The sequence below is a fragment of the Sus scrofa genome, chromosome 18, assembly GCF_000003025.6.
Source record: "Sus scrofa isolate TJ Tabasco breed Duroc chromosome 18, Sscrofa11.1, whole genome shotgun sequence".
NCBI classification, from domain to species: Eukaryota; Metazoa; Chordata; class Mammalia; order Artiodactyla; family Suidae; genus Sus; species Sus scrofa.
The window spans coordinates 10,462,093-10,515,192 of record NC_010460.4 but is presented as its reverse complement, the minus strand read 5'-3'; the positions used below and the strand labels follow the sequence as shown (position 1 = coordinate 10,515,192).

At 41.7% G+C, this 53,100-nt stretch overlaps 1 protein-coding gene and 2 pseudogenes across 2 annotated transcripts; 1 reads left to right on the top strand and 2 right to left on the bottom strand.

The window, feature by feature from the left end:
- On the top strand, positions 5,598–52,523 carry TTC26 (tetratricopeptide repeat domain 26). Of its 2 annotated transcripts, XM_003134620.5 has the most exons (18): positions 5,598–5,740; positions 6,365–6,502; positions 10,521–10,613; positions 12,906–13,020; positions 14,751–14,800; positions 18,195–18,340; positions 19,945–20,116; positions 28,682–28,756; positions 30,072–30,174; positions 32,033–32,088; positions 33,259–33,312; positions 34,673–34,736; positions 36,749–36,837; positions 37,045–37,128; positions 38,292–38,361; positions 39,718–39,824; positions 47,071–47,204; positions 49,750–52,523. In XM_003134620.5, the coding sequence occupies exons 1-18, from the start codon at positions 5,738–5,740 to the stop codon at positions 49,859–49,861; spliced, it is 1,665 nt and encodes a 554-aa protein (XP_003134668.2). In that variant the 5' UTR covers positions 5,598–5,737; the 3' UTR covers positions 49,862–52,523. The 2 variants fall into 2 exon arrangements, with proteins under 2 accessions (XP_003134668.2, XP_005657803.1); XM_005657746.3 differs by lacking the exon at positions 37,045–37,128.
- LOC110257599 lies at positions 7,845–12,898 on the bottom strand (annotated as a pseudogene).
- LOC102164904 lies at positions 23,098–24,662 on the bottom strand (annotated as a pseudogene).

Genomic DNA, 53,100 nt, shown 5'->3' with positions numbered 1-53,100 from the left:
CAGCTGACAGCAATGCCGGATCCTTAACCCACTAATCAATGCTTGGGATTGAACCTGCGTCCTCATGGATGCCAGTCAGATTCGTTTCTGCTGAGCCAGAACAGGAACTCCTAGCAGTCACTTTCTGTTCACTCTTTTTCCAAACCCCTGGCAACAAATTATCTATTTTCTGCCTCTGAATTTACCTATTCTGCCATTTCATATAAATGGAGTCATACAGTATGTGACACCATATATATATATATACATAAAGTATGTGACACCATATGTGTGTGTGTGTGTGTGTGTGTGTGTGTGTGTGTGTGTGTAAAGGCTGCAGCATGCAACAACTTAATGTGGAATCTCAGTTCCCAGCCCACAGACTGAAGCTGGGCTGCAGGGGTAAAAACACCAAATCCTAACCTCTAGACCACCAGGGGCCTCATAGCGTAATGTTTTCAAGGCTCATTCCTGTTATAGCATTCTCTTTGACAGCTGAATAATATTCCATGGTATGAATACGCCACATTTGTTTAGGTTTTCATATTATTTAAAGCACTTAACGCATAGTAAATGCTCAGGGCCTGGTGGTCTTGTCATGGGGCTCAGGGCACAGCCCCAGTCCTTCTCTACCCCAAGGGGCATAGTACCCAAGGAAGAAGCCCAAGCCATGAAAGGCCACCCAGATGCAGCCAGCTGTGGGACTCTCTCTCCCTGCCACGCCCAGTTTGGTCTTGACCATCCATCCAGGGGACTCAGAGATCCCAAGTTCCCTGTTGCCTCTTCCCAGCCACGCACAACCTGATCGCCTATTGTCATTCCCACTCCCGATCACCTGATCGCTTCAAGTGGTCTATTCTTTCATTCCTGCTCTGGACCTGATGACCTTCGCAGTTTCCTTACACAGTCCACATTACTCTGTGTGTGTGTTTTGTCTTTTTAGGGCCACACCTGTGACAAATGGGAGTTCCCAGGCTCGGGGTGGAATAGGAGCTGCAGCTGCCAGCCTACACCACAGCCACAGCAACATGGGATCCCAGCTGCATCTGCGACCTCCACCACAGCTCACGGTAACGCAGGATCCTTAACCCACTGAGCAGGGCCAGGGATCAAATCCACGTCCTCATGGATATACTCGGGTTCATGACCACTGAGCCTCAACGGGAACTCCCTGCATTTTCTTCATTTTAATCTCCGTGGCTTCCAAAATTTCCATGGTGAATATCTAGTACTTTTGTAACAGGAAAAAATAAATTATTTTAAAATAATTGAAAAATACATTTCTTTTTTTTTCTTTTAAGGCAGCACCCATATCATGTGGGTCAAGGATCAAACTCTCACCACAACAATGACCTGAGACACAGCAGTGACCACGCTGGATCTTTAACCCTCTGCATGACAAGAGAACTCCGAAAAATGCATTTCTTTAAGGAGTATTTTTCCCAATGCTTTGTCTCAGGTTATTTCTTGTTCTTTCTTAAAACAGTCAAAAGGAGGTCCTTTGCCCATTAGCCTGTATAACACGCTAGGAGGGAGTGGGATACATTTTTTGAAAAACATTCTCTTTTTTTGCAAAGCATTTGAATTTTAAGGGTTGAGGTTTCTTTTTATTATGAGACTTTTACCTAACAAAAATCCACTCCAGTAAGAAATGCCCAGACTTGTCTTACTGTTTTTCACATTCCCTTAGCACCTCATGCCCCAGGTGATTGACAGGTGGTTTCCAAGGACCAGTATCACTGTGCATCAGGGCGACATTGGAGCAACAGGGACTCCAGAACATCCCCTTGAGCGCAGATCTGGATTAACACACACAAAAAAATAAGCAAAACCCCCAAACACATAGTTAGCAAGACGCAATTCGCTTATCGTAAAATTTGCCTGTTTTAAGAGTACAACTCAACCCCCCGCCCCCAAAAAAGAGTACAACTCAGTCGTACAACCATCATCACAATCTGAATTCATTTTATTTATTTATTTATTTGTCTTTTTGTCTCTTTAGGGCTGCACCCAAGGTATGTGGAGGTTCCCAGGCTAGGGGTTCAATCCGAGCCTCTGCCACAGCCACAGCAACGCAGGATCCGCACGGCATCTGCGACCTACACCACAGCTCATGGCATCGCTGGATCCTTAACCCACTGAGCAAGGCCAGGGATCAAACCCGAGTCCTCATGGATGCTAGTTGGGTTTGTTAACGGCTAAGCCACGTTGGGAAGACCTAGTTTTTATTTTATAGTTCTTTAGAAATTGCTGTACTGTTGCAATGGCAAGAAAGTTGCAAGTTCCAACTTTGCCTCTTAGCCCTGCAACCAGTTTTTGGGCACCTGTTATTATATCGTTCATAACACCTTAGGTTCTGAGAGCTACAGTTGGGAATAAGAGCTTCTTCTCAAGTACACGAAATGCTGTATTCTGCTCTTCATAATTACAGCTACAGTTCAAACAGCCTCTCTGGGGATTTAGAGGCTTAAAGCAGTATCACAAACGGCTGGAAATCAGAGATCATTTCAATGGATTTAGCAAGAACAACAGGGCTGTTAACAGCATAATGAGCAACACTGCCCTTAGACCTTGGTGGGAAAGACCTCTACCCTGGACTCTGTGGGTGTTTTGTTTTGTTTTTTGTTTTTGTAGCTTTTTAGGGCTGCACCTGCGGCATATGGAGGTTCCCAGGCTAGGGGTCAAATTGGAGCTGCAGCTACCAACCTACACCACAGCTCACAGCAATGCTGGATTCTTAACTCACTGGGCAGGGCCAGGGATTAAACCCACATCCTCGTGGATACTAGTTGGGTTGATTACCGCTGAGCTGCAGTGGGAACTCTGTTAATTACTCTGTTAATTCTGAGGGTTGGACTAGATGTCCTTCACAGATCCTTTCCAGCTCTAATATTCCATGATTCGATGATTTTAGACCACTTTTGCAACTGTGTTAACTGGGTTCAGGAGTAAGATAGACAAGCAGTGCAATCAACACATATTTATTATAGTTCCTTATTGTGCATAAGTGTTGTAACCTAAAGCAATGAGGCCAGGTAAGAATCATGGGATTAAGTCATAAAGCAGCCATAGCCAATTGTAGAAGATGCTCAAATCACTTAGTTTATTGTACTCAATACACTCAAACTAGTCACACCCAATATTTAAGAAATCAGGGGTTGGAGTTCCCATTGTGGATCAGAGGTTAACAAATCCAATTAGGAACAATGAGGTGGCGGGTTCGATCCCTGGCCTTGTTTGGGGGGTTAAGGATCCCACATTGCCTTGAGCTGTGGTGTAGGTCGCAGACGCGGCTCAGATCCTGCGTTGCTGTGGTGTAGGCTGGCGGCTACGGGAACCTCCATATGCCTCGAGTGCGCCCTAGAAAAGACAAAAAAATTAAAAATAAAATAAAATAAAAAGAAATCAGGGGTTTAATGAACCACTCTAAGAGATCCGGGAAGGGAGGCTTCTTCAACAAAGACAGCTAGCATGGGTTCAGATGCAGGTACTGGCAACCCACATAAGGTAGGCTTTTCTCAGCAATCGCCTTCTCCTCCAGCAGAGCCTCAAGCAGCTTCTGACATGGGCTGTCTCCTGGGGAATGGCTGTGCCCTGTCACGACCCCTCTCCAGCAACTACACTCAGATTCCATCTTTTGTGAGTTATAGTCTGTGGGGTGCAACAGTTAGAACCTCAGCTACAAGAAGCCTTACTTGTGGACAGAAAAAAAAATGTGGCCTGTCATTTCAGAAAACAAAGACTACTGCATGCCACTTCAGTAAACCGTGAATGAGGGCCACTGCACTCTCCCTCCCTCTGCCCAATGGTGTACCCTGTGGGGAACTGATATAAATCATAGAGGCCCTAGATTCATATCAAAGAAATAAATCAAGGATCCCAGACACTTGTATCTTCCTATACATAGACAAGCAATAAAATCCTCAAGAGTTCTGTTTTTTGTAATTAGTACTAATTTTTTGATGTTCAAGTACATTTTCTCCCCAGCAAAAATTACGATATATCCTGGCTCCTCTCTTACCTTTTAGAACAGTTACTCAGAGCTGTCTGAGAAGCTGATTCCCAGGCTATAGTCCTTAGTAAGTTTCCCAAATAAAACTTGACTTTCAGCTTCTAGGATTTTTTTTTTTTCTCTGTTTTTTTAAGGCCGCACCTGTGGCACATGGAAGTTGCCAGGCTAGGGGTTGAATGGGAGCTATAGCCGCCACAGCCACAGCAATGTCAGATCCAAGCCATGTCTAAGACCTACATCATAGCTCTTGGCAACACTGGATCTTTAACCTACTGAGCGAGGCCAGGGATCGAACCTGTGTCCTCATGGATACTAGTCAGATTTGTTTCCGCTGAGCCACGACAGGAACTCCAACCTTTAGGTTTTTTTAAGTCATCATACAGGTATGGACACAGAAAAGTTAGGATCCATAAGATGAAGGGCATTGCTCACCTTTTCCACGAGGGCTAAGTGGCAAACCATTGCAGTTGGTGACCAACAGCACTTTTGGAGCAATTTAAGACAAAAACAGGATAAGGCATCTATGCTTTGGACACACAGGAATAGGCAGGTCCCATAGACAGTGAGATATACAACTCAGGAAGAATTTTAATGACCTCAGATTCTTACAGCTTCCCATACATCAAAAAGCTAAAAAGATTAACTAGAAAAGACTATTCCTTGTTGTTAGCAGTAATATTTTACCAAGATAGATGCTTGACTGCAGGCATTCACCAGCCAGAAATCATATGTAAACTGGTTTCTCCCACACTTCTTCCGAGGAGTTGGCTCAGGGCTGAGTGGCTGATTCCTGGTCCTTTTTCCTCCTCAACAAGATGCTGAATAAAACTTAATAAAACTTTACTATTCTTATGTTGTGTTTGTCTTTCTGCACACCTGTAAAATCAGTTTACTTATCTAACTTCACACTTGCATCTTAATTTAAATATTCAAAATCTTATGGAGTTCCAGTGTGAACTGGCCTTGTCACTGCAGCGGCTCGGGTAGCTGCTGTGGCAAGGGTTTGATCCCCAGCTTGGGAACATCTGCAAGACACAGGTGCGGCAAAAAAAAAAAAAAAAAACAAAGTCATAAATCAGACCTTTAGAAACAATCCAGATGTTTGCCACTTCGGCCACTGTGATTCCATCTTGTATTTCCTTATTTCTAGCAAATCATAAGTTCTATTCTAAATTCTGTGAGCGGGAATCTTAACATAAAGTCACATCACAATAATAGGTTTATCTATGGAAATAGGAAACTGGATTATGGTGAACTCCCGCCTCCAAACATAAGTTCCCTGGGTTAGGCAGAAATTCCTTTCAAGGCTTTCCCAAGCACAGCCTGAGAGACCTTGGTCACGTGCTATGCCCGTCACCACCCAGGGTTGCTATGGAGCCCAACGCGGTCCAAATCGGAAGTGGTCCTTGAAAATTACTTTCCCAGGAAACTTGCATTTGAAAAACAACGTCACTCTAAATCTCTTTTTCATAAAGTAAACTCACAGAAATACAGTCAAACTCTCGGTCTCAGCACAGAGAACGACGCTATCCTCCGGAGAAAGAATCTTCCACTTCCGCCGCTGCAAAAACTCATAGGAACCAAGATGCCGAGGGCATGGGGTCTCCGGCGAGCGCTTCTCTGGACGGACCGGTGCACAGCCGGGTTGCCGTGGAGACCGAGCGAGCTTCGTGGATGCCTAGGCGCTACTGAGGCCCAGCTTTCTGCTGTCTGTTTGCCTTCGGGGCTCGCAGAACCGACGCCAAGATGGTTAGTGGCTTTGAACAGTGAAGGAGAAGTTTCGAGATTAGAGGTTCCCAGCACATTTCTGGGTTAACTCGAGGAGCGTCCGCAGAGGATGATCTGTGGTACCCTCCCCATATTCCCAGGGGGGACGGGGTGCAACTGTAAATATATGGTTGCGTTCTTTCCTCCTGACTCTCCATTTCCCTTTTGCTGAGCTGCGCGTGGGATGGAAAGCAGACCAAGAGAAGGCTGAGGTGACAGAGCTGCGCAAAAGCATCTCTTACCTCTCTGTAATTGGAGGAGATAATGAAGTTTTCTTTCAGCTGAAGCACAGATTGATGGCCCTTTTAGTAAAATACGTGTTACAGAAAAAGTTTGAATAGGCTTACCTGGCGGTCATCGTTACAGGATTTGACTTATAAATCCTGGAGCTGTCATTCTCAGTTTAAAGTTCACTATAGGGGAGTTTCTTGGTGGGGCAGCGGGTTAGGTGGATCTGGGTTTGTCAGTGCACTCGCTTGTGTCACTGCTGTGGCGCAGGTTCGATCCCTGGCGGGGGAACTTCCACATGCCACAGCTGCTGCCCCCTCCCAAAAAAAATTGGTTATCAAAATTGGCATAGAGCTGCCTTTGTTATTTCTTTCACAGATGCTTTCAAGAGCCAAACCTGCTGTAGGTGGGGACCTACCGCACACTGACAGAAGAAAGAAGAAAGGTAGGAAGATTCCAAAACTAGAGGAGCTACTTTCACAAAGAGATTTCACTGGAGCTATTACTCTGTTGGAGGTAATGTCCAAAGAAGGTTGCTTCTTGAGAGGTGAATAACCAGAACATAGATTAATGCTTGGGTGAATGCTGGTGGCTATGTTGTTGGAACAGCTGGGTGCATGCTGTACCTGTACATCTCCAGGTACAGATGCCAAATTCCAAGTTAACTATAAACCTGATTAGAAATGAAACGATAGACCTTTTTTTGTCTTTTTTTTTTCCCTTTTTTTTGTCTTTTTCCCTTTTCTAGGGCCGCTCCTGCGGCATATGGAGGTTCCTAGGCTAGGGGTCGAATCGGAGCTGTAGCCCGCCAGCCTACGCCAGAGCCACAGCAACGCGGGATCCGAGCCACGTCTGCGACCTACACCACAGCTCACGGCAACACTGAACCCTTAACCCACTGAAGCAAGGCCAGGGACCAAACCCACAACCTCATGGTTCCTAGTCGGATTTGTTAACCACTGCACCACGACAGGAACTCCTTTTTTTTTTAATTTAATTTAATTTAATTTTTTTTTAATTTATTTTTTAAGAGACTCTTTTTAATTATGTCTAGTCCCACTGGTGGTGAATACAACCTAAAAATAATAGAGGGACATTTAGAACACTGTCAGTTCACACATTGTTCATTCCGCATCCAAATCAATTTGTGATTTACTCCTATTATATGTTATGACATTTAAATCAAATTTAAAGAATTCTGTCATATTTCATACTTATTGTCTAAAATACCACATCTTCAGAGGATGTTTCAAATCTCTATGAAGTAGTTCTCAACTTTTAATATGTATCAGCGACACTTAGTGTACTTATTAAAATGTACATTCCTGAACTCTGTCCTATATGTCCTATATATTCTGATTCTTTACAGAATTAGTCTCCAGTGATGCTTAGGAACTAGTATTTTTCACGAGCAGCCTAAGTGCTTCTGATGTAGATGGTCCAAGGATACCATGCTTTGGCAAAGTGCTTTGTGGGGAGCACCTGTTATAGGAGAATGAAGGAGTGCACCAAAGATTGAAGAGACAAAAGAGTTTGGGGAGGGAGATCCCTTCGTGGCTCAGTGGTTAATGAACCCAACTAGGAACCATGAGGATGCGGGTTTGATCACTGACCTCACTCAGTGGGTCAAGGATCCGGCCTTGCCCTGAGCTGTGCAGTAGGTTGCAGATGCGGCTTGGATCCCCGAGTTGCTGTAGCTGTGGCATAGGTTGGCAGTTGTAGTTCTGATTCAATCCCTAGCCTGAGAACTTCCACATGCTGTGGAAGCAGCTCTAAAAAACCAAAAAAAAAAAAAAAAAAATTAAAACTGAAAAAAAGAAGTTTCAGGAGTTTTTTGGCCATACCTGCAGCAGGCAAAGTTCCTGGGACAGGGATTGAACCCATACCACAGCTGCGGCCTGAGCCACAGCAGTAACAATGCCAAATCCTTAAACTTCTGAGCCACCAGAGATCCCTGAGATGAAGAGTTTAGACAGCATAGCCTGATTGTGTTGTGCCACAATAATTTCTCTTAAAGCACTACTCCAGCCATATTATTCTATCACCAATAATTGTTTTAATTAGCTTTATGTGTCTTTCTCGGTCTTTCATGTATAGTCCTCTGTTTCCTACTAGTTCTTTCATATGAAGCATATTGTTTAACTCTTTTGGCATCAGCTTTCTCATCTTTATTTTTTTATTTTTAATTTTTTTTTTTTGCTTTTTAGGGCCATACCTGTGGCACATGGAGGTTCCCAGGCTAGGGGTCTAATTGGAGCTGTAGCCGCCGGCCTACACCACAGCCACAGCAACTTCAGATCCGAGCCATGTCTGTGACCTACACCACAGCTCATGGCAACGCTGGATCCTTAACCTACCGAATGAGGCCAGGGGTCGAACCTGCTTCCTGGTGGATCCTAGTCGGGTTCGTTAACCGCTTAGCCGTGACGGGAACTCTGATGCATGTCTTAATTTTTGTCAGTCTCTTTCTCTCTTCTCTCATTTCTTTGCGCCAGGGACCGCCTTTTCCTGCTTGTGTAATCCCATGCTGCCTTTAAATTGTCAAGGAGGCTCTGCTCTGTGTTTACATGCCTGAGTAGCCAAAGTACAATGACGCAGGGAAGAGGAACTGCCATGGTTTGGGGTGAGGAAGTCTCTAGAGCTCTCCCTGAGCTTCAGGGAATTCCTGCAGCAAATTCAAGAGGACCTCAGATAAGAATTTCTTCAGAATTAAGGCGCTGTACTCAAATTCACACTATTTGATGAGGGGAGGACTCGAATGTTATGGAGTTAGCTGCAGAAGGAATTTCTTGTTCCAGACAGGAAGGCATCAATAGATGGCTTCGTCTTGTAATGGTCGAGGCACTTGAAGTTTTGTGGCAGTAATCTGTTTAACTTTGAATTTTTCACTCATGTTTTTGACCTAATGCCATATAGAGTGAAAAAAATCTCACCTCCCCGTGGTCATTCAGATTCCTCCTCCAAGGTTCGATCCTTTCCTTCAAACAGGACTTTTCTTTTGTTGGCTGATGAATTCATTAATTTTTTTTTTAATTCCTGAATATTTTTTTCACAGTGGACATAAATGATTAGGTTATTCTTCTAAACATCCTTAGTTCCTGGAGTTCCTGCTGTGGCACAGGGGTTAAGAATCCAGCTGTAGGAGTTCCCATTGTGGCTCAGCAGTTAGCGAACCCGACTAGCATCCATGAGGACATGGGTTCGATTCCTGGTCTCACTCAGTGGGTTAACAATCCAGTGTTGCCATGACCTGTAGTGTAGGTCACACTTTCGGCTTGGATCCCACATTGCTGTGGCTCTGGCGTAGGCCGGCAGCTATGCTCTGATTGAACCCCTAGCCTGGGAACCTCCATATGCCACGGATGCGGCCCTGAAAAGACAAAAAACTTAAAAAAAAAAAAATGGAATCCAACTGCAGTCTTGGATTACTGTAGAGGTAAGGGTTTGATCCCTGGCCCAGCAGTGAGTTAATGGATCCAGCATTGCTGCAGCTGTCATGTAGGTTGCAGCTGTGGCTCGGAGTCAGTCCCTGACCCAGGAACTCCCATATTCCACAAGTATGGCCATAAACAAACAAACAAATGAAACAGCATTAAACAAAAATTCTTAAAGACTGTGGTAAGACTGTTCAAGGATAATAGAATGAATTTAATGGCTTATCTTCAATGAAAGGTTATAGCCTATGAATAAATACATGCTTGTGCTCATGAGACAGGTTCTGACATGTGAAGTTGAATGCAGTAGTGCACCGGGGGTGAGGACATGGCCTTTGGAGTCAGTGGACTACGGTGGGCCTTGCCACCACACTTACTGGCTGTGTGTGACCTTGAGTTCATTGCTTAATTTCTCTAACCTTCTGTTATTTGGTGATAAGTATTTCATATAATTTTCTTTGGCTGTGCCCACGGCATGCAAATTTCCTAAGCCAGAGATCGAACCTGTGCTACAACAATGACAATGCCAGATCCTTAACCCCATGGGCCCCCAGAGAACTTGCATAATTCTTGTGTTCCTTATATATCACCCAGAATTGTTACAAGTATCAACTCTTAAATGTTTCTTGGAGTTAGGTGTCAGTAAATACAGAAAAACAAATGTGGAATATTTGAGAATAAATATTTCAGTGACAGGGAGTTCCCTTCTTGGCTCAGTGGTTAACGAACCTGACGAGGATTCATGAGGATGTGGGTTCAATCCCTGGCCTCGCTCAGTGGGTTAAGAATCCTGCGTGGCTGTGGCTGTGGCTGTGGTGTAGACTGGCAGCTGTAGCTCTGATTCGACCCCTAGCCTGGGAACTTCCGTATGCTGCGGGTACGGCCCTAAAAAACAAAAAAGAAAAATAAATATATAAATATTTCAGTGACAGTTTAAAGGTAATTGTACTGAGTTCTGTATAGGTTTAATGAAACCAAGATTATCTTGCTTCTAAAACTTTCAGTTTCTTATTGTTCATCAATAACAGCAGTTTTCTAAATGGAGGGTTTAGTATTCAAAGTATTTATGATTTTTTTTTTCATGAAATTTTAACATGAAGTTCAAACGTCATGTTGGGGAACAAGAAGAGGATACTAATTTGTGGATTGGATACTGTGCTTTTCACCTGGGTGACTACAAGAGAGCTTTGGAGGTTAGTTTGAAAAATTTTTCTTGGTAACAGAAGGGTTTTTCAAAATGTTATTATACTTTGTATTGTAGTAGTACATGCTCATGGTAAAGTTCAAACAATGTAGACGAGAACAAAACAAAAGGAAGAAAAGCCACCCTGTCTGCCTTCCTCAATCCGATTTCTCCGTTAATGGAAGTAACCATTGGCTCCGTTTTGATGCATTGCTTCAGGAATCTTCTATATATGTTCAAATATATGTGTAAATGTCTTGTTTACTTTTTGCCTTTAGATATATACTAATGAGATTGTTCAATTTTGGGGGGGTTCCTTTTAGGGCCACCTCTGGGACATATGGAAATTCCCAGGCTAGAGGATGAATGGGAGCCATAGGCCTCAGCCTACGCCACAGACATAGCAGCACAGGATCCGAGCTGCATCTGCCACCTATGCCACAGCTTGTGGCAATGTCAGATCCTCACTGAGGGTCTCAACTCACTGAGCGAGGCCAGGGATCAAACCCACATCCTCATGGATACTAGTCGGGCTCATAACCCACTGAGCCACAGCAGGAACTCCTTATCTTTATAGTTTCTAAGTGTAGTTTTGAAAGTTGTTTTTCTTGGTCATGGTAAACCCTATAATATAATTAACAATTCATGGAATCGTGGATCTAGATAAAATTGCAGATGCTTTATGTCAATTTTTAATTCATAAATGAAATTGTTTAAACATTTCCCACATATTCTTACTCTCAAAATGTAATCTAAGGATATTTAAAGAACCTGCGTTATTAAGATGAAAGTACCCAGGTAATAAGTAAGTGAGATGAACAGAAGCAACAAGTTCAATAAAGAAAAAGTGAAGCTGTGCAAAGGGCAGAATAGAAGCTGGTAGTATTGGTGAAAGATGTGGGAGAAAAGTACTCTTTTTTTTCTCAAGTGGAGGAAGAAAGAAAAAGGCATCTAGTGAAGACTGGTAAACTGGAACAGAGTGTGTGGAAGATGTCGTTGACGAAGTAAATCTCAGAAAGTGTCCTTGGCAGGAAAAGACAAAAACAAAAGAACAGCAAATTTTTAAAACGTAGAGCCAAATACACCCAACCAGAAAACAGTTAGAATGAAATTCATAGGGTATTAAGGTTGTCAGATGTTAACTGAACCCCTGCATTTATTTCCACTTAGTTTTGTGGGATTTATTCCCAGGCCATGAGTTCCTTCAGTTTCTTCAAGCGTATCTTTTTCTTCTGTGCAGTCTCCCTTCGGGCTTAGGAGCAGCCTGTTCTTTTTCAGTAAGGATCATCTCTGTGTGGCAGGGAGAACTGAACAGAAGGGTTGATCTGACCATGAGCTCTGTAAGTCCCGGCCTGCGCCTCGGGGGCTTTTGTTCACCTGGATGTGCTCAGTGACCGGAGACTCTACATCTGAGCCCTGAAGTTCAGCATCACCCTCTGCGTTTTTGAGCGTGTGCTATAAAAATGCAGCTCTCTTTTGGGGCCACCGACCCTGTGTCCAGTCCCAGTGTCTGGCCTGGGCCCATCTACCAACGCCACCCTTGTAATAGTGGAACAGCACACATTGCTTCTGTGAAGGGACAGCCTTCAGATACTTGGTGGTGTTGGAATATGCATACCCTTAATGGCCTGGGCAGTTTCGTGAGTACTCTCAAAGTGAACACGAAGATTTGAACCTCTTGATTTGCATGATTTCATGCCGTTTTCTGGGTCAAGTGAATAGCCAACCATTTTAGAGGTCACTTACTGGGAAATAGTCGCCGCGCATTTTTAATAAGGTATCTTTTGTATGTTTTTTTTAGTTAGCAAAAAGAAAATATTTTAGTTACTTTTCATTTCTGCAGCTTGTTAGCCCATGTCAATTTCATTTTATTTTGTTTGTTTTTGTCCTGTTTTTTGGCCGCCCCTTGGCATATGGAGTTCCCAGGCCAGAGGTCAGATCCGAGCCTCGGTCTCTAGGCCTCAGCTTCGGCAACCCTTAATCCACGGTGCCAGGCCGGGAGTTGAACCTGTGTCCCAGGGCTCCCAAGATATTGCCGATCCTGTTGCACCAAAGTGGGAACTCCAGCCCATATCAGTTTTAGAAGAGGAAAAAAACAAATGTAAGGTTATGTGGACAATAGCCCTGCTTGAGTAGGATTGAGCCTTAGCTTCCAAATTTAATATTATAGGTATGGAATAGAATTCCCTAAATATGAAGTTGCCTAGTTGCGGGAAGAACGCCTGTTCCATGTTACATAACGGAATGGCCCCCTTGATTGTTTTACTGCCAAAATGAGATCACTGCATAATGTATGTTTCAGGAATATGAAAATGCGACAAAAGAGGAAAATTGCAATCCTGAAGTCTGGGTGAACCTAGCCTGTACCTACTTTTTCCTTGGAATGTATAAACAAGCTGAAGCAGCTGGATTTAAAGGTAAAATGGGCCCTTTTAATATCTAGTATTCATCACTAATAGTAAAGAGTCATTTGGAAGAGTTTAAAACTTATTTAATTCCTTTTTCTATTGAGGAAAAATCAAGTGATATTAGAAAGCTAAAAGAAAAAAAGCTTTACTCTTCAAAGAATATTGGCTCTTAGCAACTTTATGTTTAAAAAGAGAATTAATCTCAGTGCTCCCCACTTCACCTCCTCAGAAGCTACAGCCAAAAAGCAGAAGGACGAGGAGTTCCCTGGTGACCTAATGGGTTAAGGATCTGGTGTTGTCACTGCTGTAGTGCAGGTTTGATCCCTGGCCCTGGAACTTCTGCATGTTGCAGGTGCAGCCAAAATGCAAAAAAGCAGAAGGATGAGGGAGGGAAGAGCAGAGGGTGTCTTTCTCAGGCCCCAGCATGGTAGGAAGTTCCTGCTGCTGATAGGAGTTGGCTATAGGAGTTGATAGGAGTTCAGGCTGTTAGAAATTAAATTTTATGAAGCTTCTTTTCCTGCTTCTAAATGAGAAGCCAAGAAATTCCAGCTTGAAGAACCCGGATTTCTTCCCTTTTGCTTTACTTGCCATGACAGTCATTTTAGGAGAACTGGACTCTAATTTGACAATAAGATTAGGACCAAAAGGAAATATGGGAGGGAAGATTAAGAATAATTAGAGTACTGTACCGTAGAAATTGACAGAACACTCTAAACCAACTATCATGGAAAAACTAAAAATCATTAAAAAAAGAATAATTAGAGTGTGAATCAAAGAAATGTAGAGAAAACGGGCAGAGGAATGTTTGTTAGGAAATTTTTGAGGGAAGAACATATTCTAGGGTCAAATTCTTAGAGAATTACCAGATCTATGCATACTTAGGAAGAATTCCAGTTTAAATTCATGGAAAATGTGGAACTTGAAGCCTCTTGATTTGTGCCCAAATTGTTTCAATTTGCTAATGTATTTCTTCCTAATTTAGTTATAAAGGCCTTTGAGTTGTTTATCTCATGTTTCTAGACTTTGTGCCTAGAACCGTGTTAGACACATAGGAGGTGATCAAGGCAGCTCTCTCTCTTTCCATATTTTTTCTTTTTTATACATTGAAGTATGACTTTTTTGCTGTGAAGAGATAGAGGATTGAGTTTCTAGAATTAGGAAGATTCTCCAGGAGTGCAAAGGGAATCTGGAACTTAAAAGGTGTTAAACTTTTTGCTTAACTGTCTTGCTACCAGATAGTGAATGGTCATGCCAGGGGATCTACGTAATGGAAACTGGGCCAGTATTTAACATGGCAGTATAACTGTGGAAAGGAGATTTTAGAAGGAATTGACCAAGAATACTGGAGGAATAGCTAAATGCTCGTGAACTCCTACATGTATTGAGATGATTATGAGTGTTTATTTCCTGTGTTTGGTTCAGGGTGAATGACACAGGGTGGGCTGCTGCTTGAGCTGTGAGGTGTGCTGTTTTGTGCTTTACACGATAGAATCAGGAAGAACGAGGGGTGTGCAAGGGCAGAACCATAGAACATTTTTCTTTTGGGTCTTGATATTGTTGCTGCTGTGCAGTAGAACTAGACTAAAATAATACAAATTACAGCAGAGACATAGCAGGATCAGATAGGTAAGGATTTGGGAAGATTTATCCGAATGTCAAGTCAGTCCTGCAAAGGACTAAGTGCCATAGACAACTGAGTTCTTTAATAAGCAGCTTGGATTTTTTTCTTTTTTTCTCAGCTCCAAAAAGCCGACTTCAAAACCGCCTCCTCTTCCACTTGGCTCACAAGGTATTTATGTTCTCATTTCACACGTTTGTTTCTATTTTTTGAAATAAAAAAATTTTGAGTATTTTTTTAAATTGAAGTATAATTGACTTCACAATTTTTATTATTGTATTTTTCTTCTATCATAATAGCAAAGATATTTTATTTTTATTTATTTTTTAATAATGATTTTTATTTTTTCCATTATAGTTGGTTTACTGTGTTCTGTCAGTTTTCTGCTGTACAGCAAAGTGACCCAGTCACACACATATATATACATTCCTTTTTCTCACATTATCCTCCACCATGCTCCATCACAAGTGACTAGATATAGTTCCCTGTGCTACACAGCAGGATCTCATGGCTTATCCATTCCAAATGCAATAGTTTGTGTCTATTAACCCCAGATTCCCAGTCCATCCCACTCCCTTCCCTCCCCCTTGGAAACCACAAGTCTGTTCTCCAAGTCCATGAGTTTCTTTTCTGTGGAAAGGTTCATTTGTGCCATATATTAGATTCCAGATATAAGTGATATCACGTGGTATTTGTTTTTCTCTTTCTGATTTACTTCACTTAGTATGAGAGTCTCTAGTTCCATCCATGTTGCTGCAAATGGCATTATTTTGTTCTTTTTTGTGGCTGAGTGGTATTCCATTGTGTATATAGATATATATATATATCTATATATACCACAACTTAATCCATTCGTCTGTCAATGGACATTTAGATTGTTTCCATGTCTTGGCTATTGTGAATGGTGCTGCAGTGAGCATAGGGGTGCATGTATCTTTTTCAAGGACAGTTTAGTCTGGATATATGCCCAAGAGTGGGATTGCTGAATCATACAATAGTTCTGTATTTAGTTTTCTGAGGTACCTCCATACTGTTTTCTATAGGGGTTATACCAATTTACATTCCTACCAACAGTGTAGCAGGGTACCCCACACTTTTTATTTTTAAAATATTTTTCTTTTTCTTCTTGTTACCAACAAGGATGAATGAGAATTAAGGAGAAATTCTTTTTTCTTTCTTTTTTCTTTTTTTGGCCCACACCACAGCATATGGAAGCTCCTAGGTTAGGGGTCAAATTGGAACTGTAGCTGCCAGCCTACATCATAGGTCACAGCAACTCTGGATTCTTAACCCACTGATTGAGGCCAGGGATTGAAACCTCATCCTCATGGATCCTAGTTGGGTTCATTACTGCTGAGCCATGACGGGAACTCCATAAGTAGAAATTCTTATTAATATTTCTACAACAAGTAGAACATAGGTATTAATTTTATAGAATTTTCTCCCCCATTAATTTTTTGCCCTGTTAATTTATTCAGAGATAATAGGTTTTAGTTCTTCTCAAGCAGTAATCATTTAAGATTAAGCTGTTAACACCATTTTATTGTCTCTTAGGAAACATAATCAAAAGACACCTTGTCCTGACTCCTGAAAATAAACACACATTTTTCAGAATTGCCCTATAGCAATAATTTTGATCATCATCATAAAATTATTTTTAAAATAATTTTTCAGGGTTCCCTGGTGGCTCAGCAGGTTAAGGATCAGCGTTGTTTCTACTGTGGCTCAGGTTCAGTCCCTGGCCTTAGAACTTCCACATGTTGGGGGCACAGCAAAAAATAAAAATAATTTTTCAAATTATAAAATTATACATTAATTCCATTAAACATATAAATATTCAAAAAAAAGGGTATAACATCTACCATATTTTTCTTTGTCTTTTTTTTTTGCTATTTCTTGGGCCGCTCCTGTGGCATATGGAGGTTCCCAGGCTAGGGGTCCAATCGGAGCTGTAGCCGCCAGCCTACGCCAGAGCCACAGCAACGCGGGATCCGAGCCGCGTCTGCAACCTACACCACAGCTCATGGCAACGCCGGATCGTTAACCCGCTGAGCAAGGGCAGGGATCGAACCCGCAACCTCATGGTTCTTAGTCGGATTCGTTAACCACTGCGCTACGACGGGAACTCCACATCTACCATATTTAAAGTTAACTGCAATTCAACCTTTTGGTATATTTCCCTATGCAATAATTATTATTTTTGTTTATTTGTTTGGTTTTTTGCTTTTTTAGGGCTGTACCCACAGCATATGGAAGTTCCCAGGCTAGGGGTCAAATTGGAACTACAGCTGCCGGCCTACACCACAGCCACAGCAACATGGGATCCAAGCCCCTTCTGTGATCTATACCACAGCTCACAGCAGTGCCGGATCCTTAACCCACTGAGCGAGGCCAGGGATTGAATCCGAATCCTCATGACTAGTCAGATTTATTTCTGCTGAGCCACAGCAGAAACTCCCTGGGATAAATTTTTTTTTTTTTTTTTTTTTTTTTGTCTTTTTGCCGTTTCTAGGGCCGCTCCCGCGGCATATGGAGGTTCCCAGGCCAGGGGTCGAATTTGAGCTGTAGCCACCAGCCTATGCCAGAGCCACAGCAACATGGGAACTGAGCCACATCTGCAACCTACACCACAGCTCACGGTAGCGCTGGATCCTTTAACCCACTGAGCAAGGCCAGGGACCGAACCCACAATCTCATGGTTCCTAGTCGGATTCGTTAACCACTGAGCCACAACGGGAACTCCTGTCTATTATATCTTTTAAAAATTTTTTATTATAGTTGATTTACAAAGTTCTGTCAATTTCTGCTGTACAGCAAAGTGACCAGTCATATATATATTGTATATATGTATACACATTAGTAACTAAAATATGTACATTCTTTTTTTAATGATTTTTTATTTTTTGCAACATAACTGCTTTACAGCGTTCTGTCAATTTTCTACTGTACAGCAAGGTGACCCAGTCACACGTGTGTGTGTGTGTATATATATATATATGTGTGTGTGTGTGTACACACTCTTTTTCTCACACTATCCTCCATCGTGTTCTATCACCAGTGACTAGACATAGTTCCCCGTGCTGTACAGCAGGATCTCATTGCTTATCCACTCCAAAGGCAATAGTTTGCATCTATTAACCCCAAACTCCCACTCCATCCCTATTATATCTTTTGTATCCTTTCCCTTTCTACCTCTCTGTGTCCTTCTGTTTTAAATCTCTCTCTTATAGACAGCATGTACGAAATATAGAGACCTAGAAAAAAAGGAAAGAGAAAATACGGAGAGAGAAATAGAAAAGAAAAAGAAGGTAAAAGGAGGAGGGGAATCACATAATTAATATGAGCTGTACTTTAAAGGCTTTCCATTGTCAAGGCTCTGACTCTAGGGGCAATTTTCATGCTTCTCTGAAAGGAGGACAAGAAGACAAGGAGCCGAAGGGAACCTGGGAGAGCAGATTGACACGCGGAGGAGGAGGAGTTAAAATCTCTGTAACCTGGGTATTGATTTCTCTAACTGTTCTCTAATGTGAACGTTTACACGTCTTTTTCTCTCTTACTTTTTTAGTTTAATGATGAGAAGAAATTGATGAACTTTCATCAGAATCTTCAGGATGTCACCGAAGATCAGCTCAGTTTGGCCTCGATCCACTATATGCGATCTCACTACCAAGAAGCTATTGATATTTATAAGCGGATTCTGCTAGACAACAGGTCCGTGTCCTTTTATGTCTACTTGAAATCTTACTTTGTTGGTTTCTTTACCTCGTTTGGCTGAGGACCACTGTCTTTTGGGTCTCTTATCACCATGCCTTCAAATCTGTTTAACTGATAATCTGGTGATATTTAGAGCTCCTTATTGTTAGAGTTCCCCCTGGAGTTCCGGCAGGGTTGGTAGAGACTCTGGTTCCATCCCTGGCCTGACAGAGTGAGCTAAGGATCTGGTGTTGCCACAGCTGTGGTATAAGTCGCAACTCTGGCTTGGAGCTCCATATGCTGTGGGGTAGCCAAAAAAGAAAAAACAAAAACAAAACCTCAGTATTGTCTAGACTAGGGTTTCTTCACCTTTATTTCGTTATCTCCCTTACAAGGAATCTTTTTAGACTCTCCCCACCCTTAATTGCTCTCCCATGAAATTTTCATTTTTTTTATTTTTTATTTTTTGCTTTTTAGGGCCACACTCCCGGCATACAGAGGTTCCCAAGCAAGGGATCAAATCAGAGCTACAGCTGCCAGCCTATGTCAGAGCCGCAGCAATGCCAGATCTGAGCCTTGTCTGCGACCTATCCTGCAGCTCACAGCAAAGCCAGATCCTAACCCACTGAGTGGGGCCAGGGATCAAACCCTCATCCTCATAGATACTAGTCAGTTTTGTGACCACTGAGCTACACCGGGAACTCCAAATATGATTAACTTTTTTTTTTTTTTTTCTTTTTAGGGCTGCACCTGTGGCTTATGGAAATTCCTGGGCTAGGGGTTGAATTGGAGCTGTAACTGATGGCCTACACCACAGCCACAGCAAGACAGGATCCAAGCCTCATCTACAGTCTACACCACAGCTTTTGGCAATGCTGAATCCGTTAAGCCACTGAGAAAGGCCAGGGATTGAACCCTCATCTTCATGGATACTAGTCGGCTTCTTGACCTGCTAAGCCACAACAGGAACCCATTAAATTTTAACACCACAGATAATCTGTATTTCTGTTTCTGTGCTGTATGTATATCTATGCTTCGTACATAAAATGAGTATGATTTTCCACCTCTCCGTGAGAACCAACTTATGCCCCTTTGGGGGTGATATCACACCTGTTGAAAATGTAGCGTCTAGGTGGATCCGTTCCAGTGTTGTAGTTACATTGTAGGTAACTTGCTGACAAAATTAGAAACACACCTTCTGAAGAAGTAAATTCTAACTTTTCACTGACTGCTTTGGCCTCTTTCCACCCCCAAATCTCATCCGCTTCCCTGCTCCCTCGTTGGCCTTTGCCATCAGCCGCTCACCCATTCTCGGTCATCAGATCCACCTGCCCTGTCTGTCCGTCCTCTGTACAGTGTCTGTTTATTTGCATTTATGCTTAATTAGATTATGTTCATTTTTTAACATGAACAAGTAGGAGTTGAACTTTTCCCTTTATCCTCTTAGTTGTCATTTCTTAGTGTTTATATCAAAACACCTGAATATTATTTTACAGAAAGAAAAATACTATACTGACTGTATTGCCTTCTTTCTTTAGGAGGAGCAAAGTCCTCTTTGTCTTGCTGTCCATTGGAGCTATTAGAAAGCCTAGTGTGACAACACTTCTTCTTTCCCCCGACAGGGAGTACCTTGCCCTCAACGTTTATGTGGCCCTGTGTTACTACAAGTTGGATTACTACGATGTGTCTCAAGAAGTTCTGGCTGTTTATCTTCAGCAAATTCCTGATAGTACCATCGCACTCAACCTTAAGGCCTGCAATCATTTTCGCCTTTACAACGGCAAAGCAGCCGAGGTAGTGTTGAAACTTGCTTTTAGCGTAATACCAGTGTGAATTACCCTGCGTTTCCTGGGTCATTCATGAAGTTCTACTATCTGTTGCTTTTGATTAGTATCCCTTTGTTATAGCCAGTATGATTTTATAAGAACCTAACTGTATAAATAATTATATTTATCAGATATTCTAAAAAGAATGTTCACTTCCAAATTCTCTCTGGTTTTTTTTTCTTTTTCTTTTTCTTTCTTTCTTTTTTCTTTTTCTTTTGCTTTTTAGGGCCACACCTACATCATATGGAGGTTCCCAGGCTAGGGGTGGAATCTGAGCTACAGCTGCCAGTCTAGGCCACAGCCACAGCAACACCAGATCCGAGCCATGTCTGCGACCTACACCACGGCTCACAGCAATGCCAGATCCTTAACTCACTGAGTGAGGCCAGGGATTGAACCCACAACCTCATGGTTCCTAGTTGGATTCGTTTCTGCTGTGCTACGATGGGAACTCCTTCCTCTGTGTGTCTAATATATTGTAGATGTGTGCCTTACATTAACTTAAATATGTTAAAACCGAGTGCTTTCACTTCTTTCTCTAAAATATGTTTGTGGGAGTTCCCATTGTGGCTCAGTGGGTTAAGGACCCGCCATAGTCCCTGTGAGGATGTGGGTTTGATCCCTGGCCTCGCTCAGTGGGCTGAAGATCCTGAGTTGCCTCAAGCTGCAGTGTAGCTCACAGATGTGGCTCTCATCCAGTGTTGCTGTAGCTGTGGCGTAGGCTGCAGCTGAAGCTCTGATTTGACCCCTGGCCTGGGAACTTCCATATGCCGCAGGTGTGGCTGTAAAAGTGAAAACAAAAACAAAACCCCAAACGTAGGCTCTCCATCACCGTCTTCTGCTTCATCCACCATCTAATCACCCACCAGTTCCTAGCAGTTCTCCATCCCAGACTTTTCTTTTATCTGGCCCCTCTTCTCCTCTGCCCCTGCTCTAGTTCAGGCATTCCTTCTGTCTTATCTCAGTTCGTGAAATAACTCTCCTGCCGCTGGCCTTATTCTGTCCAGTCCCGCCACTGAGGTTGCTCCACACACCCACACTTTCTCACCACTGTAGCTTTGCATCAACAGTCCCATTTCCTCGAGTGCCTTCCTCTGCTCAGCACACTTCAGTGTCTCCTTGAAGGTTTCCCCACGAGACTGCAGTGGTGGACATTTTATACGTGCTTAGAAAGTGGTTAACTCCTTACCTGCGCAGACTGCTTCATATCCATTATTTGGTTTCCCTGACAAGCCTTGGATAAATTCTCTTATCTCTCTTTTTATGGGAAATGCAGTGCATAGGAGGCCATACGTTACAATCCCATTCTGTTTAACTGCATACACGCTCACATTCACACACACATAGAAGCAGATGTATAAATCAACATAACGATAGCATGTTTTATACTGTATCCACATACAGCTTCAGGTTTACATATCTATATAAACTTTATGTACAGAATTTTTATGTTAGCCCTACAAGGGAGCCACGCTTGGAAATTTCCTGTGGCGCAGTGGGTTGAGGATCCAGCATTGTCACTGCAACAGCTTGGGTGGCTGCTGGTGCCCAGGTTTGATCCCTGGCCCTTGGCCTTTACTGCTTTGGCTATTACTTTAGTTGTTGTCAGAAGCCACCAAAATTTAAATGTAAAATTTGTGCATTTGTCAAAAATTTAAACTCTCACTTTGCCCCAAAAGCAGTTTAAATGGCATCATATAACCCTAGAGCAGGAAGAGGAAGGAAAGAAACTGAAACCAGAAAATTAACTGCACTATCGAATCACATATGACTATGTAATAGCAAGGAGCACTACTCACAAGCGTCACACTGGCAGAGGGCCACCTGCTGAGTGAACCAGTGCTTAGCAGTTGGCAGGGGAGGGGGCGGGAGAGGGAGCACTTGTCCTTCGCCCATGCCCCCGGCTCCTGTGGATAAGGATGGTCAGTTGTGGCAAAATAAATTCTTGTCCGTTAAATTGCTTCGAATGCAATGCAGCAATCCTTTTACATATTATGTAAAATACATTCTTGGATATCCTCATTTCAACTAGAATCCCTTGAGTCTGCCGAATTGGCTAGTTCCCAGCCTCAGCAGTTTAATAATAAACTGGATTTGCAGTTTGGTATTGTTAGAGTTTTCACCTTTTGGTTAGAACAAATAAAAGAACTGCATTCTTGCCTTTCTGCCTTGAGTCAGTCTTGGGGACTTTGCTAGTTTTAGTATAAGGTCCAGCCTATTAAATGTTTACATTTTGTCTGCACATGTTCTTTCTACAGTCTGGTGTGGGTGGCACAGCTAGCAACGTGCTGTGGGCCTAGCGCTGTCCAAGTCCGGACACCAAACGCGCTTCCCATCTCCCAAAGGCATGCTTTTCCCCTTGAAATTGTGTCCATGCAGTTTATACATTGATTTCATAGTGTTCTCCAGAAGTAGGTGACTATGTCAAATGTACCCTAAAAAGGTGGGGTTGGTTTTTTTTAGAACAATGGGATATAGTTTGTGTTTACTTATGATAATTTCATTAAGTCATTTAAAAGCAGGCATTCCTCTAGTAACTTCTATAATGGGTTTTATATTATATGGTTCAACATCAAAGCATTCTGGTCTTCTATAGTAAGCATTGAATAATCTGTAATGATTCACTTAATTCTTAAAGTACCCAAGGTTATACAACTAACAAGTGAGAAACTCAGGTTTCAAACTCTGATTCTAAATCCCATAGACTTAACTGTTAAAACTTACTGCAGGAGTTCCCTGGTGGCACAGCAGGTTAAAGATCTGGCGGTGTCACTGCTGTGGCACAGGTTCACTCTCTGGCCCGGAAACTTCTGAATGCTACTGGCAAGGTAAAGACAACAACAAAACTTACTGCAGGAGATAAGGATCCAGTGGTGTCTCTGAGGGCAGTGCAGGTTTGATCCCCAGCCTGGTGCAGTGGGTTACAGACCTGATGTTGCCACAGCTGTGGGTCATTCTCTTCCTGGTCCGGGAACTTTCATATGCTGAGGGCGTGGCTGGGGGAAAAAAAACTTATTTTGAATTTAGGTGTACATACCTCTTTGCTCTTAATTTATGTATATATATATACATAATAATACAGCTACCGAAAATAAGCTGTAATTTTATATGTATAAAGCTGCAAAAATAAGCATGATTATATATATAAGCCAAATTGTATGTTGATAACAATATGATTATTTTATCTTACCAACAAATAATTGGCAATAATATGGTTATTATACATGGCTTTGTATATAGAAAATCAAGCTTATTATGTAGCAGTTGCCTAATTATCTTTTTTTTTTCTGAAAAGGTTTTATTATGCACGGAGGAGAGGTAGCGCTGTCCTTCTTGGCTGCTGCTTTCCTCATGGTGGCCGGAACAGTCCTCAGGTCCTCTCTTTTCCTTTAGGTGCGGATGTGTGTATCCTCACCCTTTTCTTGATGAACGCGTGGGCCTGCTTGTCCTTGGAGACCTTGAGTAGCCCCATGGCCAGCTGCTCAGCTGCTCGTAAGGGGCGAAGCTGCGCACCTCTCAGGTCATGTCCACAGGCACTTGATATGCTTGGAGAGGCGCCCGCGGCAGGGGCTGTGCCTGGGCTTGCTTACATTCTTGGTCACCCTGTGGCCCTTGTTGAAGCCCACAGCCAGGGGGTAGCACAGAGCCGTGGCCCTGACCTGCACTGGAGCTCAGAGTATCTGGAGATCCGCACAGGGCCTCGCCAACCTGCTTCTTTTCTTTTTTTTTTTTTTTTTGTCTTTTGTCTTTTTAGGGCCACATCCGCGGCATATGGAGGTTCCCAGGCTAGGGGTTTATTCAGAGCTACGGCTGCCGGCCTACGCCACAGCCACAGCAACGCCAAATCCAAGATGCGTCTGTGACCTACACCACAGCTCACGCCAACACCGGATCCTTAACCCACCGAGCGAGGCCAGGGATTGAACCTGCAACCTCATGGTCCCTAGTCAGATTGTTTCCACTGCACCATGACGGGAACTCCATTAACCTGCTTCTTTTTCTTTTTCTTTTTTTTTTTTTAGGGCCACACCCACAGCATGTAGAAGTTCCCAGGCTAGGAGTCCAATTTGAGCTGTAGCTGCCGGCCTACACCACAGCCACAGCAACACCAGATCCGTGCCACGTCTGTGACCTACACCACAGCTTATGGCAATGCCGGACCCCTAACCTACTGAGCGAGGCCAGGGAGCGAACCTGCGTCCTCATGGTTACTAGTCAGATTCGTTTCCACGGAGCCACAATGGGATCTCCCTAAGCTACTTTAATTTTCTTTAATCTGGACAAACAAATTGCAGGTTGAGGCTGTTTTTGACATTTGTATTCTAGGACCTAACACAGTACACACACAAAGTTGATGCCAACTAAGTAATGGCTAAATGAGAAATTTAAAATATGACTAACAAGTTAAGGGAAAATCCCATTCAAAGAAGAAGGAGGTTCAGAAGAGGTCAGTAAAGGTGAAGATTGAGAAAAAGCCATTGGTTTTCATAACTGGATTCACTTGGGTTGGCCATTGTCCTAAAGGGTATGGCAGGGTTATGACAAGTAGATGACAAAGACATAGAAGCAGTGAATACAGGATGCCGGTGAGAGGAAGGAAGACACTGGTTTCAGAGGATAAAGAAATTTATCCCCTTACCTCCAAACTGGGAAGGCCTCCAGGGTAGTGATTAGGAACAGGAGCTTTGAAAGCAGATAGACCCACATTCCAGTCCTAGCTTACTAGCTACGTGGCTTTCAGTGAGCTGCTTAACCTCCGTAAGCATCATCTGCAAAATACGCCAAGTAATAGGACTGAATTATTATAGCCCTTAGCTTGGTACACATGGTAAACGCTCAGTAAATATCAGCAATTAGCCTGAAACGTCATCAAATTTATCTCTTTCTTTATGTTTAGAACTTTCTATATTTTGTCTAAGAAATGATTTCCTAGCCCAAATCATGTTCTCTGATATTATCTTGTAACAGCCTTATTGCTTTGCCTTTTTCAAATCCATATTATCCGTAGTTCTATTTAAAAGGTTTGATTTCTCAATTAAAGACAAAGATTAGTAAATCAGATCAAAAAGATAAAATCCTAATATATGTTTTAAATATAGAGCACAAAAAATTTGAATGTAAAAGCACATATTTCATGAGGACAATTTCTTACATGGTTTCTATCAAGTCGTCAAGCTTTCACTTTTTTATTTTCTTGTATGCATGTGTGTGTGTGTGTGTGTGTGTGTGTGCATACACAACAAAGATGCTTATTGCATCATTATTTATAAAAGCAAAAAAGTGACATCAACCCTCATGACAATAAGTGGGGTTTTTTTAAAATCATGGTACATATGCCCAGTGAGTTTGCCATGCTTCTGCCACCAAAGAAAACTATGCTTCGTGGAAATATTCTTCATATTAGTTGAATGGAAAACATCTGCAGAAGAGTATATGAGGAGTACCCATCGTGGCTCAGTGGTTATCGAATCCAACTAGGAACCATGAGGTTTCGGGTTCGGTCCCTGGTCTTGCTCAGTGGGTTAGGGATCCAGCATTGCCGTGAGCTGTGGTGTAGGTCGCAGACGCGGCTTGGATCCCGTGTTGCTGTGGCTCTGGTGTAGGCCGGTGGCTACAGCTCCGATTCGACCCCTAGCCTGGGAACCTCCATATGCCGCAGGAGTGGCCCAAGAAATGGTAAAAAGACCAAGAAAAAAAAAGAGTATATGACCCCACTTGTATTCGTTATGCTTTTAGAAAGGTCATTTTCACTCAAACATATTACAAGATCACCCACATCTTCTATTTGTAATTTTAACTAACATACCATACGGTTCACCCCCTTTTTTTTTTTCCTTTTTGGCTGCACACATGGCGTGTGGGAAGTTCCCAGGCCAGGGACTGAACCCGTGTCACAGCAGCGACCTGAGCCATAGCAGTGACAATGCTGGGTTCTTACACTGCTGAGCCATAGAGGAACTCCTGCCCTTTTAAAGTATACAATTTAGTGATGTTTAGTATATTCACAGCTATGTGCAGTCTTCACCACAGTCAGTTTGAGAACATTTGCATTACCTCAAAAAGAAACACTAAAACGTTCCCATTGTGGCTCTCAGCGTGTTACAAACCGACCAGTATCCACCAGAATTCGGATTTGATCCCTGGCCTCACTCACTGGGTTGAGGATTTGGAGTTGCCGTGATCTGTGGTATGGGTCAAAGACATGGCTTGGATCTGGCATTTCTGTGGCTGTGGTGTAGGCAGGCAGCTGTAGCTCCAATGCAACCGCTAGCCTGGGAACTCCCATATGCCAAGGGTGTGGCCCTGAAAAGAAAAAAAAAAAAGAAACTCCATACCCTTTAGCTATCTGCCCCTGTTCCCCCACCACCCCTGGCCCCAAGCAACTGCTAATTTACTTTCTGTCTGTATAGATTTGCCTATTTGGAATATTTCATGTAAAAGGGATTATATGTGATTTTTTATGACTGGCTTCTTTTACCTAGTATGATGTTTATAAGGTTCATCATGTTATAGCATATTTTAGTACTTCGTTCATTTCATTTTTATGGTCAAATAATATTCCATTGTATGGATATAACACCTTTTATTTTTCTAATTGTCAGCTGATGGGTATTTGGGTTGTTTCCACCTGCTTTCTGTTATGAATAATGCTGCGGTAAACATTTGTGTACGTGTTTTTGTACATGCATTCATTTCTCTTGGGTATATACCTGGGAGCCATACGGTCGTCTGGTAACTCTATATGTAATTGAGGAACTGCCAGACTGTTTTCCAAAGGAGTTACACGAGCTTACATTCCACTAACAACATGCATGAGTTTCGGTTTCTCTGCATCCTTGCCAACTAGTTGTTATTATCTGACATTTTTGATTCCAGCCATCCCGGTGGATGTGACATGGAATCTCTTTGTAATTTGATTTGTATTTCCCTGATGACTAGTAGTGTTGAAACATTTCTTCATGTACCCGTGAGTGCTGCGTTAAGTCCTGTGCGCTAGGCATCTCGCTTGCCGCCCCCTCGGTCCTGACCTGCCACTGCTGAGATCCAAGCTGTCCTCATAATGCTAAGGACTTTGTCTTTTCACTTTCATTCGCACAGGTGGGCAGTGACGTTTTCCAGAGACAACGTGATTTCAAAAATAGATTGATTCCAGAGATAGATATGCCAAGTAGCTGTCATCTGTTAAGGCAGACATTAAAGAAATTGGCAAAAATGTAAAACAGTACCACTCTTCTCACTAAATTTTTGTCTTGGTAAATACAGCTTTTAAGTGAAAAATATGTTATTTGTGTTCATGCGTAGTGGGTTTATTTTTATTATTACTTTTGATTAATTGAATACTTAAAATTTCTGTTTAAATTTCTTTCTTTCTTTTTTTTTTTTTTTTTTTTAGGGCTGCACCTGCAGCATATGGAGGTTTCCAGGCTAGGGACCAAATCGGAGCTACGGCTGCCAGCCTACACCACAGCCACAGCAATGCCGGATCCCAGCCTCATCTGTGATCTACACCACAGCTCACTGCAACACCAGATCCTTAACCCACTGAGTGGGGCCAGGGATCAAACCCACAACCTCATGGTTTCTAGTCAGATTTGTTTTTGCTGTGCCATAATGGGAACTACTCTGTTTAAATTTCTCATGTAATAAATATTGATGGTTATAACCCACATAAACAAAAACTCTTCAGGATCCTTAATAATTTTTAAGATTTAAAAGAGATCTTGAGATCAAAAAGCTTGAAAACTGTTGATCTAGCCTAATATATTACCCAAGACTTGGAAACTGCTGCTGTGGACAAGAGAAAAGATTAGTGAAAGGATTGCTAAACAGGCTGTACTCCATGTAATACCAGGTAGAAGTTTATAGTGCTTAGTGAGAACAATCAAGAATTGAGTTATTTTGTCCAGAAAAGCCTAGGTACCCACTGGTGGAAGTAGAAAAAGGAGCTGCAGAGGAATAATGAAAATTATAGATTGGTAAAATAGGAATGGCAGAAAGTTGAGAGAGGGGCTAAGTAAGTCTAGGACTTTAGTGAAGACACTGGAAATGGCTGATCATTTGTTCTGAGGGGAGTTAATGGGCAAGATAATACAAGAGCTGACAGGTATACTAAATAATAACAATACCTTCTAATTGCATCATGGAAAGGTCAATTCAGCTGGAAGGAGGTACTATGAAAATTCAGGATATTCGTGGAATGGTCGGACTGAAAAACAGCCTTAGTTAGAAGTTTAGCTCCTTTATAACCTTTTGTCATGAAATAAAAGGCTAACTCTAAGAGTCTTCAGACCTGGGTTCATCAGTTTCAAAGTTGCTGCTTAGCATGGGGTTCAATCACTTACTGTTTATAAGCCTCAATGTTCTCATCTGTAAAATGAGGATGATAATAATCCCACCGACTATTTCCTAGAGTCCTGTGGAGCAAATGAAACAGCATGTTCAGTTCTTGATAAACCGTAAAACATTGTATAAATATGTGACACAAGAGCTATACACTTGTCATTTTCATAAGCCTTTCCTCTTTACATTTCAGGCAGAACTCAAAAGCTTGATGGACAACGCTTCTTCGTCCTTTGAATTTGCTAAGGAGCTCATCAGGCACAATCTGGTGACTAATAGTCTGCCCTCTTGACTGACTTGAGTCCTCCCCTCCTTTGGTCCATCACAGTGCTTAGAAAGATGAATGGAGGGCGGTATCTCAACAGATATTTCTCTACTTCAGGTGAACTCCTCCTTGCTTTGGAGGAAAGAGAATGAGTTTAAGATATCAGTCCTTTCCTCAAGCAAACCCTTATTGGGAGGCAGTAGAACCTACTTAGCATTTAGAAAGGCGCGTAAGGCAGTCAAATCCAAGTGTTCATTGTGTTGGTTTAGAGTAAACGGGGAGTTAGACGTCATGAGATCCAGGAGACAGGAAAGAATTCATCTTGCAAAAGGGAACAACTCAGATGAGGTGGAACCAAGCAGGATGACAAAAGGGATATTTTGAGATAGAAATAAGAAATTAGGTAGTTTATGCCTGGTTGCCTTGATTTCTGTATATTTATTTGTGCAACAACTTATTATGTACCAGACACCGTGTTAGGCTCTGGCCACAAAACAATACACAAAGCTGAACTTCCATGCTTGCTTTGGCAGCACATATACTAAAATTGTAACAACGCAGAGAAGATTAACATGGCCCCATGCAAAGATGACATGCAAACTTGTGAAGTGTCCCATATTTTTTAATACAGAAATTGGCACAACATTGTAAATAGACTATAATTTTTTTTAAAAAAAACTATCCTTTCATGGGTGGTGTTTTCGCTTTAGCGGTTCTCTGTAGCATTTATTATCATATGACATCGTACTTAAGTGTACTGTTTGAGGATCTCCCCATCTTGAGTATGTGGCCTGTGTAGTGACAGGAGAGTTAACTTATTCCATTCCTGGTATAGCCCTGGTGTTACGGTACCAGCCATATAGTAGATGCTGATGAATATTTACTGAATAATTAAATGAAGTGTTACCTACTTTGTGCCAAACATTTAGCCCACTTTACCTCATTTAGTCCTCAGGATAACCCTGAAAGGTCGACATTACTAATGCCATTTAGAGATGAACAGACAGGCTCAGAAAGGTTATATAAATTCCTTCGGGGAGTCTCAGATGTAGAATATCTGTCTAGAAAAAAAGTTTCATTCATTATTGGGTACTTTAAGAGTTTTCTGCAATTCCCATGAAGAGAAAAGGGAATATAGGCCAATAGGGTTAAACCTTTATTCTATTTCTTATTAGATAATGGCTTTCTTTCAGTGAGGTCAAGAGATGTGTATTTAGAGAGAACCTCAAAAATATATTCATCCTTTCAAAGAATAACTGTTGTGACAGTAAATATCCTCATACTTATTACTATAGTAACAGAGTTTGTCTGTCTTTAGGTTGTTTTCCGAGGAGGCGAAGGGGCTTTGCAAGTTTTGCCTCCCCTGGTCGATGTCATCCCTGAAGCTAGGCTAAACTTAGTGATTTACTACCTTCGTCAAGGTGAGAAAAATATGTCTTAGTCTTGCCTATAATGAGATTATTTTAGAACATTTAATCTCTAAACGAGCTACTTGCTTAACATTTGAAATCCATAATACTTTCAAAAATAAATTTGCAACAGGTTCATAAGACAGAACAAATGTATTGGTATGTATTTATTTGTCGTGGCCACTCTCTTTAAACTCTCCTTCCTCTTCTGTTGCTTCCAACCTTCTCCTTCATTCTGTTTTTCTCTTTTCCTCTTATTTTTCTGTCCTTCTTCTCTGTTCATCTATTTCAGTTTTTCCATTGTTTTTCTTTCCTCTCCCTTGTTCCTTTTTTCCCCTTGTGGCCCCTGTGTGTAAAGGGGACATCTGCATCTACACTTTCATGAGTCTTTTCTTTTTACTCATTACCTCTTTTCTTTGCTCTAATTGTCTCCCTTTCTGTTCCTCTGTACCCCCAGCTTCTTATGAGAAATGCTATGATTCAGAGAGACTGTGATATTTGTTGCCCCTAATTAAGGATAAAGTAGTTAGACACGCGCCTAAAGCCGTCTTTTATCTAACAGTTGTAGTGGGTAAGAGCTACCATGCAGTGGGTCCTGCACTCTGTCACGGACCTTGGACTAACAGTGTGAGCCTTTTTAGGTGCATGGTAGAAACCAACCAGACAACAGCTTCCTCACTGAGGAAAATGTAAGTGTTTATTGAAATAAGAACATGAACTTGCAAACAGTTCCATTTGATTTATAAGCACAAGGAAGTAATGTTTTTGGACGGAATGAAAGAAACATATATTTTATAAGTTCATTTCTATTATAAAAATTTTCAAACGTAAGCAAGAGGGGATAGTCTGAACACCCCAAATGAACACCCAAATATTCATCCCAGGTTTAGCAGTCTTCAAGATACTGCCAGTTGGAGTTCCCGTTGTGGCGCAGTGGCTAACAAATCTGACTAGGAACCATGAGGTTGCGGGTTCGGTCCCTGCCCTTGCTCAGTGGGTTAAGGATCCGGCGTTTCTGTGAGCTGTGGTGTAGGTTGCAGACGCGGCTCGGATCCCACATTGCTGTGGCTCTGGCTTAGGACAGCAGCTACAGCTCCAATTTGACCCCTAGCCTGGGAACCTCCGTGTGCCGCGGGAGCGGCTCCAGAAAAGGCAAAGAGACAAAAAAAAAAAAAAAAAAAAAAGATACTGCCAGTCTTTTTTCATTTATCTTCCCTCTCCATTTTTGTTGCTGAAATGTTTTGAAGCAAATCTCAGACTTCATGTCCTTTCACTCCTACATACTATATTATCTTTTTTTTTTACAGGTTGTTTTTGTTTTTGTTTTTTGTCTTTTTAGGACCGCACCTGTGGCATATGGAAGTTCCCAGGCTAGGGGTCTAATCAGAGGTGTAGCCGCCAGCCTACACCACAGCCACAGCAATGCCAGATCTGAGCCAAGTTTGCAACCTACACCACAGCTCACAGCAACACTGGTTCCTTAACCCACTGAGCGAGGCCAGGGATCGAACCCAAAACCTCATGGTTCCCAGTCACGTTCGTTTCTGCTGCGCCACGACAGGAACTCCAATATTATCTTTTTAAAAAATTGTCATTTTCCTTATATATTTACAATGCCATTAGCATATCCTACCCAGTCCATATTTTTAGCTTGAAGTTTTAGGTGCTTCATGGCGTAATCTGAGTTTCCTAAGGATATTTGGTTGTCTTTAGGATAACTGATCAACATTGAACTTAATGGAGAGCTAAGAGGCAAAACGAACAAATCATACTTCCCATGAATATTTGAAGGATCTTATCTTTTGGGGACTGTTTCAGAAGAGTTTTCTGGAATACAGACTAGTATAGCTACTTATTTCTTATATTTCAGATGATGTACAGGAAGCTTATAACTTAATTAAGGATCTGGAACCTACTACTCCTCAGGTAATTGAGAATATGTTACGTTTTTACTAATTAAGTTCTGTTGAAAGTGGAATTTCAGGAAGGTAGCTGGGAAGCACATTAGAGAAGATTTCTGCTTATAGGATCTCAGGAAAGATCGTATCTATTGAGCTAGGAATTTTATGTGAGAATTTTGATATGACAATGAATATTCCACGCTTTCTGGTATTTGTAAACTTCCATATATGTGGTCATTTCTTCAAAAGTGTTGAGGCTTGAAAATACTGAAATTAGGAGTTCCCATTGTGGTGTAGCAGAAACAAATCCAACTACTATCCATGAGGACATGGGTTTGATCCCTGGCCTTGCTCAGTGGGTTAAGGATTTGGCTGTGGTATAGGTCGCAGACACGGCTCAGATCTGGCCTTGCTGTGGCTGTGGTGTAGGCCGGCAGCTGTAGCTCCAATTTGACCCCCAGCCTGGGAACCTCCATATGCCTTCGGGTTCAGCCCTAAAAAGGAAGAAAAAAAAAAGTTTCCATACTGCACGAAATCTAAAGATGTATATTTCTCAAGTGTATTAAAAGCTTCAGTATCTTTTGTTCTTTTCTTTTTTTGAGTCCTCTTAAAAAAAAGTGACATGGCACCCACATAAAAATTGACAAAGCTGAGGAGGGTGTCTATTAAGGATAGAACCAAGTCTGAAGGGGATACAGGTGAGGCCCCAGGACTCCAAAAGCAAGAATATCTTACAAATGAGAATCAAAGGATACTTTTTCTTTTTTGAGGAAAGGCATCACTAGCAAAGAAAGGTTGTTACATCATTGGAAATGGAAAAAATATATGTGATGTGGTCACAGAGAATGACAGTAGCTGATAAGATGTAAAAATTATTACATAAACATTTTATTGTGAATTTTCCCCCTGAATTGAAGTAAAGACACAACATAACTCCTGGGAGTATCCACTGAGTTTTCTGCTTAAGACTGAGAATTGACAAATATGGTGAATTCTGATTTGGACACTTTCCTGGGAACCATGTGAAAATGTCCTAATTCTTTCATTCAAATCAGAGATAGAATAGAGAAAAGTGACTTTAGGTAATTTTTGATAATATAGATAAAGCACTGAGTTGATGCAGTTAATTACTTTGACAGATATCTCATGGATCTACATTCCTTTTCATTTAATTAGTGATAATCCATGTTTGCAGGAATACATCCTCAAAGGAGTGGTCAATGCAGCCCTTGGCCAGGAAATGGGTTCAGTGAGTATAAAACCACTGGTAATATCTATAGTTTGTAACGTTTTAGTGTGTGGAAAAGATCAAAATGAATGTCAAAGTTCACCCAGCAGTAAGCTCACAACTAGGCTCTTTAACAGTTCCTTCTTTTTCTCCATATCCCTCAATCCAAATTCCATTGTAAAATAATTCTGTTTTCTTTTTTTTGTTTGTTTTTTGTCTTTTGCCATCTCTAGGGCCACTCCCGCGACATATGGAGGTTCCCAGGCTAGGGGTCCAATCGGAGCTGTAGCCACTGGCCTACACCAGAGCCACAGCAATGCAAGATCCAAGCCAAGTCTGCAACCTACACCACAGCTCAACGCCGGAGCCTTAACCCACTGAGCAAGGCCAGGGATCGAACCCACAACCTCATGGTTCCTAGTCGGATTCGTTAACCACTGAGCCATGACGGGAACTCCAAGAATTCTGTTTTCTAAAGACAAAAAAAAGAGAAAAGTATAATCCTAAGCATTGCTGCTTTGTTTTTAAAAAGTCCAATTGAGGAGTTCCTGTTGCAGGGAACTCATAGCAAAACTTCATTGTTATTTTTACTGACTTTTTTTTTTTAACCTTGTATACCTCTGAGCTATAATTTTGGCATGTATAAAATGGGAAGAATTGTTTCTCTGGGTAAGTTTTTTGTTTGTTTGTTTTTGTTTTTGTTTTTTTTGTCTGCACCTGCACCTGCACCTGCACCATGTGGAAGTTCCCGGGCCAGGGACTGAACCTGCGGCTCGGTTGTGACCTGTGCCACAGCTGCAGCATTGCCAGATCCTTAACCCTCTATGCCACATGGGAACTTCCTGGCAAAGCTTTTTATAAATACCAAAATGTTGACTAAAATTTTAAGTTCTTACATATCTGAATATGGCACAGTAAATTCTTTTTGGAATAAAGTGGGATATAAATTAAATCTTTTTAATTCCAGTTCACTCCAAAGTGCCTCATCTAGTAGATAGGCTATAAAAAGCTATTGGAAAATGAATGATTTTATTTAATAACTACTCCTCATTATAGCCATAGTTCCTATCACAATCTCGATATATGTTAAAAGAGCAATAAATATTTGTTGAATGAATGAATGAGTTTATTTAATGAAGGTACTTTTAGGATAGAATTTGGGGATTGAATTTTTCTATCTGACCCTCAGTAGGTTTTAATTCAATTTCAGATTATCATTTTCTGGATGCTTATGCTAATAAGAATTAGTACTTTTGTTTTGGGGAGGATTTATAACAAGGGTACATGTTAAATCCTGACAAATACATTAAAACTATAAAGTGTAAAACAAATAATATATGTTCAGCTTATTCCTCTATATCTGCTCTGCTTTGTTTTTCAGAGGGACCATATGAAAATTGCCCAGCAGTTCTTCCAGTTGGTGGGAGGATCAGCTAGTGAATGTGGTATGCCTGGAGTCTGTACTTCATAGCATGATCCGTAATTGGGGTTGGTCATGTATTGGCTGGTGAGGTTTGGTCTCTGTCCAGGCATTTATCTGTTGTAAAGTAGGAACTCAAACACAGGAGAGAGTATTGGATTAGCCCCACTTAACATCTCAGCTAAAATGGGATGAGAGGGTATATATAAAGAGAGGGGAATAAATGTATTCTTTGGTTCATAAGAGTTTTAAAAATTTGATTCTCGGCGTTCCCATTGTAGCTCAGCTGGTTATGAACTCGACTAGTATCAATGAAGTTAAGGATCTGGTGTTGCTTTGAGCTGTGGTGTAGGTTACAGATGCGGCACAGTTCTGGCATTGGCGTGGCTCTGGTGTAGCCCAGTAGCTGCAGCTCTGATTCAAACCCTAACCTGGGAACCTCCATATGCTGCATTAGCGGCCCTAAAGAGCAAAAAAAAAAAAAAATTGATTCTGTATTTTATTTTATTTAATTTATTTATTTTTTTGTCTTTTTGCCTTTTCTAGGGCCGTTTCCCCTTCCCTTGGCATATGGAGGTTCCCAGGCTAGGGGTCTAATCGGAGATGTAGCCGCCGGCCTACACCAGAGCCACAGCAACTCGGGATCCGAGCCACATCTGCTGCCTACACCACAGCTCACGGCAACGCCAGATCCTTAACCCACTGAGCAAGGCCAGGGATCAAACCCACAACCTCATGGTTCCTAGTTAGACTTGTTAACTACTGCTCCACAACAGGAACTCCTTGATTCTGTATTTTATTCGAAATGTTACATTTATTGATTTCTCAGGAGCTCATCTTTTCTGTAATGATTTCTCACATGGGACTCAAGCTTAGAAAATGCTTTTTTATCCTTAAAGTTATGTAATATTCACTTGTATTTCCCACCAGTAGTTTTGTGGTTTCATTTTTTTTTTTTTTGGCCGTGCCCACAGCATATGGAAATTCCCAGGCCAGGGATTGAACCCAAGACACAGTAGTGACAATGTGGAGTCCTTAACCACTAGGCCACCAGGGAACTCCTCATTTTTATTGTTATTGATTTCCTCACTCAAGATGCAGTCTAAGATTTGAGAAAGGGATCTAAAAAGGGCAGATAGTTAGCCAATATGAACCAGCTCTGATTCAACCCCTAATCTGGGAACTTCCATATGCTGCATTAGCAGCCCTAAAGAGCAAAAAACTGGGTCTGTACCAGTTTTCAATGTCTAGCATTTATTCTGATAAACAGTATTCATGAAGAGTTGGTTGTTAAATATTTTAATCACCTCTGGATATTCATTTTCTTTCAGATGTTTCACTATAACCGTTTTTTGGATGATACTTTCTTTCTCCCATTTCATTTCATTCATACAACAAAAATTTATTGAGGTGTTGAGGCTACAGCAGTAAAACAAAACATACCAATCCCCTCCCCTTGGGCAGTGTACAGTCGAGTGAGAACAGACAGGAAACATAATTTGATTATATGGCATATGTATGATAAGTGTTACAGGGGAAAAAATTGAACAGAGTAAGGAGAATTGAGAGTGACAGTGACAAGGGTGCTGCTGCTTCAGAGAGGAATCTGTTATGAGGCAAAAAGTTGGTCAGGATCCGAATCAGGTGGTTCCATGGCCAATTATTTCTCCATTTGAGATCAGAAGTGTTAGGCTGTCTTAGAGGAGTAATGACAGAGACTAAGCCATGTTAGCTGAATGCACAGGTGTTAGAGTTGGGTGAGACAATCAAAGCCTAGAAGATCTGGAAAATTCTGTGCCTGTACGGCACTGTTCATGTTGGGCTCGGCGGGCTAACTGCAAGTACCTGGCCATTCTCAATACCCTGACCTTCATCGTGCTGAGGCTTTGTCTACTGAACAGAATCCATAATTTTAAAACCTTAAAACATGTGTTAGAATACATTCCTATCTCTAAATTATAAAATAACTCAAATTTCGGCTAAAGAGAACTTTTCGTGTCATGAATACATCTGCTTTCTTTTCCCATTCCATTTCAGATACAATACCAGGGAGGCAGTGCATGGCTTCCTGTTTCTTCCTGCTTAAGCAATTTGATGATGTCTTGATTTACCTCAACTCATTTAAGGTTAGTGATAGAATTCTCTAGATGACTTTGTGTCTCAAATACTATAGATGATGTGTCGAAGATAAGATACCTTTAGAGATGGCCTTTTTACTGTGGTGGTAATAGTGAAATCAGCTAATTCCTTAAGATTATTTTTGTGTTTATATCTGATATAACTGATGTTCTTTTATTTGTTAATGCTCAGTGTGACCTTGGGATGTTTTTCAGAATTACTTTTATAATGATGACATCTTTAACTTTAATTATGCCCAAGCCAAAGCTGCAACTGGCAGTACCAGTGAGGGTGAAGAGGTGGGTACCTGCTTTTGAAGGCATCTGAATGATTCTATCTAAAATATCTAAAAACACTGTTACCTTTTTCGCACTGAAATAAAACATTTAAGGGTAAAAGATTATTAAAAGTTCCTTGGTTCTTAGGTTACTTTAAAAAGCACAGTATAAATAGATACAGAGATTTTATAACCACATTAATGCTTTCATTTTTTGGATACATTTTATAGAAACATAATATACATGGAGAAAGAACACAGCATTTTTTCTTTTTGTCTTTTTAGGGCCTCACCTGCGGCATACGGAGGTTCTCAGGCTAGGGTTCTAATCGGAGCTGTAGCTGGCAGCGTACACCAGAGCCACAGCAATGCGGAATCCTTAATTCACTGAGCAAGGCCAGGGGTCGAACCTGCAACCTCATGGTTCCTAACTGGATTCATTTCCACTGTACCACTATGGGAACTCCTTGTTTTTTCCTTTTTATTTTTATTTTTTTTACCTACACTCACGGCATGCAGAAGTTCTAGGGCCAGGGATGGAACCCAAGCCATAGCAGCAACCCAGGCCGCTGCAGTGACAATGCTGGATCCTTAACCCACTGAGCCACCAGGGAACTCCTTGTCCCCTTTTTGAGTCAATCCCTTTCCCCCAAGGCTAACAATTGTCTTGACATTGAACTCCTTAGATTGATTATCTGAGAGATTCAAAATAATTCAATTGAATTATTTGATTCAATTTTTGTAATTATTCAACTTATTCAAATTCTGTTTCCCAGTTTCCATTATGTTTAGAAACAATCCCTTTATTATTTTTGTCTATGAGTTATCCTAAAACATGTTTCATGATTTATATGTGTGTCATCCTTTCAGGTTATTTTGATTTCTAAGTTAATTGTATTCTAGAGTATAGTCTATATAACACCAGTCCTTTATTGCCCAGTAGGATGAATAGTTGTTAACTATTCTGTTCAAATCTTCTGTAGCATTATCAACCTAATGTCACCTTGTGATATCAATAACTGAGAGAAGTGTGTTAAAATCGCCACAATTTTATCCTTTTTTTTTTTTGGCAGCCTATATAGAATTTGTTCATTTATGATGCTCGTTGATCCAAAGTAAGCTGATACAGATATTTTTACTGCAAAGGCATCTTCATATTTATTCCCTTGTTTCCTCTTCTTGCAGATTTTCCTTTTAATCCAAAGTGAGAAGTTGAAAAATGACTACATTTACCTCAGTTGGTTGGCTCGGTGCTGTGAGTCTTCTTTTATTTATTTATTTACTTTGTCTTTTTGTCTTTTTCTAGAGCTGCACCTGTGGCATATGGAGGTTCCCAGGCTAGGGGTCGAATCAGAGCTGTAGCCGCTGGCCTATGCCACAGCCACAGCAACGCCGGATCCGAGCCACATCTGCGACCTATACCGCAGCTCAGAGTAACACCGGATCCTCAACCCACTGAGCAAGGTCAAGGTCAAACCTATGTCCTCATGGATGCTAGTCAGATTTGTTTCTTTTGAGCCATGACAGGAACTCCTATGAGTCTTCTTTTAAATGTTATTTTTTAAAATGTTATAGAAGAGTCCTTTTTTTTTTTTTTTTGTCTTTTTGCCATTTCTTGCGCCGCTCCCGCGGCATATGGAGGTTCCCAGGCTAGGGTTCAAGTCAGAGCTGTAGGCCCTGGCCTACACCAGAGCCACAGCAACTCAGGATCCAAGCCGCGTCTGCAACCTATACCACAGCTCACGGCAATGCTGGATCCTTAACCCACTGAGCAAGGCCAAGGATTGAGCCCACAACCTCATGGTTCCTAGTCGGATTCGTTAACCACTGAGCCACGACGGGAACTCCCGAAGAGTCCTCTTTTTATTGAATGTTTTCTAATTTTGTTGTGTAGAATGAGAAAACGCTGAAATTAAATGTGGTTAATGCTACTCGGTAAGGGTGGCCATGTACCCGCAAGTTCAGCCTGTGATTAGCTGTACCACGTGCCCTTGAGCTCAAGTGAACGGTCCTAAAAGAGGCCAGATTCTTCCTGGAGCCCTGTTAAAGCTTCCAGAGTCTCAGTTTACTATGTATTTTGTTCAGTGATACTGTTAGCTCATTTTACCTTTTCAATATGGCATCAGTCTGAAAAGTGATAAAATGTCAAAAACATAATTTTTTGTTGTATATTATATAGCTGTCTTTCTCTCTGTTTCTCCGCTATCTTTTCTTGTTTCTTTTTTTCACTTGAATTTAAAACGTTCACTGAATTTTTAATGTCCTGGGAAAACTTTAGCAATTAGATATTACAGGTGAGGTTGAAACTGTGTGAGTGAAATTGAATGAATGATAGGTGACTTTTTTGCTTTTGAGCAAAGTGGGAGCTACTGGAAGTCAACCGAATCTAAAAAAGACATAACTATGTGAATCCTAACTTAAGAATTTTAAGAATAGTGGAGTTCTTATGGGAAGCCAGCTTACTGCCAACACAGAAAGATTTCCATGTAAGAGCTGTTTACCATTACTTTGGATACGTTTGTAACATAGAACCAAATCCATAAAATCGCAAGATGCAGAAGCGTATTTCTTATACGTTTAAAAAGCATTAAATCTTTGTTTCTCTTTGTAGACATTATGAATAAGAAACCAAGACTAGCCTGGGAACTTTATCTCAAGATGGAAACCTCTGGCGAATCCTTTAGCCTCTTACAGCTCATTGCCAATGACTGCTACAGGGTGAGGCTGGGTGAGACCTAAAGGCAAAGCGAAGATCGGGGTCACATTGCTGCACTGACTAAATATTAGGGGAGGTATCCCTGGAGATTAAGTGGCTGTAGGTGGGAGGGTTCACACGGTGTTAGCAGAAATGTCATCCCTTTCACAAATGGACTGAACTCAGAGACGGCAGCATTTCAGGGTTTTATATGTATGTAAAACAGGCGTACACAGGAATGAAATATGAAATGATGTATATGAAATGATGATTTAGAGAGAAGGATATAGATTTCTAAAGGCAGTGAATTTTTAGGTATAGTGCAGGGAGAGATAGTCATCTGATAGTTGAAAGTTTGGTTCTGAAGCTCAAGAAAGTTGTCCTCTGACATGGAGAGACAGATTTAGAGACATCTCTCCACTTCAGCAGTGATCGAAGCCCTGAAAAACAGTGACATTACCCAGATAAGGAAATGAAGTAAGGAGAATAGGGAGTTGCAAACCAAACCGTTGGGGAAACCATGGTGCAAATAGTAGACAGGAAAGACAAAGCAATCAGAAAAAGAACAGAAAAGCCATCAGATTTAGTGATGGACTAGCTCTGTGTGTGGATGGGTGGGGGCGGGCTGCTGTTGGAAAAGCAGGGAGGAGTTTGGGAGCCTCTCCTCTAGATGAAAAGCTTTTTAGAAAATTAGCCCTGGGAGTTCTCCTGTGGCTCAGCAGGTTGAGGATCCGGCGTTGTCACTGCTGCGGCTTGGGTCACTGCTGTGGTGTGGGTTCAGTCCCTAGCCCAAGAACTTCCAAATGCTACATGTGTGGCCAAGAGAGAAAAAAAAATTAACCTCAAATTCTGGAAACTCCTATTTTTAGAATATTTCTTCTTGTCCAAAAGATAGGAAAACGTCAGGTAAAGGGAGTCTAGTATCAAGTTAATAATAGCTCACTTCAAAGTGAATCATTACAAAAATAAAGTGAATTACCATCAATAGAAATGGTTTTAAAACATTGGAAACTTGAAGATGTTTAATAGCACTTACAGGTAGAAATGATATTAAGTGAGTTAGGGAAGATAGAAGGAAAGGAAACTTTTTTTTTTTGGTCTTTTTGCCAATTCTTGGGCTGCTCCCACAACATATGGAGGTTCCCAGGCTAGGGGTCCAATCAGAGCTGTAGCCGCCGGCCTACACCACAGCCACAGCAACTCGGGATTTGAGCCGAGTCTGCAACCTGCACCATGGCTCACGGCAACACCGGATCCTTAACCCACTGAGCAAGGCTAGGGATTGAACCCACAATCTCATGGTTCCTAGTCGGATTTGTTAACCACTGAGTCACAACGGGAACTCCAGGAAACTCTTAAAGACAGGAATTTAGTTCAGTTTTAGATGTTTTAAATCTGAAGTGTGTTTGGGGCTTCCAGGTAGCGATATTACATCTGGGAAGTTATCAGGATGAGCCTGAAGCTCAGGTATTCATGGGGGAGGTTAGAATTAGAGATGCAGCTTTAGTTAACTGTAGTTAGTGGTGGTGGTGGTGGTAGTAGCAGCAGCAGTAGTAGCTGCAGAGTATGGGAGAGAACGTGATTAACCGGTGAACGGTGTAAGGATTTGTGTGGAACCCTAGGGATAGAAATGGAAAGAAGAGTCAGCGGATGAAGATGAGCAGAAAGGAAAGAAAAAGACCGAGAGAGAGAAAAAGGTTTTCATTACTCTTTTTCTTGTTCCTATTTTATCAAATGCCAAGAAAGGAGAACATCAGATCTGCAACTAGATGGAATTACATGAGGCCTGAGAAAACACTACTAGGTACAGAAGAGAATTGGATTAGGAAGCAGATTCAATGAGAATAATGTAGACCATAGTCTTAAAAAGCAAACAAACAAACAAAAAACAACTGTTGCTGAGGACAAAGAGGAGAATGGGATGCTACTTGAAAAGGGAAAATAAGAGTTACCCTCATGGCTCAGCAGTAACGAACCCAGTTAATATCCGTGAGGACACGGGTTTGATCCCTGGCCTAATTCACGGGTTAAGGATCCGGTGCTGCTGGGAGCTGTGGTGTAGGTCTCAGATGCGGCTTGGATCTGGCATTGTGTGGCTGTGGCATAGGCCAGCAGCTCCTATTCAGCCCCTAGCCTGGAAACTTCCACATGCCACAAGTGTGGCACTAAAAAGACCAAAAAAAAAAAAAATTGTTTTTTTAAAGGAAAACAGGGTTAGGCATTTTTTTGAGGGGGGGACTTATTTTTGCAGGTGGAAGGAGAGTTCTTTTTCTTTTAAAATAGTAAGAGTATAGAATTTTTTAAAAAAAATAGTATGAGTATATCTTTAGGCAGAAGAAAAGGAGCCATTGAACAGAGTGATTAAAGATTCAAGAGAGTGGGAGCATTTTTGATGGAGTGAGACCCTAGAGGAGGTGAAAAGAGGATGGGGGTTAAGAGTAAAGGAAGATAAAAAGCTTGAAAAACACTTTGGCATTACCTGGTATTTCAGTGGTCCCACTACCATCCACCAGTTGGGTGATTCACTAGAAGAACACATATGACTTGACATAAAGTTATCCTCATGGCTAAGATTTATTATAATACAGAAAAAGCAGGAAAAAGATATGTACAGGTGAAGGCTAGAGAGGTTAAGCACAGACTTTCTTGTCTGCCCTCTATGCAGATTGCACAGTCACATTTTTCTCCAGCTGCAGACAGCAAAGACATGTACAGGATGTCCTTATCCAGGAAAAATAGAAGAGACAAATAGGATAAAAATAGCAGAATTAAGTCCTATCATATCAATAATTGCATTAAATATAAATGGTATAAATGTTCTAATTAAAAGACAGATATTGGATTTCTCTTGTGATTAAAGATTTGGCATTGTCACTGCAGCATCTTGGGTTACTGCTGTGGTACAGGTTTGATCCCCGGCCCGGAAACTTCCACATGCTTTCGGTGCAACCAAAAACAAACAAACAAACAAAAAAAAAACAGACATTGATAGAGTAGATAAAAAACCCAACTATGTGTTTTCTGCAAGAAACTCACTTAAAATATAACAGTATAGGTAGGTTGAAAGTAAAAGGATGGAAAAATATATACCGTAAAAAATATATGCTGTTTCTTTAGCAAACAAATAGATGCTCAGTGTGTGACTCAGCAGTCACACTCCTGGGCATTTATTCCAGAAAAATGAAAACCTATATTCACACAAATGCCTATTCACAAATGTCAATAGCAGCTTTATTTGTAGTAGCCCTGAACTGGGAACAGTCCTCCAGTAGGTGGGTTGTTAAACTGGGTTTCATGTGGGATCCTACTCAGCAATATAAGAGACCTGTGATGATGACCTTGACTCTATTCTTGATATTTGACTGCTGACATCTTTTTTTTTTTTTTTTTTTTTTTTTTGTCTTTTTGCTATTTCTTGGGCCGCTCCTGCGGCATATGGAGGTTCCCAGGCTAGGGGTCTAATCGGAGCTGTAGCCACCGGCCTACGCCAGAGCCACAGCAATGCGGGATCCAAGCCATATCTGCAAGCTACACCACAGCTCATGGCAACGCTGGATCGCTAACCCACTGAGCAAGGGCAGGGACCAAATCCGAAACCTCATGGTTCCTAGTCGGATTCGTTAACCACTGCGCCACGATGGGAACTCCTGCTGACATCTTTTAAGCCTCACTCACCCCTCTTCCCCTTGTGCTCCACATGTGGACAAAATGATAAGAAAGCCTGAATACTTCCTTCTCTGGTGCCTTTGGGTGATTCAAACCACACGAGGCCCTGCCCATGCTCAGAACTGTCACCCCAGCCCTATCCCCTAAGCAAAGTAAAACCCAGGCCACTCTCCTTCCTCGATTTCAGGCCATTATGGACCTGCTTGCAAGGACTGTCCTACTCTCCCCAGAGACCTCAGTTATATCACTAAGCAACCGTTTCTCTCTCTCTCTCTCCCTCTCTCTCTCTTTTTTTTTTTTTTTTCTTTTTAGGGCTGCACCCACAGCATATGGAGGTTTCCAGGGTAGGGATCAAATCGGAGCTGTAGCTGCCAGCCTACACCACAACCACAGCAATGCCAGATCCAACCTGCATCTTCGACCTACACCACAGCACACGGCAACGCCAGATCCTTAACCCACCGAGTGAGGCCAGGGATGGAACCTGCATCCTTGTGGATATCAGTCAGGTTCCTTAACCACTGGTCCCCGATGAGAACTCCCTAAGCAACCTTTTTATGCCTTCTTGGTATGTGTGTGGCATCGTCATTGACATCCAAACCAAACTTTAGGTGGAGGCACATGCTGCTTTTTAGGTTTTTGTACAAACTCTTGATCATGCAATAATTTGGATTAACAAGGAACAATAATAACATTATGCTGAGTGAAAAATCCAATCTCAATGGGTCCCATCCTGCTTGATTTCATTTTTGAAATGACAAAGTTACAGAGAAGTAGGACAAAGTGGTGATTGCCAGAGGTTAGGGAGGGTAAACTGGGAGGAGAGTACATGTGACCCTGAAGGGGGTAGCATAGCTTTGTGGCGATAGAATCCTTCTATGTTTTGAAGCAATGGTGGTTACATGAGTCTACACATTCGTTGCAGTGATGTCAGTTTCCTGGGTTTGATATCGTGATATTATAGTTGTGTAAGCGGTAATGGGGGAAAATTGGTTGAAAGGTCTATGGGACCTCTCTTACTGTCTTTGTAACCTCCTCTAAATTTATAATTATTTCAAAAAAAGGTATTTTGGAATGAACTAACTGGAGCTGTATGCAGCAAAATTGATAAATCATAAAAACATGTATAAGATAAAAGAATATTATAGCATTATTTCATATAACTAAAATACTGAGAGGCAACGCTCAATTATACTGTCTAAAGATGTATACATAGGTGATAAAACTCTGAAGAGAGTCAAAGAACTGATGACCCTAAGAGACTAGTACTGGAGTTCCCACTGTGGTGCAGCAGGTTAAGGATCCGGCATCGCTGTGACATAGGTCAAAGCTGCGGCTCAGGTTCAATCCCTGGCCTGGAAACTGCCGTATGTTATGGGTGCAGCTAGTAAAACAACAACAATGACAACAAAACCTAGTACTTACTGAAAATAGGGAAGAAGAGGGTTGTTGTCTGAAAGTGACACACAGAGAGCTTCTGCTTTGCTGTAAGTGGTCTATTTCTTGATCTGGGTGATGGTTACATTTTTATTCACACCGTGGTCATTAAATTGTACATTTATGGGGAGTTCCCGTCGTGGCGCAGTGGTTGACGAATCCGACTAGGAACCATGAGGTTGCGGGTTCGGTCCCTGCCCTTGCTCAGTGGGTTAACCATCCGGCGTTGCCGTGAGCTGTGGTGTGGGTCGCAGATGCGGCTCGGATCCCGTGTTGCTGTGGCTCTGGCGTAGGCTGGGGGCTGCAGCTCCCGATTCGACCCCTAGCCTGGGAACCTCCATATGCCGAGGGAGCGGCCCAAGAAATAGCAAAAAAAAAAAAAAAAAAAAGACAAAAAAAAATAAATAAATTGTACATTTATGTTTCCTGCACCATTTGGTGTGGTTACCTCATCAAAAAAAGTTTTTTTAGGAGAGCATAGGAAGATGGATTAACCTTGAAAAAGAATAAGAATACTTCGTTCCTTGAGATAGGCAGAAAATAGGGAAGGATTAATGAATGTATAACTGAACTGAAGGAAGGTTGTATCTTCTGTGTGAAGTATAGGAAAAAAACTAAGCTAAGAGTGCAGTAGGTTTTGTTTTTTTGTTTGTTTGTTTGTTTGCTTTTTTCCGGCTGCATCTGCAGCATATGGAGGTTCCCAGGGCAGGGGTCAAAGCAGAGCCATAGCTGCCAGCGTACACCACAGCCACAGCAGCATGGGAGCCGAGCCAAGTCCATGACCTACACCACAGCTCACAGCAACACTGGATCCTCAACCCACTGAGCAAGGCCAGGGACGGAACCTGCATCCTCACGGATACTAGTCAGATTTGTCTCCCCTATGCCACAACGGGAACTCCCTGAAATAGAGATCTTAAGGAAATTGGCAAAGGTTTAAAACAACAGTTTACAGGAAAGAAGTCACTAAGCCACACTGAGTAAGAGGATTGCCCAACACCTTAAAGTCCAATGAAACTGGTAACACTATACGTTTATGATTGCTAATCAGGAAAACCCATCTAAGGAAAAATTTAATGATATTCAGCATATTCTACAAGGCCAAGGAAGTATGTAGTATACTTGGGAAAGAAGTTTATCACAATGAATTAAATGTTTTAAAGATTAGCTGTTTCAGGAATTCCCATTATGGCTCAGTGGAAACGAACTCAACTAAGTATCCATGAGGATGCGGGTTCAGTCCCTGGCCTCGTTCAGTGGGTTAAGGATCCGGCATTGCCATGAGCTGTGGTGCAGGTTGCAGACTGAGGTCGGATCTGGTGTTGCTGTGGCTGTGGTGTAGGCTGGCAGTTGTAGCTCCAGTTGGACCCCTAGCCTGGTAACCTCCATGTGCTGCAAGTGCAGCCCTAAAAATCCCAAAAAAAAGATTTGCTGTTTTGAATAGTAGTCAATATACATTTAGACATTCTGAGACTTTAGGGACAAGGTCAGGTCTTGGGTTGAACATGATCAAATCAGCATGAAAGGGATATATTGAGGAAACCTGAAAAATAACCAGTTCAAATGCCAGGCATCAAAGTTTATCCTCAAGATTAGAATATAATCGGAAGAAATGACAAATGTGTTGATTGCAGCATAACTAGACTGTATGTAGATTGTTATATTGTTGAAAATTTAACAAAAGTAAGGGAATTTAAATTACACCCAGGAGTTCCCATTATGGCTCAGTGGTAACAAACTCGACTAGCATCCATGAGGACGTGGCTTCGATCCCTGGCCTCGCTCAGTGGGTTAAGGATCCAGCGTGGCTTTGAGCTGTGGTGTAGGTCGCAGACATTGCTCGGATCCCACGTTGCTGTGGCTGTGGCGTAGGTCAGCAGCTGTAGCTCTGATTCGACCCCTAGCCTGGGAACCTCCGTAAGTTATGGGTACGGCCCTAAAAAGACAAAAGACAAATTAATTAATTAATTTATCAAACCCATATTCACAAACTGTGATTTTCCTTCTTCTTGTTTTAATAAGGAATTGAAATTTATCTAATTTGCTAGTTGAAAATATTGCCATGCCCTTGTTTTGTGTGGTTATGTTCCATGGTATCTTTACATTTATTTTCCTTCTGTGCAATATTTGACTACAAGTATTACAACAATGCTTTCTTTTATTCAGATGGGCCAGTTTTACTATTCAGCCAAAGCCTTTGACGTCTTAGAGAGGCTGGATCCCAACCCTGAATATTGGGAAGGCAAGAGGGGTGCCTGTGTAGGCATATTCCAGATGATCTTAGCTGGAAGAGAACCCAAGTAAGTAGACAGACAAGAGGCACTGCCTCTATGCATTTGCTGGTTCCTGAGGGATGAGAATTCTTTCCTGGATGACATCTTCTGAAAACGAAAAATTATAATGACATTGTAAAATAATAAATGAAAGGTTACGTTTTCTATTCTTTTTTTTTTTTTTTTTTTGCCACACCCAGTGCATATGGAGGTTCCCAGGCTAGAGGTCGAATCAGAGCTGTAGCCGCTGGCCTATGCCACAGTCACAGCAATGCCAGATCCAAGCTGTGTCTGTGACCTACACCACAGCTAGCGGCAATACCAGATCCTTAACCCACTGATCAAGTCCAGGGATCGAACCTGCAGCCTCATGGATACAAGTCAGATTCATTTCTGCTGAGCCACAATGAGAACTCATAAGTTTTATATTCCATCTGAACTTTTTCTTCTAGAGCTTTTTTTGTGTGTGTCTTTTTAGCGCCGTACCTGAGGCATATGGAAGTTTCCGGGCTAGGGGTTGAATTGGGGCTGCAGCTGCCAACCTACGCCACAGCCACAGCAACTTGGGAATCCGACCTGCATCTACGACCTACACCACAGCTCACGACAATGCCGCATCCTTAATCTGCTGAGCAAGGCCATATAGATCAAACCTGGGTCCTCACGGATGCTAATCAGATTTGTTTCTGCTGCGCCATGACAGGAACTCCCAGGACTTTTTATTTTATAGAATCAGATCATTCTAAAGTATGTATATTGGGGACACTGAGTATACTACAGTTCTCAAGTCTAAGAACAAGATATATGTTTGACTCTAAATGAACTGCCACTTTCACAGACAATGTCTTTTTCAATCTCGTCAACTCTTTGCCTATTGGCTTTTTTTTTTTTTCTTTGGCTGCATTCATGGCATGTGGAAGTTCCCAGGCCAAAGACCAAACCCATAGCACAGCAGTGGCAACACTGGATCCTTAACCCACCACCCCACCAAGAAACTCCTTGGCTTTGTTCTTGTGCCTTGTAGTTTAGATCTCAAAGAAATTGAATGGAGTGGGTGTGGTTAATAATTCTTTTTTTTTTCTTTTGCATTTTCATATTCCAGGAAATACTGAGACATTAGACTACATAAAATAAAGTGGCATATAGCTCTATTTGTAATAACAATTAAAATGCTTAAAACTAAATTCAATTTTTTGAATATAATTTCATGGAATGTATTTGTACTAATGTATGAATAAGACATATGACTATTTTACAAGTAAATAATTATCAAAATTTACTTCCTGCCTTGTATCTACTTCCAGGCCCAAATAAAACTTAAAAGGGAGTTCCCTGGTAGGCCGGCAGTTTAGGACTTGGCATTGTCCCAGCCGTAGTTTGGGTTACCGCCGTGGTGCCAGCTTAGTCCCTGGCTTGGGAACTTCTGCATGTTGCAGGTGCAACAACAAAAAAATTAAAAATAAAAATAGGAATTCCCATCGTGGTGCAGCAGAAATGAATCTGACTAGCGTCCAAAAAAAAAAAAAGATAATAAAATAATAAAAAATTAAAAATAAAAATAAATAGAAAATAATTTGGCAAGGTGAAAGAAGATGCTTGAGGGAAAAATTAGAAAATTTGAGAAAATCCTTAAGGAAGAGGATCAATAGGCAGTCATCTATAGATTTGATAAAGTAATAGGAATGTTTTAGAATGTATTACTTAAAAAATGAATTTTATTTTTTTATTTTATTTTTTGTCTTTTTGTCTTTTTAGGGCTGCACCTGCAGCATATGGAGATTCCCAGGCTAAGGGTCTAATCGGAGCTGTAGCTGCCTCCCTACGCCACAGCCACAGCAACGCCAGATCTGAGCCTTGTCTGTGACCTACACCCCAGCTCATGTCAACGCCAGATCCTTAACCCACTGAGCGAGGCCAGGGATCGAACCCAAAACCTCATGGTTCCTAGTCACATTCGTTTCTGCTGCGCCACGACGGGAACTCCGGTTTTTAATTTTAAATTTAAATTACCTAAAATATAAATACCGAACATTTGCTTTAACTTTCTGCTGTGTTTATTAGCATTGTTTTTCTTTAAGAAATCATCTATTCCTGGCTTTGTCAAAATCTACGGATATGGCAGTGACACCCACTTGATTACCCCTGGGTTAAGCTGATTCCCACCTTAAAGAAGCAATCCGGGACTCAAACAGTCAATTGACTCGTTAATACAGAGCTCGAATTTGAACCCAACTCTTTGAACCCAGCTCCTTGGGTTCCAACCCACTTCGTACTCTGTCATGTGGAATAAGCATGGAAATGGAAATATTCATGTCATGTTAGGACAAAAAGATAGCATGTATATAGATGATATGGATAAACAGAAAACTTGGACTGGGGAGAAGGATTTCACAGAATTTCCATTTTATGATGGCACCATAAGACTAGAAGTCTAAGAAGTTCATAATTGGTTTATGAATACACAGTGAAAGAGTAGGCAAAAATGCTGTCCTAGAGGGCTAGAAAGAAGTCACGAGTTTATTTTACTTGTTAACCTGCACTCTTTATTGAAACACTTTGTCCTTTTCCTCAGAGAGACCCTTCGAGAAGTGCTCCACTTACTGAGAAGCACGGGTAACAGCCAAGTGGAGTACATCATCCGGATCATGAAGAAATGGGCCAAAGAAAACCGGGTGCCCGTCTAAGACGGCTCTGGAGGCCCACGGAACCAGTCACCACTTTGACATGAACTTGGAAAGCATTTTCCTCAAGTTTACGCAAGGTGCAGGCCTCTATTTTATTGTTCCCTTCCCTGTTCTTCCAGCCTCAAGATCAGTGGCTGGCTTGTCTAGACCAAGCCTCCTGGAGATCTCAGTGCCATAGGCCGTGCTGTGGCTCCTGTATGATGCGACGAGCAATAAGACTTTGGATTTGTCTGGTGCCTTTCTTCCAAAAATACTCAGAGTACTCTTAGCTAGTTCACTGGCTTGGAGGAGGATGGGGTAACTCTTTACAGACACTAGCATCCCGTGGCATTTTCTCCAAGCCACAATAACGAATGCCTTTAACGCTCCAGGGTCGCCATCATTGTCGTCTTAATTTTAGCCATCTACCCACATTGCCCTGTTTTACTGGGGAATTCCATAAAAAGATTTATAACGCATCTCTGAACCTTGGGAGAGCAAAGGTTATAAATAGCTGCATGATTCTAAGAATGGCAGGCAGGTCCTTTAGCAAACTGTTCCGTCGTTAATAGATAACAGGCTTGTGGGATTACTCTTTCAGTAGTTGAATTCTTGTTGACAGTAACATGTTACAGTTGAGTAACACATATATTGCAGTTTTTTTAAAAGGTGAGTACTATGGAAAAAAAGTCTGTGTAGTACATTTAAAGATATTCAGGACACAAAGTATACAAATCTCATCAGTCACATCTCCATAATATTTTAGGTAACATAACAGGTATAGGTTTTTTCTTCATATATCTTGCTGAATAAACATCAATTTTTAAAAGTAGGGCCATAAAGATTATTTTATTGATTAATGTGATGATAACAGAATGTGGGTCATGTGAGCCCTTTGTGGGATTTCCTAATGGCTGGAGTCTTGGTCTAAGTCATATTCCAGCCCCATGTTTCTGAGCTCTCAACATAAACCTTTCGTACAGCTGAGCATTTTTAGGGTCACAACCTATTTTTGGGCAATAGACCCACATGTTTTCTGTACCAGATTACCTTCGTTTCTACATTCTGTAATTTTTTCTGTTCGCTAAGACACCAGTATTGCAGGTGTAGAAAGTGCAGCGTCATCCCTATCCAGCATGAGAACTGAAAGTCATCATTGCCTGAAGCCCTAGAGACAGAGAATGCCTGTAAGCACCGTGTCAGCTTTTCCACCCACATCCCCAACATCACTGTGGCTGCAGACGCTGTACACATGGCAGGGTTTGGAGCAGCTACGGGGAGGAGATCGGTGACCCCAGCGAACCTCTGCCTCCCAGACAGTTGCAAGGGGTTCTTTCAGCTCTGCTCAGGAAGATGGCCAGGTTTCCAGTCTGTTATTTAGACCCAGATCTAATCAGTCCAGAGCACAAATCAAAATAAACTGGTCTGAATCAGTGAATTTTAGAAAACAAAGTTACCTTATTTTTCATATGCCAAAGCTTCTATTTCCTCCTTATGTTGTTTATGTTTTTTCAATAATTGCATCTCGGTATCTAAGATACTAGGTGAGTCAGATCTGGACAGAACCTGCTGTAATCTTAAGAATCCTTATGGTTCTTACTTACCTCACTTAAAATATGAACAAACATAATAGTAGGAAAATGCACATGGAACCACTTTCCAGTGATTCTTGGCAATGAAATTTGTCTTCCAGTTAATTGCTGTTATTTTCAGATTTCCTTTACCTGGAAAGCTTTTCCACTGATGGTGACTTACTTTTTTTTTTTTTTGGTCTTTTTTTTTGCCTTTTCTAGGCCCGCTTCCTGTGGCACATGGAGGTTCCCAGGGTCGAATTGGAGCTGTAGCTGCCGGTCTACGCCAGAGCCACAACAACGCGGGATCTGAGCTACAACCTACACCACAGCTCACGGCAACGCCGGATCCTTCACCCACTGAGCAAGGCCAGGGATCGAACCCGCAATCTCATGGTTCCTAGTCGGATTCATTAACCACTGTACCACAACAGGGACTCCGATGGTGACTTACTTTTAAATGAGCTTTTGTTGAATTTGAATAATCTAGCTTCTCCCTACCATTTTCTTGTCTTTGGGGAAAAAAAATACTCCAAAAAGAGCAATTTCCAGAATTTTAGGTTAACTTTTTAAAAGGTTTTTAATCTGGGCGTTTCCCCCCATGGCACAGTGGGACCAGTAGTATCTCTACAGCACTGGGACATAGGTTCAATCCCCAGCCCACCATAGTGGGTTAAGTATCTGGTGTTGCTGCAGCTGGCATAGGTTGCCAGTGCGGCTCAGATCTGATCCGTGGCCCAGGAACTCCATATGCCGCAGTGTGGCCAAAAATGAAGGAAAAGAAAGTTTTTAATCTGTAGACTTGAGCCAGGAAACCCACAAAGACTAGTTTCAGACAAATACTGTCCGCTTGTGTCATTAGGGATGGCTACTTCTGAAGCATCTTGGCGGGGTCTCGTGATTGCAGGAAAGGGTTGCACAGAGAGGAGAAGGTCCAGGCTTAGGACTGTAGTGTAATGTGCACAGTTCATGGCATCAGTGTACTCTTTACAATCTGTAGCAGATGTTAACTTACAAATGGAAAAAAATTTTTTTAATTATTTTTGTACTTCAAAAAAATGCATATACTCCAGTGTAACATGTTCAAATTAAAGTTTATTATTTGGTTCTTATTCATCACATTCTGTTGAGGGTGGCGAGTGCAGCCCTGGGTGTGTCATGTGTCTTTTCCCCTTTCTTTCCTGACCCTAGAGCGAAGGGGGAGCACAGAGTTTTGGGCTCCACAGGCTATTCCTTGTGAGAGAAAAGCAGCTATCTCCTGGGAGTTCTGTCCACTAGGGCTTGTGGTTCCTGCTCAGTCATACTGGTTTGGCTCTTTACTGCATTACAGTCCATTCCAGAAGTTGTTTGACCAGTGCATAGTGTAAGCCTCATACATAGAAAGCTCCCAAATATGTGTTGACTGAATAATTAAATACGTAGTAAACTGGTAGAGCTGGGGACTTATGAGACCTGAGCCCGTGTATTCTGGTTCCCATATAATTATTGTTTTATGGTGTGTCGAGCATATATATACTCAGGGCTAGGAATGCGGAGACAAATAACGTACAGACCTGATCCTTCAGGAGCTCAGTCTAACAGAAGTATATACAACTAAACACGGTAAACACGGTAACGTGCAATTGTTGTCCTCAATAGGAACTGAGTATTGAGAGAGAAAATAAGCAATGGGAACATTTGTATCTATGT

What these genes read in the sequence shown, in the direction of transcription:
- TTC26 (XM_003134620.5), top strand. An exon ending in ACTACAAGAGAGCTTTGGAG is followed by an intron (nt 10,614 to 12,905) that starts GTTAGTTTGAAA and finishes TGTATGTTTCAG; the next exon opens with GAATATGAAAATGCGACAAA. An exon ending in TTGGCCAGGAAATGGGTTCA is followed by an intron (nt 33,313 to 34,672) that starts GTGAGTATAAAA and finishes TTTGTTTTTCAG; the next exon opens with AGGGACCATATGAAAATTGC.